Raw genomic sequence first — 72,089 nt, 5'->3', positions numbered from 1 at the left:
CGGCTGGCTATGGATCCTCATTGGGATGGGATTGATGAAGTTCTTGTCAGGATGATGTATCATGGATGACAAGGTGGCCAATGCATTGGCAAACTCGTTCAGAATTCTGGGAACATGCCTAAACTCCATCTTCGTGATCCTCTTTCTCAATTCATGTACATGGTGTAGATATGACAATATCTTGGAATTCTTGGTGTCCCATTCTCCTTGTACCTGGTGCACAAGCAGATCTGAATCACCGATAACCAGCAGTTCCTGAATATTCATGTCGATTGCCATGTTGAGCCCTAGTATGCAGGCTTCATACTCTGCCATGTTGTTGGCACAAGGAAATCTGAGTTTAGTGGATACCGAATAATGTTGACCTATTTTTGATACCCAACTGCTCCAATACCCACTCCTTTGAAGTTCACAGTTGCATCAAAGAACATCCTCCAACCGTTGGAAGCTTCAGTAATGTTTTCTCTTACGAATGATACTTCTTAATCGGGAAAATACATTTTCAGGGGTTCGTAATCTCCTTTCACGGGATTTTCAGCAAGATGATCTGCCTCTGCATGTCCCTTGACTGCTTTCTGAGTCCCATAAACTATGTCGAATTCGCTCAATATGATTTGCCACTTAGCCAGCTTGCCAGTGGGCATGGGTTTCTGTAAGACATATTTCAAGGGATCCATCCTTGATATGAGGTATATTGTGTAGGCGCAGAAGTAAAGCCTCAGCTTCTGAGCTATCCAAGTTAGAGCGCAAGAGGTACATTCCAATAGAGAGTATCGCGCTTCATATGGAGTGAACTTTTTACTCAGGTAATAGATAGCCTGTTCCTTCCTCCCTGTCTCGTCGTACTGCCCCAAAATGCAACCGAAGTCTCCATCTAGAACTGCAAGGTAGAGTAGCAAGGGTCTACCTGGCTCTAGCGGGACCAATACTGGTGGTGTGGACATGTACTCCTTGATTTTGTCGAAAGCTTTCTGACAATCTTCGGTCCAACTTGTTTCGGCATCTTTCCTCGATATCTTGAAGGTGGGTTCACATATAACTGTGGACTGTGCTATGAAGCGACTGATATAGTTGAGACATCCTAGGAAGTTCAACACGCCCTTCTTGCTCCTAGGTGGCAGTAACTCTTGAATAACCTTAACTTTTGACGGGTCCAACTCGATCCCTCAGCGGTGACAATGAATCCCAATAGCTTTCTTGTGGGAACTCTGAATGCACATTTTTCGGGGTTCAGTTTCAAGTTGTACCTCCTTAACCTGTCAAAGAACTTTCTCAAGTCTGCTATGTGATCTACATCCCTCTTGGATTTGATAATGACGTCATCAACATACACCTCAATTTCTTTGTGTATCATATCATGGAATATTGTTGTCATGGCTCAAGTAAATAGCCGCAACATTCTTTAGACCAAATGGCATAATCTTATAGCAGTATACCCCCCATGATGTAATAAAAGTTGTTTTCTCTACGTCTTCTTCATCCATTTAGATCTAGTGATAACCCGAAAAATAATCTACAAAGGATTGGAGCTCATGCTTGGTGTAATTGTCGATTAAGATATGTATATTTGGCAGTGGGAAGTCGTATTTGGGACTTGCTCTGTTTAAGTCTCTATAGTCAACACATACTTTGACTTTCCCATCTTTCTTCGAAACTGACACAATGTTGGCTAACCAGGTTGGGTACTCAACCACCTTGAGGACATTAGCTTTGATCTACTTAGTAACTTTCTTTTTTATTTTCAGGCTCATATCTGGTTTGAACTTTCTGAGTTTCTGCTTCACTGGCGGACACATTGGATTGGTAGGTAATTTATGAGCCACTATAGCTGTGCTTAGACCGGTCGTGTCATCATATGACCATGCAAAGATATCCTTATACTCTTTCAAGAAATGGATGTACTCTTCCTTCTATGTCGGTGATAAGTGAATGCTTATGCGAGTCTCCTTGACGATTTTGTCGTCTCCCAAATTTACTGCTTCGGTTTAGTCCAGGTTGGACTTAGGTTTATTTTCAAAGTTCTCAACCTCTATGACAACTTCCTCATCTATTTCATCCTCTTCTTCTGAGTCACTATCCTTATGTTGCGTTGTCCATTACATGTCACATTCACCGGTTCATCAAGAAAGGTAATAATAATATTGTAGAAATAAAATGTGAAATGTAATAATGAATAATAAATAGCAATGCATTGATTAAATTGGTTATCTATTGCAAATACGGCTCGATGAATCGAGCAATTATTTTGAAACAAAATGCATCTTTAAAATAAAATTATTGAAACATCTGAAATGCCTAGCATGGCTATAGAATTAAATTAGGCTAAATTCGAAGCTACTAAGGGACTCGGTGAGCCGGGGATGGTGTGGCGGTCCAATTCCTGAGAACGACTCCCTTTTCCACAGCCCAGCTAAAGTTTCTTCCTCTGCCGTTCCCTATATTGTATTAGCCTGGTGAAAAGTTTGACCCAGATGTGGCACTGGTTGCTCGAGAGGGTAATAAGATCCATGCCATGGAGGCGACCAATCGTCATACTCTTGCCATGTATACTGGTATCCGAGCCCAAAGTTAGTACCATGACGTTTCAGCTGTATAGGTTTGGTAATGCCCTGGAGATTCTTCCCAAGACCTTTGCCAGGTTCATACCCAGACCATGCTAGTATGCATTCTATTTTGTTACTCCACCATTTGTCTTTCTCAATGACATTGACATGTTCGATGTGGTGATAAGTTTCCCCTGCTAGCCTTTTTCTGTTCCCGATAACCGGGATGGTTTGACTGGTGTAAATGGGGTTACTCCCATCTCCGTTAATAATCATCTCCTGATGGTTCCATTCAAACTTTACGTCCTGATGTAGTGTTGAAGACATAACCCCAGCGGCATGTATCCAAGGTCGACCCAACAGAAGATTATATGTAGCTGATATGTCAAGCACTTGGAATTCAACATCAAACCAAGTTGGCCACATCTGCAGACAAAGATTAATCTCCCTAATCGTGACTCTTTGAGACCCATCAAAGGCTTTCACGTTAATACTTCCTACCAGTATTTCATGGAAAACTTTGCCTAGTCTTTTTCAGAGTATCCAACGAATAAATGTTGAGGCTTGAACCTCAATCAATCAGGAATCTGGCAGTGAATTTGTCTTTAAATTGTACCGTGATATGCAATGCTCAGTTATGATTCAACCCTTCAGGCAGTAATTCATCCTCGTGGAAGGTGATCTTATGACTTTCCAGTACCCGACCTACCATGTTGGCCATTTCTCCGTAGGTGATATTGTTGGGTACGTAAGCTTCATTTAAAACCTTCATCAAAGCATTCTTGCGGACCTCTAAATTTTGCAATAGTGATAGGATGGTTATCTGAACAGGGGTTTTATTCAAATGATCGATGACGGAGTATTCCCTCGCCTGTACTTTCCTCCAAAGATCATCTGGCCCTGTTTCAATGAAAGGTTGCTTGGTAGTGGCCTCCTTACTCGATCCTCCCAAGTGTTCATGTGTATAGACCCTTCCGGTTCTGCTCATTCCTTGTGCAGCATCAGATTCTCCCATCTTTGCCTTTCCCTTTCGCCTAGCCTTGGCAACGTAATCCCAAGGTTTTGCTTTGGAAGGTGTGGTTGATATTGTCATTGTGAAAGGTGTGGCCACTTCTACCTAAAATGGAATAGGTGTGGTTGCAGTTGGAGCTACCTCTACGTTAAATGGAACCGATATGGCTACCTCAATCTCGACTCGCGACTGCATCTATACTACAATAGGGGTAAGTGTGACAGGATGTTTAAAGTCATTGCCCTCTCGAATAAGCCCGATTGACCCCTCAGGATCTCATTCTTCATCCATTTATATAACATATATCCCACCGCCCCTTTGATCTAGGAGTGGATTGTTGTGGATGTTGGGTGTATGACCTTGTTGTCAATCAATGTCTGGAATTTATCTTTCAATATTCGGCACTCGTCAATGGCGTGCCCCTTCATACCGGAATGGTATGCATAGGTTTTGTTTGGGTTGACCTATTGAGATGATTTCTCCACTGCCACAGTAAGAATAGGAGTGACATAACCAGTGGCTTTCAGCCTTTCATACAGCTGGTCGATAGATTCAACAATAGGGGTGTATTATTTGGGTGGTTTGCGATCAATGTTAGGTTGGGGTCTTGGGTAGTTTTGGCGAGTCAGAAGTGACTGAAAATGAGATGGTTGGGAGTTATAGGTGTGATAGGCAGTGGCTGGTTGGGAATATCTGGGAGATGAGGGTTGGTATGTGGGTGGAGGTGTTTGGCATGTGAGTGGAGATTTTGGGCCTTGAGCCACCATTACTGCCCTCATGTCTCTCTTCTTTGATATGCCACATGATTGTAATGCTTTGTTCGTGGCCTGTAATGCCTCGAAATTTGTCACCATTCCGCTTTTGATACCTTCTTCAATCCTTTCTCCGAGTTTAATGATATTGGAGAATTTGTGATTCTCAATGACCATTAACCTTTCATAATTCTGTGGGTCATGTTCCATGACAAAGAACTTGTTCATTTGTTCTTCTTCTAGTGTTGGTCTGTCCTTGGCTGCTTCTAACCTCCACCAGGTAGAAGACTCACGGAAGGTCTTAGTTGGCTTCTTCTTTAAATTATGGATGTAGAAGACATCCGGTGCATTCTCCATGTTGAACCTGAGCAGTCCATAAACTTTGATGTCATACTCACCCGATTGGCCCATTTCTTAGGGTTTTAGATTAAGTACTAGGATAGGGCATCTCCAGTAAAACTTCTCATGAAGAGCTTCATTCAGATCCTTTCATCTTTTTTGACCCCCACGAGCTTGTCACAGTAAGTTCTAAAATGAACCTTGGGATCACCTGTTCTGTCAAACATCTCAAACTTAGGAGGTTTGTAACCCTCGGTAGTTTCAGGTCCGGTTGTATGCATAGATCCTCATAATTCAAACCTTCTATCCTTTTGCCTCCTTCGACACCCTGAACTCGACTTGTCAATTTCTTGAGTTCCTCAGCCATGTTCTTGATGAGAAGGTCCTATTCAGCGGATTCTGGTGTATAGGAGATTGGTTGAATAGAGTAAGGTATGGTTTCCACATATATAGGGTTGTTTTGGTGAGTGCCAGGGATTTGGGTGTAGTGGTGATCGTTGGTTGAGTTTGAGGATCGGGAATGGGTTGTGGTGTGTTCTGAGGAGTGTGATAGGTGGTGACTTGTGGGTACTAGATTGGTTGATGGTGGTGTTGTGGTGGAGTTGGTATCGATAAAGGATTGAGATTTTGAGGCGGAGTTGCATATTGATACGGTGCATGAGGGTTTTGTGGATGCTGGTTTGGTGTATTTTGGTGAGGTTCTGGGTTTTTGGTGTTTTGTTGGTTGATATCGGGGACGTTCAGGGTGAGGGATAGGTTTGCTAAGTTGTGGACCTGCTCAAGTTCTCCCTGTAACTCCAGTATCTTTTGGTCCAACTATAAAACTAAATCATTTGGTCTCGGAGTACTCCGACCGTCTAAAGTTTCTGCATTCTCTGCATTTTCCTTTCAAATACCACTTTAGTCATCCATTTTAGCCTTCCCTCTGCTCTTTGTATTACTTGGAGGAGGAGGAGGTGGACGACCTCTAGATCTGGTGTGATATACTGATGATGCCAGTATGTGCGAACCAACCTTAGGGGATGGGAATAATAAAGAATAAAGAAAAACAAAAGGTAAACAAGTCAGTAAGGGCTCTGAAAAGTTTGCGGTATTTAAACCCATATTGCGGGAATGTAAATTCGCGTCCTAAATTGGGAGCCTCTCTGTGCCCGAGGTGGGCCTAGCGAAAAATATATTTGGAGAAATTCAGTGCCAATAATTGATTCATTTCATTAATGTTAAATATAGACGACCAAAAACGACACTAAATAAGATAATGTTACTAATGACACTTGGCCTTATTACATAAAAAAAGCAAGTAAACCTAATCTACTTGGTCCCAAAAGTATCCTCTCCGAGCTGGATGCTCTTGTCGATCAGTTCCCCCAGCTCGTGTAGGTTCAATAGTAGGAATGCCCTAGCCAAATGTCCTCCTTTGTTTCCCTCAGCGTTCTGGCAATCGGTGACTCTCTTTCTCATTTTCCCCTCCAATTCCATCAAACTGTACTCTAGATATTCCAGCCTTTCGCTGGATTTAACAGCTCTCTCTTTCCACTCATTGATTATTTCTAGGTCGGCTTTATGCTGCTCTATACGCTCAGCTTCAGACTCATGAATTATTTTGCGCAGCTTGTTATACTTCACTTGTGCTTCGGCAACCTCATCTATGATCTTGTTTCCTAGACCAACCCTTGGATCGAATATTCCTGCTGTGTTATCATCCAACCATGAGGATATGTGTGACCCACATGATATCGGTCCTGCTCGATGGTATCCTTTTACACAATAATCTTCAAAGTCCACATATGTTGTGCTTCATTCTTGTATAGGATGGCGTCACCCTAAAAATTAGCTATGAAGTGACTCATTTTAATGACTCGTTGTATGACCTATCTCCTGCTTGCCTATCTAATAACCCTGAGGGCGCATAAGGGTATATGCCCCTTAACCCAATCTACACCAAGTGTAGAACAACCCTGGATTTGATGATGAACTCGTTGGTGGGGAACCTCTCGAACATCCACTGAACCTGGTCCTCAGTTAACTTGTTGAAAAACTCCTTAGGTTGAGCAAACATATCCAGAATATAAGTCATTCTCTTAGGGTGATGGAAAGCTATGTGATCATTCCAAGGCCTTCGTGGAAACTCTTGGCGGTATTGACCCCTTTGGAGATGTTCTAACAACCAAACCTGTAACAGCAAATTCCAACCCGCAAAGAATCTGAACCCCTTCTGACAGCGTTCCAAGGCCCGGTACATATCTGCAATGATCATAGGGACAATGGTATACATTTGCCCCTCGATCCCGTCCATCAAAGTTTTGGCAACCATGGCCAGCCTGGTATGGATTCTATCCCCTTGGATCGGGAACACCAACATGCCCAAGAAACATACAATGAACACGAAGACCCTACAATGAACCCAGCCCAAGGAGGTGATTGAGAACTCATCATCAAAAGTACGGTAAGAGTTATTGTGACCGCATCGTTCATAGAGGAAGTCGAAAGGTATGTAGGAGTTTTCAGACTCTCTAAGTCATCATTTTTCTTCAGCCCCATCATCTTAAGGAATCCTCTAGTGGTGCGATTTTCAGGTGCTAATAAACCAGGGCTATCCCAAGGCAACCCAGCAAATCCCCCCTTTTTCTTCCAAAAGAGGGGTCATTTCTATGTCCCCAGAGCGAAACACAACCCTTTCCTTGTCCCAAAACATGGTGGCAGCCTCGATCAACATTTTGTTTGGCTGAAGATCCAATAGAGAACGCAAATTTTCTAAGACTCGTTTCATATGATTTTGGTCACTTGAGGGAAGGTCCCTCCACCATTCTAGCAAAAGTGAAGGTATGCTACTGACCATGCCGAATCTGGGGACTTCGTACCTCATTTTCTGAAAAGCAAAAGGTGGTTAGGCCATTTCCCCTCCAGGTTCATTTATTTATACAAGAATGATTAGCATATTGGCATTTATTTCTCCAAATTAATGCATACAATCGTGATCGTGTCTGTTGGGATTATGCAAAACCCGATGGACTTTTGGGTTAGGCTTGTCTTAAAAGTTTATTATGTGGATAGCATATTAACCTGGCTAGGTTTGACCATTGTATATGGCAAAATTGGAGGGTCCAATTTTCCGTCGTTGTGATGCCTCGTAAGCACATTTCATAGGTTCGAGACTATGGTTGAGGTCCACCCCCAAACGCTATCGACGCTCGACCTCGGGTAGTGCAGACCAATGGTTATGATGAAAAAGTGGGCAGTTCCCAAGGCGGATAACTAGAACTAACAAATCCTAGCAAGCTAAGTTCATACCCGAATCATGGCATCAACTAGCTGTCCCATCTCCATATCTTTTTAATAAATGTATTTGTGCTATGTTGGGGTTCCCCCTCATATATACAGGGGATCCTTGTCACTTTGTAAACACCTGATGCTCAATACTAAATACACAAGAACATTCTCTCTGCTATCTAACATATTTTTTTGATCTCATTGCTTCCATTTATTACTTACATTCATTGTATTCTATTTATTGTTCTTCATTTAATGCTTATCATTGGCCATAAAGATCTGTCATTAATTTTATTATAACTGTTAGTTGTCCATCGACTACCCTAAATCACTCTAAGCTGGCCATCTGACTTGACCCCGAGGTCTCGAATAAGCAAGCTCGAGGCCCCGATTGACATCCATTTGGTTTGGTTAACATCTTGTTTTTAATCTCTTATCTTGATTTCTAACCTTTTACCTAGCATCCATTGATTATCAACTAGCATACAAATAGATCACGTAATTTTAGAACATCATAGTCAAATTTAATTGTTATTACCATTTTCACGATAAACAGTTTGGAGCCCATCGCGGGGATAAAAATAATAGTGATTATTTTCTTGCCGGTTTAACTACATAACGCAGGTTACCTTTCACACTTTTTCTTGTCCAAGATCTTTGATTTCAGGTCAAGATGCCTAAACCAGTAAATTTACCTGAAAATAACAGCTTCAAAAACTATGGAAAGGGTGGTATGGTTATTTCAGGTATGGGTGTGCCGCCGCAAAACCCTGAGAGTACACCGGAATAGATTCCCAAGGGTATGACCTCATGTGATGCCCAATACGTTAATGATGGTCCTCACATTAACAAGGGAGCACGCCGAAAGATTCAGCGGGAAACTTGGAAAAATCCAACCAGGGCAAAAGGAAAGATTCCTCGACATGTCGTTCAAATGATTATCGGGGGGACCGACATTCCCCAAGGACCCGTGATCAAACGGATAAAAATATCCGCTGCTATAGAAGGACCTATCCGAGATCGCATGACCGAAGACACCCTTGCATTCAGCGAGAAGGATCTCAAGACCTCGAGAGAACCACAAAACGACGCACTGGTAATTTCATTTATTTTAAGTAACATTCGAATTAAACGTGTGCTCTTGGATCCAGACAGCTCGGCCAACATAATCAGGCCGAGAGTAGTAGAAGATCTTGGGTTGCTCGATCAAATCGTACTCGCCTCCCAGGTCATCCACGACTTCAACATGGCCGGAGAAGTAACGAAAGGGGAGATCGCCCTCCCAATTGACATTTTCGGTATAGTTCAAAACACCAAGTTCCATTTCATCGGCGGTGACATGAGGTACAGTGCATTGCTTGGTAGGCTGTGGATACACAACATGAGGGCAGTGCCGTCAACTCTACACCAGATGATGAAGTTTCCAACAAAGGATGGTATAACAACCGTATATGGATAACAACATGCGGCAAAATAAATGTTTGCAGTTTACTAGGAGGCACCGCATCCTATACACACTACCTCGGATGAGTCTGGGAGCGTACAGACCCCCGAGGATGATGAAGAAGATTTCCTCGCTCCTCGAACTTTCATTTCCCCCAAAGAGTCGGACGCAACAAAATCAACAATTGAAGAATTGGAGCAAGATATTTTGATCGAGCATCTCCCAGATCGGAAGGTATACCTGGGAACGAGATTAACCCCCAAACTCAGGAAAAACATCATTCAATTCCTTATTAATAACATCAACTGTTTCGCTTGGTCCCACTTAGATATGATAGGAATCCCGCCGGAAATAACCACCCACCGATTAAGTTTTGACCCCAGGTTTAAATCGGTGAAGCAAAAAAGGAGACCCCTGTCCGAAGTAAAACATGCATTCATTAAGGACGAGGAGTTAAAACATAAAGCTTAATCCCGAGAAATGTGCCTTCGGAGTGGGTTCGGGCAAATTCTTAGGCTTTATGGTGTCGAACAGGGGGATCGAGATCAACCCTGACAAAATCAAGGCCATCGAAGAAATTACGGTGATAAATAATGTAAAGATCGTGCAATGGCTGACAGGGCGGATAGCGGCTTTGGGTAGATTCATATCAAGATCATCAGACAGGAGTCATCATTTCTTTTCTTTGCTCAAAAAGAAAAACAACTTCGAATGGACTCCAAAATGTCAGCACGCCTTAGAAGAATTGAAGAGATATATGACTAGTCCGCCTTTGCTCCACACACCAAAAGAGGATGAGACGCTGTATCTATACCTGGCCGTATCTGAGATAGCGGTAAGTGGTGTGCTAGTTCGAGAAGAGCAAGGTACGCAATTCCCAGTTTTTTATATAAGTCGGACCCTAGGAGATGCCGAAACCAAGTATCCGCACCTAGAAAAATTAGCTCTTGCGTTAATAAGCACATCGCGAAAACTGAAACCATATTTTCAGTGCCACTGTATTTGCGTTTTAACAATGTACCCTCTCCAAAGCATATTTCTAAAGGAAAATGGAGAGAAATATTGCCCGAAGTGCTACGAATAACTCCAAAATTAAGCACAGGGGAAACAACTTTCTCTCTAGTATATGGTGTTGAGGATTTGATACCAGTGGAGGTCGGGGAGCCAAGCGCCAGATTCGGACACACCACTGAGAGCTCGAACAAAGAGGCCATGACTACAACCCTCGAACTATTGGATGAAATGCGAGAAGCCTTGGTGGTCGGAATGGCCTCCCAAAAGCAAAGGATCAAAATGTATTATAACAGGAGAACAAACCTCTAACATCTCAAAGTCTGGGACTTGGTCCTAAGAAAAGTCACCCTCAACACCCGAAACCCTAATGAAGGAAAGCTAGGCCAAAATTGGGAAGGACCGTACCGAGTCCTCGAAGTGATCGGCAATGGGTCCTACAAGCTCGGTACCTTGAAAGGCGAACAACTTCCAAGAAATTGGAACATATCAATGCTGAAACGATACTACTACTAAGGTGTCCGATGGAAGATTCTAAAACATCCTCGAGCTTGAGGACCTCGGACTCTTAAAAGCATGCGTTGCACTCTTTTCCTTCGACCGGATTTTGTCCCTAGAAGGGTTTTATCGACAAGGTTTTTAACGAGGCATCATCTATCTTCCACCTAAGGAAAACTTAACAAGTATTCAAGGCTTCTTTTGCAGTCAACCTCGAATACTAGAGGGCATCCCCTCGAAAGCTCACCTCCTTAGAGAATAATGTACCGAGCCAAATGGTCGAACAAACCGTGTCTGTATAAGAATAACCGAGTCCTTAACAACGAAAATATGTATACTTGCACCAAGTAATCAAAGAATACTTCCCAAAAGCATTTTGTGTTACAAGGAAGCTCGATATGTTTTTGCATAAAATGGCCCCAGAGCCAAAAAATGTCCCGAATACTCCGGGACTAGAGCTAACATCTCAAAACAATACGACCCCCAGATCGGAGCTTCAAACTTGTAAGACCTCAATGAGGCAACAACAAGATCACAAAACGGCTCCAGAGCCAAAAATGTCCCGAACACTCGGGGACTAGCGTCGAAAACTCAAGGCCACATGACCTCTGGGTCGGAACCTCCAAAATTGTAAGCCCTCAATGAGGCAATACCAAGTTTACAAGTAATGGCTCCCAAGCCGAGAAATCCTCGATGACTCAGGGACTACCGTCAATCGCCATCTCCATCGACTTATCAAAGCCTGAGGCCATAAGACCATATGCGGGCAGCCTCGGTCTCGTAAGACCTATATAAGGCAGCAACAATATCTGTAAAACCTCAAGCAACGCATGAACCACACTTGTACCAAGTGAGCAACAACAATATCTGTAAGACCTCAAGCAAGGCATGAACCACATTTGCACCAAGTGAGCAACAACAATATCTGTAAGACCTGAAGCAAGGCATGAAGCATACTTGTACCAAGTAAACAAAACTGTAAGACCTCAAAGGCTTATAAAATTTGTAAGACCTTACTAATGGCATAATCACGATCTCAAATTTAAGGCTATATATTGAACTTATAAGACCCCTAAAAAGGCATACCCCCAATATAAACGCTGAAACTACTTCATTAGGGACTGACAGGCTCCGGCCAAACACAAATGACTACGGTCACAAGGCTGTACCAGCCAAACTAACGTGACTAGGGGACGCCCGACCTTCGGTATAAAATCACAGGCCTTCAATTATTTCGAATATACTTCAAAAAGAACCGGTTAAACAAGCTACCCTCGACATAGGCAAAAAAGCTTCGACTATGTCAGCTCCTAAATACAGGCTTCGAGATACTCAGCCACCGAGCCAAACCTCTTGAGGTGCTCGATCATCGCCATATAACAACTCACAATCGAGGTTTCTATCGAACCGTCGAAGAGTCTGGCAAATACAATTTCAAAAAGTCCATAACTTGGAAAAAATAAAGCCTATAAGAGTGTCACACCCCAAGCCCAGGGGCTAGACCGACACCTAGTGCCTAATCTATCCTTGCGTACCACTTGCGACTAAGAGACTCTGAACATATAATGTCATACTTTGGTTGTGGGCCACATTACAAGATAATGTACAATACAAGATATAAAACTAAATGGAGACTAACACTGAATAATGTCAACATAAATCTGGGGCGGCAAGGTCGTCATAATTACTACAACTGACAAGCCAACAAAATATTCGTACAGGGCCTACAAGCCCAACATACTACACTAAGTGACAGGATATATCTACAAGCTTCTACTGATAGATGTACTGTGATCGAAACAGGGCCCCGACCTACCCATAACCTATCTACATATATACACAAGATATACACCATACTGCTGAACCCGATAACTCCGAAATAAGGGGAGCTTACCGATAAAGATGAACTCAGGCAACACCTACTGAGGAGGTCTACTTGTCTATCTGTCTAAACCTGCACGTATGAAATGCAGGGCCCCCAGAAAGGGACGTCAGTATGAAATAATGTACCGAGTATGTTGGGTAATTTACTGAAGCTGAAACTGAACTGATAATATAATAACTGAAAGCAACTAGGGATCAAACATAATCTAAAGAGATTCTCATCAGTTGATACTGACTCATGACTCAACTCTCTCAATATAGTGATTAAAATAGTTATCCGTCCCTATTAGGCTCGGTATACATATATATATCTGCTCTATCATAGTAGGCTCGCTCATAAGCGCTCGACCATACTAGGCTATATAGCTCGACCAATTGGGCTTGCTCATAGGCCCTCGGCCACAACAGGCTCGGTATATAACTTACCATCTGATCAGAGGTTGCCCAATAGGGGCCTGCCCATCGATTATAGCTCGATGGTAATGAAAATACTGTATATATAAATTCTATGCTCTCTGGACTGGAATAAGAAAATACTTAATTGAATGAAGTCCCGGTAAGGAGAATATTGTAACTTACAAAACTAGAAAAATATACACAACTTGCGAGGCTAGCATAATATATGTAATTCCGGGATATGAATTTTTCTTATGCCTCGTTGTCAAACTTGTGTAATTACGATGTCATGCTAAAATGAAGGAAAAACTTAGCCTTAACATACCTGGTCCCAAAATTATTTAAACGAACCTGCTTTTGCGGAATATGGATGAAATTCACACTTGGACAAACTTGAAATTTCGGATGAATTAATCTGCTTTTAACGTTTTTTTGAATGAAATGTTTCTAAGGATTGAATTTGAACAATATGTTCCTATTCTCTCACGTTTGTTGGTTAATGTTAGAATTTCAAATGTTTGTTCTCTTATTCTTGGTTCAAGACAGAATGTAAGAATGGTTCTTGATCTTGAAATTAAGTGTTTATCACTCTTAATTGATAATGCTCACAAAAGGTGTAGCTAAGACTTTGTAATTTGGACTTTTGACACATGTGAAGGTGAATTAATGAGCCACCTTAAATAGGGGGGGTGGGGGGCTGCCATGTTCTCTTAGGGGTGAATTGTTAATTTTTATCCACTTATTAGTTAACCGGGTAATGTTTCGTTACCCAGTAATTAATCTATTACCCACATAATTTAAAAATTACCACTTATTACTTAAAATTCTATTATTTTCAAAATACTTCATTTATATTTTATATATTATGCTACCGTGGTCAGTTGGTACCTTGCATGGTACTAGTTTATAATTATCGGGTATTATCGCTCGACCCGCATTTTATTCCAAATTGTCCATTTTCAACGAAACTCGTTTTCTTTAATCCATGTACCCTTTTATCCTTCATAATACTTATTCATCGCTTGTTATAAATAGCATAAGTATGTTAACGTCAAGATGATCTCATCCCCGTGTCTATGTCGGTTAACTGAAAATGAAATTATAATGTACGAAAATGCGAGATGTAACATCCTTCCCCCCTTAGAAACAATTGTACTCGAATGTTCAACTCCCCGTGATCTATATAACTTTGGCAAGGTCGCCTCTGTAACAACAACACCACCAACTCTCCCGTAGAAGCTCAATAATCCAATGACACACAGAACCATAATTAAGAATAACGACAATGGCCTCTCATGACCAACGACAATAACCAACACAAGAATTTATACATGTATTTTATGATTATGATGTCTCAGTTGAACCCCTCTCTGGAGGAGGGAATAGGTAGGGATATCTAGACTTCATGTTTTCCTTGGTCTCCCAAGTCATTTCTTCCACATTGTTGTTCCTCCAGAGTACTTTCATGGGGGCTACCTCCTTATTCTGTAGCTTGCGGATTTGTCGGTATAGGATGGCAATCGGAACTTCCTCATATGATAAGTTCTCTGTAATCTGCACATCATCCGTGGGCACTACTCGGGTAGGATTGACAATGCACTTCCGTAACATAGATACATGAAAAACTGGATGGACAGACTCCAATTCCAAGGGCAATTCTAAATCGTAAGCTACTTGGCCCACTCTCCGAATGATCCTATAAGGCCCAATATACCGTGGGCTAAACTTACCTTTCTTGCCAAATCTCATTGCACCTTTCATAGGTGACACCCTTTAAGAATACCCAGTCATTAACCCCGAACTCTAAATCTCGTCGCCACACATTAGAATATGACTTTTGTCGACTCTGAGCTGTCAACTGTCGCTCCCAAATAAGCTTTACTTTTTCTATGGCCTGCTGAACCAGGTCTGGCCCATATAACCCAGATTCTCCAACATTGAACCATCCTATGGGAGATCTGCACCTGCGCCCATACAAAGCCTCATACGGAGCCATCTGGATACTGGAGTAGTAACTGTTATTATATGAAAACTCGATAAGACATAGATGTTCATCCCAACTTCCCTTAAAATCCAGCACACATGCTCGCAACATATCCTCGAGCATTTGAATCATGCGCTCAGCTTGTCCATCCGTTTGTGAATGAAAAACTGTGCTGAGATTCACTTGAGTTCCTAGACCTTTCTGAAACAACCTCCAAAAATGTGCTGTAAACTGGGCCCCACTGCCAGATATAATAGATATTGGCACTCTGTAGAGTCGCACTATTTCTTTAATATATAACTTTGCATAATCTTCTACTATATAAGTAGATTTGACCGGTAGGAAATAAGCTGATTTCGTGAGCCTATCGACTATCACCCATATGGAATTGAACTTACGTTGAGAACGAGGTAAACCCATGATAAAGTCCATGTTTATCGCCTCCCATTTCCATGTCAGGATCTCTATAGTCTGCATTAGCCCTCCGAACTTCTGGTGCTCTATCTTCACCTGCTGGCAACTAGGGCACTGAGCGACATACTCAACAATGTTATTATTCATATCGTTCCACCAATACACCTCCTTAATGTCATGATACATCTTTGTCGACCTAGGGTGAATGGAATACCATGAATAATGTGTCTCTGACATAATCCTATCTCATGGCCCTGATACATCTAGAACACACAAATGACCCCTGTATTTGAGAACCCCATCTCCTTTGAGATCTAACATTGGTTTCTTCAGTTGTGGCACCCGCTCTCTCAACTCGACTAAATTTGGATCCCCGTACTGCCTCTCCTTTACTTCAGCTATAAGAGATGATTTGGCAGTATTTTGGAGTACAACTCCTCCATCCGCATAGTCTACTAATCGAACCCCCAAATAAGCCAATTGATGAATCTCTTTGGTTAATTATCTTTTTTTGGCCTCTACATGTGCTAAACTGCCCATAGATCGGCGACTTAAGGCATCTGCTACGACATTAGATTTCCCTGGATGGTAAAAAATGTTAACATCGTAATCTTTCAATAACTCAAGCCATTGCCTCTGTCGCAAATTCAACTCTATTTGCTTGAAGATATATTGCAGGCTTTTATGATCTGTGAACACATCAACATAAACAACATATAAATAATGCCGCCATATCTTAAGTGCATGGACAACCGTAACTAACTCGAGGTCATGGGTCGGATAATTCTGTTCATGCTTCCTTAACTGCCTTGAAACATATGCAATTACTTTCCCATGTTTCATCAGGACACATTCTAACCCGACACTTGAGGCATCACAATACATGGCATAACCATCTAGACCTTCTGGAAGTGCTAGAACTAGCACTGAGGTCAACCTTTTCTTAAGCTCTTGGAAACTCTACTCACAGGCCTGGATCCACTGAAACTTAGTCGCTTTCTATGTCAGTTTTGTTAATGGTGCTGAAAGAGAAGAAAAACCCTCTACAAACCTCCGGTAATATACTGCTAAGCCTAGAAAGATACGAATCTATGTCGGAGTGGTAGGTCTAGTCCAGAATTTCACAGCCTCAATCTTCTGAGTGTCTACCTTTATACCTTCGTCGGATACAATATTCCCCAAGAATGCTACAGGCTTTAACCAGAACTCACACTTAGAAAACTTAGCATACAATTTATTATCGCGGAGGGTTTTGAATATTGCTCGCAGGTGATCCACATGCTCATCCTCTGAACGTGAATAAACCAGAATATTATCAATAAAGACTATCACGAACAGATCCAAATATTGCCGGAACAGACTATTCATCAAGTCCATAAATATGGCAGGTGCATTTGTCAACCCGAAGGACATAACAAGGAATTCAAAGTGGCCATATCGGGTCCTAAAGGCTGTTTTGCGAATATATTTCTCCCAAACTCTGACCTGGTGGTACCCCGACCTCAAATATATCTTTGAAAAGTATCTAGCTCCCTGCAACTGATCAAACAAGTCGTCTATCCTTGGAAGGGGATACTTATTCTTAATAGTTACCTTGTTCAGTTGCATATAATCGATACACATCCTTAGCGAGCCATCTTTCTTCCGCACAAATAGTACCAGTGCACCCCAAAGTGAAGTACTAGGCCTGATGAAACCTTTCTCCAACAAATCTTTTAACTGCTCCTTCAACTCCTTCAATTCGGCAGGTGCTATTCTATACGGAGGGATGGATATTGGTTGTGTTCCTAGAAGCAAATCGATGCAAAAAATGAATCTCTCGCTCGGGAGGAATACCTGGAAGTTCATCTGGAAATACATCCATGTACTCTTTTACTACTAGAAAAGACTGAAGTGTAGGTATCTCAACATCTGCATCTTTAACTCACACAATATGATAAATGCACCCTTTTGCGATCATTTTCCTTGCCTTCAAATAGGAAATAAACCTGCCTCTGGGTGTCACTGTATTACCTACCCATTCAAGGATTGGCTCACTCGGAAAATGAAATCTAGTTGTCTTTGCTCGACAATCAACTATGGCATAACAAGTTGCCAACCAGTCCATGCCCATGATAGCATCGAAACCCAACATCAAAAACTGATACCGTACAACCTCGATAAATGCATCTAGCAATAATCGATTCTCCGACCGGTGTAGATACCGCAAAAGGATCACTTAGTATTTCAGGCACTATATCAAATTTCTGCGCGACAAATGGGGTAATACATGATAAAGTAGATCCTGGGTCTATCAAGGCATAAACATCGTGAGAACAAATGGTCAACATACTTGTCACAACGTCTGGTGAGGACTCTTGGTCCTGTTAACTTGCTAGCGCATAGATACGATTTTGGTTACCACCTAAATAGGACCCTCTACCTCTGCCTCGACCTCTACCAGCTGAAGACTGAGACTTGTGCCATGAAGAATGCACGAACATAGCTGATCCTTTTGTTGAATTCGCTGGTTGCGTCATGCCCCCAGAATCTCTATTTGGGCAATTTTGCATCATATGCCCTGTACATCCACATGTATAACAATCATCGGAACTAGCTCGACATTGGCCCAAGTGTCCTCGACTGCAGATGGCACACCGCGGTGGAAACAGCCCTGTCTATCTCGAAACTCGTTGTCACTGCAAACTTGATTCCTGGGAGCTTTTACTTAGTCCTGACTGAGTAGAGCAGTCATACCTGTAATCCTATAGCTGAGGTGGCGGAGGTTTAGGTGACCATTCAAAGTACTGGGGACTGTAACTACCTTGAGACTGCTCCTGAGACCTGGCAAATCTCATCCTCTTACGCTACCCTGATTGAGTCCTCTCCATACTCTATTACCGATGCCTACCCCTCTCTATATTCTGGAGAAATGCCTGAATCTGCAAGATATCCATACTATCCTGTAATGCAGTGGTAGCACACGCCTCAATCAACTATGGGGCCAATCCTGCTATAAACCTGTGGATTCTATCCCGCATAGTAGCAACTATGGATTGTGCATATCTGGCCAATGAGTCAAAACAGAGACTACATTCTCGAACACTTATATTGCCCTGCTTGAGGGCTAGAAACTAATCGAGTCGGGCCTATCGGATCTCTCGTGGTAAGTACTGGTCAAGGAAGGAATCTGTAAAATTCCCTCCAAATAGCAGGAGGTGCATCACGTGCCCTAGACCTTTCCCATCCCACATACCAAAGGATGGCTATATCTCGGAGTCGAAAAGCTGCTAACTCAACTGCCTCTTTCTCCATGGCATGCATAACCCAAAAGATCCTATGAAGCTGATATATGAAATCCTGTGGGACCTCCCTCTGATCTGTCCCCGCGAACTCTAGGGGATTCAAAGAAATAAACTCTCGGACGCTTGAACTCCCAGATCCCTCAGAAGGTCCTGCACTAGCAGATGCCCTAGCATGTTGCTGGGTAGCTACCAACTGTGCCAACAAATGTACCGCACTCCTCAAGTCCTAATATGATGGAAGCGGAAGGGGAACTGGATGTGCGGTCTCCCTAGGAATCTCCTCACATGGAGGAGGAGCCGATAATCGCTGGGTAGGGGTCTCTCCCTGCGACTCCGATCGGGCCCCATCTGTTGGGGGTACCCTACTAGTCCCCTCATCTACTGCTGTTTCTCTCCTATGGCTAGGCGTAGTCTTCACATTTACCGTCATATGTGCATGCAAATGTCAACACGTAAGTTTCACTCAAATTTCCTATAACTCAGTGGTACAACACGACTTAGATTTGAACGAGGGGTAACCAACTCCTAAATGCCTTATAGTCCCCTACTTATATAATATGGTGCACCACACATCTATAAACAAGACCCTACTAGACACGGCTTGTAGACTCCATAGGACAGAACTGCTCTGATACCACTTTTGTCATGCCCCGAGCCTGGGGGCGAGACCGGCACCCAGTGCCTCATTTATCCTTGCGTATCACTTGCGACTAAGAGACACTGAACATATAATATCATACTTTGACTATTGCCCACATTACAATATAATGTGCAATACAAGATACAAAACTAAATGGAGACTAACACTGACTAATGTCAACATAAAGCTGGGACGGCAAGGCCGTCATAATTACTACAACTGACAAGCCAACAAAATATTTATACAGGGCCTACAAGCCCAACATACTGCACTAACCGATAGGATATGTCTACAAGCCTCTACTAATAGATGTACTATGATCGGAATAGGTCCCCGACCTACCCATAACCTATCTACATATATACACAAGATATACACCACACCGCTGGACCCGACAACTCCGAAAGAAAGGGAGATTTCCGATAAAGCAGAACTCGAGCAACACCTACTGAGGAGGTCTACTCGTCTGTCTGTCTAAACCTACACGCATGAAATGCAGCGTCCCCAGAAAGGGACGTCAATACAAAATAATGTACCGAGTATGTATGACAATATACTGAAGCTGAACTGAACTGATAATATAATAACTAAAAGCAACTGGGTATCAATGATAATCTGAAGAGATGCTCATCAGCTGATACTGACTCATGACTCAACTCTCTCAATATAGTGAGTAAAATAGTTATCTGGCCCTATAAGGATCGGTATACATATATATATGCCCTACCGTAGTAGGATCGCTTATAAGCGCTCGACCATACTAGGCTCTGTATCTCGACCAACTGGGCTCGCTCATAGGCACTCAGCCACAGCAGGCTCGGTATATAACATACCATCTGATCAGAGGTTTTCGGACGAATTAATCTACTTTTAACATTTTTTTGAATGAAATGTTGCTAAGGATTGAATTTGAATAATATGTTCCTACTCTCTCTCATTTGTTGGTTAAAGTTAGAATGCCAAATGTTTGTTCTCTTGTTCTTGGTTCAAGAAAGAATGGTTCTTGATCTTGAAATGAAGTGTTCATCACTCTTAATTGATAAGGCTCATAAAAAGTCTTGATAAGACTTTGTAATTTGGACTTTTGACACATGTGAAGGTGAATTAATGAGTCACCTTAAACTGGGGGGGGGGGGCTGCCACGTTCTCTTAGGGGTGATTTGTTAATTTTTATCCATTTATTAGTTAACCGGGTAATATTTCGTTATCCGATAATTAATCTATTACCCGCATAATTTAAAAATTACCACAAATTACTTAAAATTTTATTTATTTTCAAAATACTTCATATATACTTTATATATTATACTACCGTGGTCATATGGTACCTTGCATGGTACTAATTTATAATTATCGGGTATTATCGCTAGACCCATATTTTATTCCAAATTGTCCATTTTCAACGACTCGTTTTTTTAATCCGTCTACCCCTTTATCCTTCATAATACTTATTTATCGCTTGTTATAAATAGCGTATGTATGTTAACGTCAAGATGATCTCATCCCCACGTCTATATCAGTTAACTAAAAACGAAATTATAACGTACAAAAATGCGAGATGTAACAAAGAGATCGTACCGACCCAATGCGTAAGAGCCATTGTCGCCAGCCCACACAGGAGTCGTACCGACACCACGCGTAAGAGCCTAAGGGCCAGCCTTAAAATTCGAAAACTTGTGGGTCAAATGAGCTCGAGTCGAAACCCGATTCGGAGACTGAACCCAAAACAGTTAACTAAATATGCGTAAGAGCAAAAACATAAGAGCCATTGTCGCCAACATTAAAATCGAAGGTCACACCGACCAAACGCAAAGAGCCACTGTTGCCAGCGCTAAAACCAAAGGTCGTACCGACCTAACGCGTAAGAGCCACTGTCGCTAGTGCTAAAATCGAAGGTCACAGTGACCCAACGTATAAAAGCCAGGTCTAACCTGAGAACACTCGGGGACTGACTTTCGACCCTTACGAGTTGCTCAGCAATAGCAAAAACCTAAGGGTCTAACCCAAGGTCTAAGATCTTGGATCGATTATCAAAAACATCATACATTATTCCCAAAAGGCAAAGGAGAAAAGAAGTTATAAAAAACAAAAAGCCTTTTATACATATTGCTCACGGAGGTATGTTTACAAGGCTTTTGGAAAAAAACCCTTACAAGGAAGGATCCAAACAGAACCCTAATCTATCATTGAGCCTACATCTTTGAAGGCTGCACCAGAGGTTGTGCCCCAATGGTTCCGGCTATAGTCCCGGGACCTTCAATGACCTCTTCCCCTCTGGTGATTCCACCTTCATTCTCATCATCTTCTAAGCCACTACTCGGCATACCTCCAGAAGTAAACATGGCAGCAGTTTTCTTCTCTAAGGTCTTCACCCTCTCAATCTCGGCAGACAAATTGATACCCCCCGCATGTATATCCTCAAGAGTCTACCTTCGAGATTCTAACCGAGCATTCTCCACAGCTCGAGTTAATTTCAGTTCGGCCTCCTCAGGAACTCTCCCGGTTTGAGCCTTTATTACAATGGCATACTCTTTGTGCAAATATATAAGCGCCCTAGCTTTGGTTTTGATCCTGGATAGTGCAACAACTAACTCAGAATGGAGGCACCTATATTTATCACTATCTGCCCTCGCATCATGAAGTTGATGCCCGACTAAGGCCATCTTTTCTTGGAGGGTATCCCTCTTAGAGGTTATCTCTCTCACGTGTCGTTTGAGTGTGAGGACTTCGGAGTCCCTAGCTTGTAGCTCCTCCATCAGCAGGGCACCTTCCTCCTCAAACTGCATGAATCAGATCCAAGATGTTAAAACGCTGGGACCGGGCAAATATTCAGACAATAGCAAACAGAAACTAGGTAACCTGTTCAACAAGATGAGACTTCTCACACTCATGACGGGCTACCTCAGCCTTAAACCGGTCAAAAGTCTGATTATAAAGCGCCCTAGCCTAAAGCCATGAAAAAGACAAGTTAGAAAGACAAAGATCAGGACGACGGGCAGGATTTACAAAAACTACCTACTCACAAAGCTTGCTCATCTTCCCAAAGAAGAGTGAAGCATTGAGCTCAGGAATTCCCTCGGGAGCGGCTAAAGGCCTTTCAAACGCATCTCTGTCCCCAACAGGCACCCCCACAGCGGAAGGTTCTTCATTCAGGGCATCTTGCATTCCCTTAGGAGGTAAAGTCATTCCCTAAGGGGAATCACGCACGACAACAACACCATCAGGGTCAATCAGGGCCACCTCTTGTCCCTACAGGGCTCCAAAACTAGGTTCCTCCAAACCTCCTATCGAATGTGTCCCAGCTCGAGGGATATTTTGTCCATCGGCCAGCTCGGGGACATCACCCGATACTCCCTCAGTGGCCTCCCCAGCCCGAATTTGGACTGCGACAACATCAAGATCCAGATTGAGAGCCACCATCTCTACAGCATGAGGGTCGATCAGTTTTTTCCCTCCCTCGAACGCTATCAAGAACTTATTTTCCCCCTCGCCTTCAACTTGGGGACTTCCCGCTGCTTCTGAAGTTAGGGCTTTCGAGTCAGCCTTAGTGGATTCCGAAGGTTTATTCGACGGTTCCCTTTGTCTTTTCTTCCCTTCTAGGGTCCCGAGTTACCCTCTTCACCAAACGATGTTCCCTTCATCAAGGGGACCTCCCCCAGACCAACACGAATGCAATAGGTAAGTAGGGAGAGTAAGGACGCTATCAGTAGCAATTCAGATTAATAGGTACGACTCCAATAGGAGTAAAGGCTCACCATAGTCCTTGGCTTACCTTCGAGCTTGGGACAGATCACGCCACATTTGCTCAGCGTATGGGCAAATCGAGTCCAACCGGCTGACCCAACCCGAGAGGTCCGTGACCGCGCCAGGATAAATTGCCACGGCTACATTAGCAGAAGAAATTAAGCGCATGGAAAGATGTACTTATAAAGAAGCAAAGAAATGCTAGATAACGTGTCTACTTACGCTCCATGTTCCACCTTTCGAGGAACGGCATCCTTTCCACCAGGATCAGGTCCGAAGTCTTAACTCGGACAATGCGGCTCATCCACCCTCCATTACCAACTTCTTCAATGCAAGAAAAAAGGACCCTCACAGCTCGGCAGTGGAGCTTAATCAAACCCCCACGGAAGAGGTGGGGGCTGTACATCCTAATCAGGTGATCGAGGGTGAAGGTCATCTCCCCAATCATGTTCACATAGTACCTGATCATGTAGACAATGTGCCAGAACAAAGGGTGAATTTGGTCGAGGGTCACTTGATACCGTTGGAAAAAGTCGAGAATTACGGGGTTTGTCGGAGGCAAGGATGGCCCCACCGGCCCAAGGGTAAATGGGTAAGTATACACACTGAGAAAGTCGGCTTTATATGTCATTATATCCTCCTCCCGAGAAGGGATCTCCACAAGCACCACATCCCTCCAGCGGCAATTAGTCCTCACCCTTTCGATGTCTGTTATTGAGCTAATATACTAAGACACAAGCTCACGACATCCCGGCTTCAAAGAAGATTTCTCGACCTTGAATTGGAAGCCGTTGCAAAAGATCCTGGAACACATTCCTCAATACGAGGAGGCACTACCGCTTTGCCTTTAGATGGAAGCGAAGATGAGGAGGTCACGTTCTCCTAAGAAGTAGAGGGAAAAGTTTTCGCCATTCCTAAAAGATTTCAGAGGAGAAAGGGAAATTGTGTTTCGAAGAAAGAACAAAAGTGAAGGTAGAAGGAACCTTTTTGGGGCCTGGTGATGCAGTAATTTTTAAAGAACGAGAGAATATGTATTTATAGAGGCCCCATACGCGCGTTGAAGGAGGCCAAGGGACAACCAATGTTGTAATCAATACGAAGGATTTTAAGGGCTGTGTGCACGCGATCTTTTGGCATCTTATGACTTCCATCGTTACGGAGTACCAGAGGGACAAGAATTCAAGGTCATTTCTCATCACTTTTACTCTAAGAATCGCGGGGACTATCTGTATACAGCAAAATCGAAGTGTCCAATTTTTCGTTGTTGCGATGCCTCGTAAGCACATTTCACATGTTCGAGACTATGGTCGAGGTTCACCCCTGAGGTCTATCGACGCTCGCCCTCGGGGCTTTGCAGGACAACGATTATGATGAAAAAGTGGGGAGTTCCCAAGGCGCATAACTAGAATTGACAAAGCCTAGCAAGCTAAGTGCAGACCTGAATCATGGCATCAACTAGTTGTCCCATCTCCATATCTTTGTAATAAATGTATTTGTACTATGTTAAGGTTCCCCTCATATAGAAAGGGGATCCTTGTCACTTTGTAAACATCTGATGCTTAATACTAAATACACAAGAACATTCTCTCTACTCTCTAACATATTCTCTTGATCTCGTTGCTTCCATTTATTACTTACATTCATTGTGTTCTATTTACTGTTCTTCATTTATTGCTTATAATTGGCCATAAAGAGCTGTCATTGATTTTATTATAACTATTAGTCATCCATCGACTACCCTCAATCACTCTAAGCTGACCATCTGACTCAACCCCGAGGTCCCGAATAAGCAAGCTCGAGGCTCCGATTGACATCCATTCGATTTGGTTAACATCTTATTTTTAATGTCTTATCTTGATTTCTAATCTTTTACCAAGCATCCATTGCTTATCAACTAGCATAAAAATAGATCACATATTTTTAGAACCTCATAATCAAATTTAATTGTTATTACCATTTTCACTGTAAACAACCATGATTCATGTACAATTAATCAGAGTAAAGTTGTTATAGTGGTCTAGACTGGGACCCTCAAGCAGATAACTTGAGGGGGAAAGGCACGGAACTATTGAACGCACTACTAATCGATTAGTTTTACAGTAAATACACCTTTTCGAATTTAAAAGGTGATATATAGGAAAAGCACAAACGCTCATCAAGCGTTGCTATAGGATTGATTAAGCATGAGTGGAATATGATGTTGAGCATGATTTATGCAACAATAAATAGCATGTTGTCAAGTATTTCACATTAAAAACGATAAATGCGGTATTTAAATAATTGAAAGACAGTTACAAAAAAGAAAACAAAGAGACAAGTCAGTTTCAGGAAATAAAGGAACTCAAAAATACTTGAAAATAAGTAGTTAAATCCAAATAAGGGGGAGGGTGCACAGGATAAAGCATGCTTAAGACTAATTTACAAAACAAGTTCGTTATGATAAGAGCCTAAGATATCCCCAGCAGAGTCGGCATGTTGTCGCGCCCCCTTTTTCCTCGCGGAGTTCGCGTTTCGACATTCATGGGGAAACAACTAATTTCCTTTTAGGAATTGGGTATTTGAATTTGAAGAGTCGCCACATAGTGGATTTAAGGTGTGTTAGGGCACCTATATCAGATAACTCATGAAACTGGTTTGCATTACCAGAGACTTGGGTAAGGGCTCGAAATAACCTTTAGGGGAAGGTGTTAGGCAACCCTCATGGTCCACAACGGTGGGTCCCGGCCAAACTCAATTATGTGAATTAGTCATTTAACAAATAGGCAGTCTAAGCACACATTTAAGATCAAGTAAACTTGATAGATAAGCAGTCTAAGCACACATATGCAAATAAGATAAGGGAAGTCCTAGGTTTGTTAGCCTATAGGATCACATCTATACAATACCCGGTAAGCCTTCCTCAAATAGAGGGGTTACACGTGGCACTAGCGTACAGGTCATCATATCCTTTACTACCCATTTACACTCCCCTTAGTCATAGCCTAAAGCGTTCTAGCAACCTTGCAATGTATCCTATGCGTGCTTACCCATCCTTTCCTTGTGGCCCTGGAGGAATTTAAGACCTCTAATTTAGGCAGTTCTAGACTGTCCTAAGGTACTTAAAGGAGAAAATTTTATGAAACAACCAAAACAATTAGGACTGGACCAAAGACGAAGCAATTAAATGGCTCACATTTTTACCTCCACAAATAAGGCAAGCAAGTGCACATCTCAGATAACAGTGTTTTAGACATTTGAAAAGAGTCCTAATGACAGGATATCTTGGAGAACACAAATCAGAACATATGCAAAGCTTTATTAAAGTGGGAACCAATACCTAATCAGTTTGCCTATTGATTTTAGAGGGGTTGAATCTGGACAGTTAACAAAAGCACAATTTTTGCAATTTACAGGATTGTTAATTGCCCTACAAGCTTGCCTAGGGGTGCATCAATGACATCCTACGATATAATGAAACAGTAAACAATTTCAGGCAATTTAAGTCTAATAAGCATGTTGTCTAGGTGCAATGACTGATTTTAAACAATGGAAACTAAATGCAGCAATTTTAAAGCCGGATTGGCATACAGAGACTGATTTTAAAATCATAAACGTTGTGTCCAGAATGTACAATTAATTTTACCCAATAGGCATGGTTTCTAAATATTGAACATGCTGAACCTATTTATCATGACTCCTAAGTGCAGAAATTGATTTAAGATCCTATAGGCATGATATCTAGAATGCATGCAAACAATCAAATAGCACGATGATTTCTAATTGCATAAGTTTAGTTTGAACCCTATAGACATGATTTCTATAATGCACACAAGTGATGAATTGCAATGTCCTATAGGCATGGTTTCTAGGAATGTAAACATTGTTTTTAAATCCTATAGGCAAGATATCTACCCATTCCCCAACAAAATGTATATAATAATCCCTCCCAATTTACTAATTACCCCAATATCTGTTTACAAAGTGAATAATATTACAAACCAAGTGTGAATAAATTACAAGAATAATAATAGTATACAATAGGGAGCCCGGATAGGCCCAAAGCAAAACCTGGGGAACCAGGCCTTCAAACAGTCTCAATTGCCACATCTCATAATGCTAGGGAGGGTATCTTAGTGTGTCAAAGTTCCCAAGGGCCTTCAGGACCCAAGGTAATGCTCACACCAAGGCCTCCTTTAAATATCAATAACTTGTGCAGTGTGGAATAGCCAGCCCTAGGGTGTAAAAGTTCAGAGAAGTCTCATGGACTCCAAAGCAATGCTCACACTGGAGGGGCCAGACCCTAGATGTTCTAAGAGTTGAAGTGATAGCGATTTGCAAGAATAGTTTTGAGAAAAACAGTTTCAGACTTTCGGGAAAACCAGAAGTAAACAGAATCATTCAGTTCCTGGAACCTAGGCAAAGGTTCCAGCCAAACAATGAGCATTCAGAAATAGTATTACTTAAGCTTATTAGTTGTTACTAAGTGACCAAACACAGAAGCAAGGCATGCTGAAGATCAAAAACCCCATGTAAAGGGTAATAGGGTTTGGGGAGCAAGGTATTCAGATAGGAGATCATGCTAGTAGGAAAGTAGACAAGACATAGATCTAATTTCAGACATAAGTAAACATGCAAACTTGTTGAAAGCAGAACACCTAGTTCTAATTAAAAACAAAAGTCAACATGATATTGTAGTAAACACATGTATTAGACAGGAGTATACATAAACACATAGATTGAATATTAATAGACATGCTAGGAAACACATAGTTAGACATGCTATTGACTAAATAGTTTTGAGCAGAAGTAGCCACATAGATTGGACAGAAGTAGTCATGCTAACAAACACATAGATTGGACAGAAGTAGTCATACTAACAAACACATGGATTGAACAGAAGTAAGTATGTTGGTAAACACATAAATTTAAATAGAAGTAGAAGGTTGATAAACACACATTTCAATTGAATGACAATGGTAGAGGCATACTAGTTAAGGGAGCAAAAACAGAAGGTAAAGTAAGCAGGATTCAACAGCCTAGCCTTGGCTTTCAGCCAGCTAGTCCAGCAGTGATCACAAATAGCAGAGAGATGAGAGGAAAGTTTTGTGTGTGTGTGAACTATTATTCGTGTCTAAGGTAGAATAAGGTTGCATATATATATATATATATATATATATATATATATATATATATATATATATATATATATATGTATGTATGTATATGAGTCGAATAGTGTAGGTAAATAAGTCAAGGCAAATTGACATTGCAAAAATAACGTAAGGAAGTAATCAAATAATCAATCAAAATTGATTGGAACAGGAAATTAGGGAATTACACCATAAATAAATCTAATTGAATTTCAAATAAGGAAAGAAGTAGGCTCATCAGTCTATTAGCATTAGAACCCTTAAATCAAGTAATCAATTTCACAAATAAGGTAACACGGGTAATCAGAGACATATCAAAGGGTCAATCAACCTATAGATAGACAAGAGATGTCAATTAAGAATCTCAGGATTAAGGAAGACAATTAGAAATCAGTAAATTAGTTTAGTAAACAAATGAAACCCTATATAATTAGGCTAATCATTCAATTATTCAAACAATAACGGACAAGCGGTTGAAATCAAACACTGAATAGTGAAATAATTTGACCAAAAGCATAACCATGCGAGAAAGATCAAGCGAAACATAAAACTTCAGAAAATCTTTTGCAAAAAATGGAAGTGCAAATCCTAGATAATTAGAAAGATACATAGGGTTGATTAGTAGCAGGAAGATTAGGAGAACTTTAAAGAAATAGCCATGGAAATAGAAGGCACTTCAAACATATAGAGATTCGAACAAGAGAAATAAAAAACCTAAAGTAGCGTAGTGCTAAAAATCGATTAACAGTAGAAAAGTAAAAGAGCCATAAAGAACAACCATGGGAAATTGAAAACACTTCAAATATGCAGAGGATCGAACAACAGATAATAAAGAAATCAAACCTAAGATAACATGGTGCCAGAATTCGACTAATAGTAAAGAAACAAGAAACTCTTTAAAGAAAAATTGATGACGAACTCAGAAACCTTCCAAATCTACAAAGATCTGGATGGATTCATGTTTGAAATGAGGGTTTTGAATAAAGAATGAAAGGGTAAAGAGAATCGAGTCTCAAACAAGAGATTTGAACCGCAAAAGCATCAAAATAGTAACACTCACAACCATAGATGGACTCCCAGAGAGTCTTGAACTAGATCTGGTTAGATCTCTTCAAGATCTTTCCAGGAAATCATAAGAATGAGTAACCAGGAGACATAGAAGATCAGTAGGAGCCTCAAACGATCATGGAAATCCATGGGTCGAGTGAGAATCGGAGGGAGAAGGATTAGGTTTGGGTGGCGGAGGCTAGGGTTAGGTTTAGGTCCTAGAGAGACGGAAAGGATTAGGTATTGTAGGGTGGCCATTTGTGAATAATGGCTAGGGTTTAGGGGGCCGTTTGGTTAAAAATGGTAAGAAGTGATGATGGTCGTTGATGGATTTAGAGGGTTTGGGGCCGAGTAGGATTTAATTGGGCTAGGGGTAGTTGGTTTGGGCCTGGTCTTAATGGGTTAGGTATTTGGACTATTTAATTTAGGCTAAGTCCGAAAATAAAAGGGTCATTTGTTAAATACCCATTTAATTACTAAAATAATTTTTAAAAAATAGTTAATAAATTATAAAAAATGACTTTCATGCCTAGAAATGTTTTAAAATAATTACTTAATATTTTAAAAATATAAAAGACTAATTTCTGATAAAATAATGTAATAATGCATGCATGAGCTATAATTGAAAAGTAATTGCAGTTATAACCCCAAAAAAATACAAATGTGGCTATTTCTGAAATAATTAAAACTTAGTACAAATGCAAATGATACAATTAAGTGACAAAATTATTATAAAACTATTTTTGATGCAATTAGTGATTGTTTATATAAATAAAAATGCTAGAATAAATTAATTAAAATCTTTAAAAAATGCAAAAATTATGAAAAAATATCAGTTGATGCTAATGCATAGTTTTGAAGGCATACAGGTATTAGAAAAATATTATAGAAAAAAATTGGGTATCAACATATAGGATATTGGTTGAGTGGAGTGAGGTAAGGTTTCTACGTATATGTGGTTGTTTTTGTGGGTGCCAGGGATTTGGGTGTAGTGGTGGTCATTGGTTGAGTTTTAAGGATCGAGAATGGGTTGTGGTGTATTCTGAGAAGTGTGATAGGTAGTGGTTTGTGGGTAGTGGGTAGGAAGATGTTGGTGCTGAGGAGGAGTGGGTACTGGTGGAGGATTGGGATTTTGGGGAGGAGTTGCATATTGATGGGGTGTTGGAGGATTTGTAGACGTTGGTTTGGAGTATTTTGAGGAGGTGCTGTGTTTTGATCATTTTGTTGGTTAACGTCTGGGACGTTTAGGGTGAGGGAGAGGTTTGCCAAGTTGCGGACCTGCTCAAGTTCCCCTTGTAACTCTAGTATTTTCTGCTCCAATCATAGGACCAAATCATTCTGGGTTAGAGTACTCCGACCGTCTGAAGTTTCGATATTCAAAGCATTTTCTTTCTGGATGCCACTCAAGTTATCCATCTTAGATTTTCCTCAGCTTTTCGGATTACTCGGAGGAGGAGGAGGTGGAGGGCCTATAGATCTGGTATAATATGCTGATGATGTCAGTATGTGCGAACAAACATTAGGGGATGAGAATAAAAATAAAGAAAAACAAAAGGTAAAAATGTTAGTAAGGATTCTGAAAGTGTTTGTAGTGTTTAAACACATATTGCGGGAATGTAAATTTGCGTCCTAATTTGGGAGCCTCGTTGTGCCCGAGGTAGGCCCATCGACAAATAGATTTGGAGAATTTCAGTGCTAATAATTGCCTCATTTCATTAATGTTAAAATAGATGAATCTAAAATGACACTAAATAAGATAAGTCACTAATGGCACTTGGCCTTATTACATTTGAAAAAGCAAATAAACTTAATCTACTTGGTCCTAGAAGGACCTTCTCCAGGCTGGATGTTTTTGGCTTCGTTGATCAAATTCCCGAGTTCGTGCAGGTTCAGCAGTAGGTATGCCCTTGCTAAATGTCCTCCTTCATTTCCTTCGGCGTTCTGGCAATCAGTGACTCTCTTCCTCATTTTGCCCTCCAATTCCATCAGACTGTACTCCAGATATTCCAACCTTTCGCTTGATTTAAGCGCCATCTCCCTCCATTCATTAATTAGCTCCATATCGGTCTTGTGTCGCTCCATGTGCTCGGCCTCGAACTCATGAACTCTTTTGCACAGTTTGTTGTACTTCACTTGTGCCTCGAAAACTTCATCTATGACTCTATTTCCTGGACCAACCCTTGGTTCGAATATTCCTGTTATGTTATCCTCTAACCATGATGGGTAAAAGTACATATTACCAGCATGATATCGATCTGGCTCGATGGTATCCTTTTCCACGATAACTTTCAAATGCCACATGTGCTGAGCTTCGCATTTGTATGGGATGTTGTCATCCTAAAAATTCGCCCTATAGTGATTCATTTTAGCAACTCGCGGTATGACCTGCTTCCTGCCTGCCTGTCTCATAACTCTGATGGGAGCATAAGGGTATATTCCCCTCAACCCGATCAATACCAAGTGTGGAACATCCCTAGATCTGATGATGAACTCGTCGGTAGGGAACCATTCGAACATCCATTGAACATGATCCTCGGTCAAATTGCTAAAACAACTATGCCCACCCTATAGCATTTTCGGGTTGAGAAAACCTGTCTGGGATATAAGTCATTCTCTTAGGATGATGGAAATCTATGTGGTCATTCCACGACTTTCGCAGAAGCTCTTAACGGTATTGACCTTTTTGGATATGCTCTAACAACCAAACTTGTAATAGTAGATTATAACCTTCGAAGTATTTGTACCCATTTTGACAGCACTCCAAGGCCTGGTTTATGTCTGCTATGATCATAGGGGCAATGGTATATGTTTGCCCCTCGATACCATCCATCAAGGTTTTGGCTACCATGGCCAGTCTAGTGTGGATTCTGTCCCTTTGGATCGGGAACACTAACATACCCAAGAAACAGACGATGAACACAAAAACCCTACGGTGAATCCAACCCAAGGAAGTTATGGAGAATTCATCATCAAAAATATGATAAGATCTGCTCTGACCATATCATTCATAGAGGAAATCGAAGGGTATGTAGGAAGTTTTCAGGCAGTCCAAGTCATCGTTCTTCTTTAATCCCATCATCTTCAGAAACCCCCTAGTAGAGCTATTTTCTGTCACCAATAAACCAGGACTATCCCAAGGCATCCCAGCGAATCCCCCTATTTCTTCTAAGAGATGGGTCATTTCTATGTTTCCAAAGCAAAACACGGCTCTTTCTATGTCCAGAACATTGTGGCAGCTTCGATTAACTTGTTGTTCGGTTGGAGGTTCAATAAAGAAGGCAAATTTCCCAAGACCTTTTTCACATGATTCTTATCACTTGATGGAAGATCCTCCCATAAGTCTAGAAATAATGGTGGTATATTACGGACCATGCCGAACCTTGGGACTTCGTGCCTTATTTTCTGCAAAACAAATACGGTTAGGCCCTTTCCCCTTCTAGATCCGACTATTTATACAACAATGACTAGCATATTGGCAATTATTTCTTCAAAATTAATGCACACAATCGTGGTTGCGTCTGTTGGAATTATGGAAAAGCCGATAGACTTTTGGACGAGGCTTCTCTTAAAGGGTTATTATATAGACAACATATTAACCCGACTAGGTTTGACCATGATACATGTATAATTAATTAATTATACAACTTGAGAGGGAAAGGCACAAAATCGTTGACTGCACCGCTAACCGACTAGTTTTACCGCAAATATGCCTTTTCGGATTTAAAGGATGATATATAGGAATGGCGCAAACACTCATCAAGCGTTGCTATCGGATTGATACGCACGAGTGGAATATGATGTTGAGCATGATTTATGCAACAATAAATAGCATGTTTTCACGTATTTGCATGTTTAAAATGATAAATGCGGTATTTAATAATTGAAAGACGTTTAAGAAAGAAAACAAGGATACAAGTCATCTTTTGCAATGAAGAAAATCACAAATGCTTGAAAAATAGGCAATTAAATACAAATAAGGGGGGAAAGGGAAAGGGAAAGGGTGCACATGTATTAACAGAATAAAGCATGCTTAAGACTAATTCGCAAAAAAATAAGTTTGTTATGGTAAGAGCTTAAGAATATCCCCAACAGAGTCGCCATGCTGTCACGCCCCCTTTTTCCTTGCGAAGTCCAGGTTTTGACATTTTGGGACAACTCCTTTCCTTTCGGAATTGGGTATGAGATTTGAAGATTCGCCACCTAATGGATTAAGGTGAATTAGGGCACCTAAAGCAAATAGCTCATGAACTAGTTTATATTACTAGAGATTGGGTAAGGGCTAGAAATTACCTGTAGGGGAAAGTGTTAGGCACCCCTTGAGGTCCACAATGGTGGGTCCCGGCCAAACTCAATTTAAGGGAATTAGTCTTATAAGCAGATAAACAAACAGATATTACTAACGAGGAGTAACAAGGGGTCCTGGGTTTTTTAGCCTATAGGATCACTTCTATGCAATACTTGGTAATCGTCCCCAAGATGGGGTGCTACATATAGCATTAGCACACAGGTCATCATTTCCTTTAAATACCCAATTATCCTCCCCTTTTTGATTATTACCTAAGCATTCTAATAATATCCAGTACGTACCCTATGCGTGCACTACCCATCCTTTACCTCTGGCCCTGGAGGTGTTTAGGACATCTATTTAAGGCGGCTCTAGACTCACATATGTTGTTTAAAAGGAGAAAACTAAGCAATAGACAAAAGTCAAATAGGACTATCACATAAGGAAGCAACTAAGTGGGCTCATGTTAACCTCCACAAATAGACAAACAAATGCATGCTATTCAAACAAATATTCTAGGATCCTATAGGCAGGATATCTAGTGAGCATGAACAGAATATACAGCAGTTTTATTGAATTGGGCAGATGAGTACCTATCAGTTTGCCTACTGATTTTGTTAACACTCTAAATTCGGGCATATTTCAAACACACAATCACGGTTTTAGACCCAGAATTTTAGTTAACCTACAGGTTTGCCTAAGTGATAGTAGGGCAGAACCCTAAAGATATGACATCTCAGTTGTAAATCAACTACTAATTTTTAACCGGTAGATTTTATCTTTAAATCCTATAGGCATGCTTTCTAAGTGCTGAAATGGATTTTGAAACCTTATATTCATGATATCGAAATGTAGAAACTGATTTTTGAAATCTTATAGGCATGATATCTAAATGCAGAAACTAATTTTGAAAAACTATAAGCATGGTTTCTGAATACAGAAACTGATTTTTTTAGACCTTATAGACATGATTTCTATTAATACCATGTGGATAGAATTCTTAAGCACATAGCCAGGAAAATTGGTTAATCAAACAGACAAAACCCTATGGATATGGTCACTAGTGCATGCTGAGTTGAAAATACATGTAGATCCTACAAGCAGGATTTCTAAGATGCAAAGTATGAAAATTTAGCATAATGAGATAAACCTTATAACATGGTTTCTAATGCATATAAATATAATCACAATAACCTATGGGCATGGTTTCTACCCGAACCTCAATAAAGATATAAAAATCCCTTCCCAATTTTTTACTAAGTACCCCCATATCTGTTTTACAAAGATTATTATTACAGGCTAATACAAATGAATTACGCAATGAACATTACTATACTATAGGAAGCCTTGGCAGGCCCAAAATCAACCTGGAAGCCAGGCCTTCAATTAGATCTGGAGTGCACCAATAGTCCATATTACCAAATGGGCTTCTGGTGTGTCAAAGTTCCCAAGGGACTCAAGGACCACGGGCATGCTCATACCAGAACTTTTTCAAAGAAATAGTTTTTGTAAACAAATTTGGAAAAGCCAGCCCAGTGTGTCAGAGTTCGGAGGAGTCTCATGTACTCCTAGGCAGTGCTCACACTGGAGGGGTAGGACCCTAGATTTCTAATAGGAGGAGTTTAAAATCGTATATAAAAGAAGGAGGTAGTTTTAGGGAAAAAAAAGTTTGGATTTTTAGAAGTGAATAGAATTAGGTCACAAGATCAAAAACTACAAACAGAACCACATTTAGCAGATTGAGTCCAGACATGAATTCTAGTAGTTAGAATCACCAGGAACACTTGAATCATAGACAAAACAGAGTCACAATGAAGTCAAACAAGGTTTCACATGATTGGAATTGACTTAGTCCATTAACTATTTCTAGGTGAGCATATAGACATGTATTTGTAGCGACCCGACTGGTTGTTTTAAGCAATTGTGCTCGGTTCGGCAGTTTGAGGTCAAGAGCAGCTTCACATTATGTATATCGATTTGTGTGCATGGTTGGATTCAGTTTTCGGATGAATCGGAGTCGAATTTGAAAGAAAGAATATAGTTCTGGAAGCTTAAGCGGACAAAATTTGACCGAAATTTGACTTTTGAGTAAACGGCTCTGGAATGAGTTTTGGATGATGTCACTAGCTTTGTATGGTGATTTTGGACTTGGGCGTGTCTTCAAATTTGGGTTTGGAGGCCCGTAGGATAATTTGTGGCATCTTGGTGAAAGTTGGAAAAGTTGAAGTTTGAAAAATGGAGAGGTTTGACCCATAGTTGACTTTTACGTTATCGAGGTCGGAATGCGATTCCGAAAGTTGGAACAACTCTGTTATGACTTTTGGTACTTGCTTGCAAAATTTGGTGTCCTATGGGGTTGATTTGATATGGTTCGGACGCTGGTCGCAATTCTAGAGGGAAGTTCATAGTGATTTTCATGCGTTTGGGCATCTAATTCGTGGTCTTAGTGATATTTGAAGTGATTTGAGAGTGGGGCTAAGTTCGTATGATGTTATGGGATGTGTTGTTACATTTATTTGAGGTTTCGGGGGCCTCAGATGAGTTTCGGGGTGAGTTTTGAGCGAGTTCGGACATTTGGGCACTCGAAAGTTGTTACGGATCGTGGGGGGGCCACGGATAGTGGTAAATCATCACCCCAGCAGAAAAAAGGACCGCTGTCAGTGGTGATATTTCACTACAGCAGTGGAATTGTTGCGGTAGCGAAAAATGGTCTGCGGTCCGCGGTGAGGAAGAATCTGCAAGTTCAGTGGTCTGACTTCAAAATCATATATCTTTTAATCTACAAGGAATTTTGAGATGATTCAAAAACAAAAGTTGTATCCCTTCGTGTCTAGTTTCCAGAAAGGTAAGGAAATCACAATTTGAACATTTGTAGTGAAGGTTATGACCAAAATAATAAAGCATGTCACTGGAGTCAACATTTTCCGCTGTAGCAGTGGATTTACCGCGGTCAGTAGTGGTTTTTCCGCAGTCAGTAGTGATAGAAATCTAGGAGGTGCACTATAAATACTAGATTTAGGGTTTTATTTCATATTTTGACCTAGGAAGCTCGGATCATGGCGATATTTCGAAGGTTTTTCAAGAAATTTATCGGGGTAAGTGAGTCTAACTCGGATTTGGCTAAAATACATGAATCTATCATTGAATTCATCATTTGATTCGTGATTTGGGATGGAATTTGGGGAAAATTTGTAAAGTTCTTCCAAAATGTAAAATGATGATTTGAAGTACCAAATGGTATCGGAATTGGATAATTTTTGTATTGGTGAACTCGTATCGAAATATGTATTTAATTTTTGTAAATTTTGTCTGGTTCCGAGGTGCGGGCCCGGTGAGTTGACTTTTGTTGACTTTTTGCAAATTGTATAAGAATCATAGTTTTGTTAATTGGAATTATTTTGTCTTGCATTGTTAGATGTATTCAAGTTATTTTTGGCTAGATTGAGCCGAACATTGATGAATTGGAAAAGGAAAAGCTAAATTGAGTATTGAATTGGACGGATTGAGGTAAGTATCTTGCCTAACATTGTGTGGGGGACTTCCCCTTAGGAATTGAGTCTTCTATGCTAATTGTATTCCATGCATGCGAGGTGACAAGTGTGTGCTCGGACTTATTTGTGGGAAATTTACCTTTAGGGTTATTAGGTCCTTATGTGGAAAGTATCCCGTTATGATTGAGTTTTCTAATTGCTTAAATTGCCTCTATATGCTCCATATGACGTTTCTAGATTTCCTGTAATTCTTACTTGTTACCTTAACCCTTAATTGCCTTAATTGAAGTGATTACCTTCCTTATTGTTTTGATACTTCTTTATTGTGAGTTCCTCTATGACTTCGTGCAAATATGTTATATGTCCAATTATTGTGGTTACCGGTGTAGTTATCACGTGCTTATTATGTCATGTTGTTTTGTTGAGGTTATCGTGCTTCTTGGTTTCTCTGTGACCCTTATTATGTACTTGTTGATTCCCTTGCTGGGATGTTATTGCTTATGATATTGTTTCCATTGCCGGGATATTTTTGTTATACTATTGTTCCTTTGACAGGATATTATTGCTTATGATATTATTTTCCTTGCCAGGGTATTGTTGTTATACTATTTTTCCCTTGCCGGGATTCTTTATGATTAATGTTGATTTGTAAATGGGATCGGGTGGCACGCTGCCATGGTGATATTTGAAATGGGAGCGGGTTACACGCCTGCAACAAGATATATGAAATGGGAGCAGGTTGCACACGTGCAACAAGATATATGAAATGGGAGCGGGTTGCATGCCTACAACAAGATATATGAAATGGGAGCAAGTTTCACGCCTGCAACAAGATATATGAAATGGGATTGGGTTGCACGCCTGCAACAAGATATATGAAAGGGGATCGGGTGGCACCCTGCCGCAGTGATATATGATATGGGATCGGGTAGCATGCCGCCATGATAATATTTGAAATGGGATCGGGTTGCACGCCTGAAACAAGAAAGAATAAAAGTGAATATTGATTCTTATGGTGAGGACGAGAGTAAAAGCACGAAGGGTAATGCCGTGCACTTTTTGTTTGCTATGCTTATTTGTTGTTACCAATTCAAGTGTTTTAATTGTTCAGATTTCTTTACCGCTATGATCCTTTGTGAAGGAAACCCATCGTGTTTTCAATACTTCGTCGTATTTATATACATATTTTTCAATACTTTAAAATTTCAATAATTGTTTCATCTTCATTTCATTTAGTTACTCAATTAAATTTCCTTAAACCTTCTAAGGTTGTATTTTACTTAAAAATGGAATTTCTACTAAGTTAATTTATTAAACTCCTTGTTAAAGGTAATAATTCATTTGATGTTGTACTCTAATTGAAAATGGTACTTTCTTTATTCAAATGATTTCTAAAAATAACTTCATCTTTTCTTGTTGAGTTCTTAATTGGTTTAGAAGCTATACTCTTCTTTATGTTATGTAAATCAGGCTCCTTGAACATATTAATTGCATTAGTTATGGACCCTATGAATTGAGTAACATGAGAAAATTGTTGTGCAAAGTGAGATAGAAATATGTGGGCACAAGGTGCCAGGTTGTGCTAAAATTTTGGTAATTGAGGTTATGATATGAGACATCGAGTTTGAGATGGCTGGAAATTGTGCATCAGAAACGATATGATTTATTGAACTGACATCGCCTTCCTTGTTTGATTTCATTTTTACTTGTTTGTGTCCAACTATGTTGGTGTTAATTTATTTGGTTATCTTTTGTTTCCACCCGTGTTTCTCTTTATTGTTTCCACTGATTGTAGTTTCTTCTTTCCCTGATGTTGATATTACAATGTCATTTCTAGGTTGATAGTTTATTATCAAATCCTGTTCAATTTATTTGATCAGTAGGTGTCTGGACTGTTCCTCGTCACTACCCCATCAAGGTTAGTCTTGATACTTACTGGGCACCATCGTGGTGTGCTCATACTACACTTTTGTACATTTTTGTGTACAGACCCAGGTATTTGATCGGTAGTAGTTGTGTGGGTCGTTGCGGTGGAGACTCAAGGTAAATATGCTACAGCGTTCGCAGGCCTCAGAGTCACCTTTATTTGTACTTATTTCCATTTCTTCCTTTTGTTTTGGAGCAGTGATGTATTTATTTTGTATAACTACTCTTAGAAAGGATTGTGACTTGTACCACCAGTCTTGGAAACTGTAAATTGTTAAGAGTTATTTAAATTAAAGTTAGCAAATATAAATATTATCTCAGTTAATGTTAGGCTTACCTAGTTTAGAGACTAGGTGCCATCACGACTCCTTTAGAGGGATTTTTGGGTCGTGACAAGTTGGTATCAGAGATCTAGGTTCATAGGTGCTACGAGTCACAAGCAGATTTAGTAGAGTCTTGAGGATTGGTACGGAGACGTCTGTACTTATCTTCGAGAGGCTACAGAACTGTTAGGAAATTCCCCTTCTTTTATTCCTTATTGTGCTATATTTTGATTCATCTAGATGTATATGACTTATGTTCCTCTGCATCCACTCGTGTATGCTATTACGCTCTTAGTGTCCGCTATGCGCCAGTGGTTCGTGATGCTACAAACGGGCTACGAAGGAGTTAGGGATGCTCAGGCATTGTCTCAACGTGTCGCCCAGACTGAAGATACTGAGGCATTGAGGGATTATTCAATTTTTCATATGGAGGTGCTACAGTTTCCGACATCTGGTTGATAAGTGCGAGCTTGTGAAAGTTTAATTGGTTGACTAGTCGTCGCAATTGTGGCAAGGTTGCGAGGTGGATGTTGATTGAGGATGGTTGGTGGTATTGGGGTAACTTGTGATTGGTGTTATGCGAGCTGCGAAAGTTAGTTTTACGGATCATCAAATGTAGTTTTCTATGGCTTCGCGCTAAGTGGAGGAGTCCACTAGCGGCGTCCAGATTGTAGAGTCAGATTTACATCAGTTTTGACCTGAGGTATGTATATAAGTGGTATTGGAAGGTTTCTGAAATGTTTATATAACAAAATATTGAGATCTTGCAAGGGATGATATTGGGGCTTTGATGGGGGATATTGCTTATCGACTATCCAAAGAAATGGTTCAGTTTGTTAGTGATGGGGCCAGCATGGCAATGGAAGTAATTGGTCCTTTTGAATGGGAATTATCTACTGGAATTTATGGCGCACTCTTGGATTGGACGGTCTGTGTGACTCAGTTGAGTTGGGGAGGTGCAGTCTTGATGGATTAGTTGCGTACGAGTGGACCTCAGAGGGTTCTCGGTGGTTTGGCAACGGCTTGATTTGACTGTCTACTATAGGCATAAGGAATATGTGGTACATTGTGGCTTTCTCCTGAATAGGAATCAGAAATTAATAGAGAGTTGACCTTGTTGGCTATCATATGTGAAGAATGTGCATTTTTGAAAAAGACCTTGAGTTTTGGTTTGCGGGTGCGTGGCCAGTAGCATGGTGATTACTGGGTTTTGAGGCTTTTGAGGTTCATGTGCTGTTATGCGGCCAGAAATCCTATATGGGTGCTTCAGCAGAATGATAGGATGTGAGTGAGACATCAATCATTTGATTAGCATAGTTGAGTCGGGTATGGAAATTTTGTATTCCTAATGTTTGGGGCTAGATGCCCTTATATATGGACTATTTCCTGTTTGCGGATTTTGAAGAAATGTTGAGAATGGGATGATTAATAGCATGTATTATCGACGGGTTGTTGTGGATATTTTTGAAGTATATTTATCCAATTGGGAAGGATCAAGATTTGGTTGAGACAATGTGAAAGCTCAGTGAAAATATGTATCTTTTATCAGGTTAAGTTTGTGTGCTCCTGTGAGATTATCATTTTGGTTATGTTATCAGGCAGAATGTATATTATTGGAGCATCTAGCCTATGTTATGTACTTCTCTCTTATGTTGTGATGAGTTGTGAGGTTGTATGACTATTCTCCATGCATGTTGTGATTCTGTTCGGGCCTTATGGCGATGCGGGCGAGATAGCCCTCGTGATGTTAATTTGCTCATTGCACCTCAGCTGTACTTGTTTATTTTATGTCATATTACTTCTATTCACTTTTTCCCATAGTTTTATTTATGCACTCTACTGTACTTGATATCAGTATTCTTATGATTAGTGAGCCCGAGCATTTTGGCTCGATGAGTATTTGGGAGCGGGATGCACGCCACAGTGGATGTTATGTGGGATACACTTTCCTTGTGTTTATCTGGTGTCGTGTTTTCCCTCTGTGGGATGAAATGATAAATTTATTTGTTGTTACACATGTTGTACTTGTTAGTTAATTCTTATACGTTGCTTTCCTTTATTTGTGTTGCATAATTGAGTCATTGTTGGGTTGGTGTACAAACTGTGTAGTTTGAGAATCCATGTGGTTCTGTGATGAGCAGTTAGTTGGATTGCTTGTATTGGCTGAGATGAGTTTTGTTTTGATATGAGGTTTGTACCATGGAATTGGGGATGAGGAGTGTGTGGAAGTATGTGGTTTTTTCTGCTAAGAGTTGGTTAATGGCCATTGGCGGGCAAGATAGTTTCTTGACTTGTTGACTTCACGGGCAGCTATGAGTTTCCGCATGTTTCTGTCACGACCCCTGTTTTCCCTCTGTGAACCATTATGACGGCACCTAGTCCCTACAACTAGGTAAGCCTAAGTTGCGAAAAAATAAACCAATTTGCGGAAGTAAAACAATTTAAAACAGAATTAGAGTAATAAGACAGTGTTTAAAAGTGCCGCTCGGCATACACAATATTTAACTCTTAGAAACCAATACATATCTCCAAGACCCGGAAACCCATGAATCACAAGCTAAGGATCACTACATAGTGCTCTAACTCTAGAATAGTCTAAAACAAAATAAATACAGAAGAGCGGTAACTATAAGATAGAGTGGAAAGAGACTCCTCGGTCTGCGGACACGGCAGATATACCTCGAAGTCTCCGAACGGTTGCCTCGTTTCAAGGATGGTAAGTTTGAGTCAAGGTACCTGGATCTGCACATGAAAAACATGCGCAAAAAGGGTATGAGTACACCATATCAGTACTCAATAAGTGTCAAGCCTAACCTCGGTCGGGTAGTGACGAGGAAGGTCAGGGCCCTACTAAGGTTAAATAAAATACAATTATAACAGTGTAAACAAGACAGTATAATTAAGTGCAACAGTAAGAAATAACATAGAATAGAAAGAGAAACAATAACTAGAACAGAGGCAAAATGATCACAAGGGAACACAACTCAACATAGAGATAGCAACCAGGGATCTTCCAGGATACCGTCCTATACCCCCCAAATGTAAATATCCAGTGGATCTCCCGGGTGTCGTCCCGTAGTCCAACTCATAATGCGCCGGGGATCTACCAGAATCCCGTTCCATAGTCCCCAAATGTAAATACCCAGTACTGAGGGAATCTACCGGGTGTAGTCCCGTAGTTCCATATAACTGTGCCGGGGGATCTACCGGAATCCTACATCCGTAGTCCTAAACAAACAAACAAGGGGATCTACTGGAATCCCACATCCGTAGTCCCAAATAAAACAAACAAGGGGGAGCTACCAGAATCCCACATCGATAGTCCCAACTTAAATACACAGCAGCAACAGAAAAATATTCAGAAATGGCAAATTTCATATTAAGGCAACAAGTAATTTTAGCCTAGCATGCTGCACAGAATTCAGGTTAGGCAGTTTGAGCGAATAAAGCAATTAAATCACTTAGACATGCTTTCCTAAGCTAACAACGGGCTTAATAGTGCAAGTAAAAAATAGGAAAGGAAACATACTAGTAATTATTTAATGAAAACCAGATTTCCAACAATTAGCACAGGTACACACTCGTCACTTCACGTACAAGGCATTTCAATTACCAAATATACCAAATCCTAAGGGGAAAGGTCCCCCACACAAGGTTAGGCAAGACACTTACCTCGAACCGCCTCAAAATCAACCCGAAACCACGCTCTTGCCACGAGTACTCGACTCCAAATGGCCCAAATCTATTCAATTCAATTTCATAATGTAAATAACACTTCAAGTAACTGACTCTACAAAGAAATTCTAAGCTAATACGCGAAATTAGGTAAAATGACCAAAATGCCCCTCGGGCTCACGTCTCGAATCGGGTAAAATTTGTATTTTAAGAATCCTCACGCCCTCACGAGTTCATGCATACCAAAATTATCCAAATCCAAGGTAAAATTCCCAATCAAAAGTCTAAGAACTTTCTTCCAACTTTTCTCCAATTTTCATCTCCAATCCGAAATTAAATGATGAATTCATGTTTAGATTAATGGGTTACAAGTAAAAAAGAGTTGAGAATCATTACCCAATCGATATCTCTGAAAATCCCTCAAAACCTCGTTCAAATCCGAGTTCCCAAGCTTTAGTTTTCACAAAAATGGCTAAACCCTCGACTTTGAAATTTTATATTCTGCCCAGACGCGTTCTTCTTCGCTAACGCGAGACTACTATCGCGAATGCGATGCACAAAAATCCTACTGGCCAATTTCCTCTTTCTCGAACGCGGGGTCCATCCGCGAATGCATAGCTTACACGGGAAGACCCTACGCGAACGCGAAGACCAACGGATCCATACCTTCGCGAACACGGGCCCAGAAGTTCTATGCGAACACAAGACCCTCTCGCGAACGCGACAAATGTTTTCACTACAGTACAATAGCAGAAAATCTCTAATCTTTCCCAAGTCCAAAAATGGTTCGTTGAGCATCTGAAACACACTCGAGGCCCCTGAGACCTCAACCAAACCTACCAACATATCCCATAACTTCATTCAAACTTGCTCCAACCTTCAAAATGCTCAAAACAACACAAAATACCTATTTTTCATCGGATTTAAGCCTAAGAACTCCAAAAACTCTAAAGACACGCTTTCAATCAAAAAGTCTATCCAACCTCGTCTGAATAACCTGAAATTTTGCACACACGTCACATTCAACACTACAGAGCTACTCCAACTTCCAGAATTCCATTTCGACCCTCGGATCAAAATCTCACTATTGAACCGGAAACTTCAAAAATTCAACTTTCGGCATTTCAAGTCTAAATTAGCTACGAACCTCCAAAACACAATCTGAACACGCCCCTAAGGCCAAAATAACCCAACGGAGCTAACGGAACCATTGGATTTCCATTCTGAGGCCGTTTTCACACTATTCCGACTACAATCAACTTTTCAACACTTAAGCTCTCATTTAGGGACTAAGTGTCCCAAAACTCTCTGAAACCCAAAACCGAACATCCCGACAAATCAAAATAGCAGAAATAAACTCGTGGAAAGCAGTTAATAGGGGATCAGGGCATAAATTCTTAAAATGACTGGCCGGGTCGTCACATCCCCCTACACTTAAACATTCGTTCGTCCTCGAACGAGCATAGAGATATACCTGAAGTAGAGAAAAGATGAGGGTAACGGCTGCGCATATCCTACTCGGTCTCCCAGGTCACCTCCTCGACCGGCTGGCCCCGCCACTGAACCTTTACCGAAGCAATGTTCTTTGACCTCAACTTTCTAACCTGCCTGTCCAATATTGTCACTAGTTACTCAACAGAAGATAGATCCTTATCCAACTAAACTGAACTGAAATCCAACACGTGCGACGGATCACCGTGATACCTCCGGAGCATCGAAACATAAAATACCGGATGAACTCCTGCCAAACTGGAAGGTAATGCAAGCTCATAAGCAACCTCCCCAACACGCCTCAATATTTTAAAAGGGCCAATAAACCTTGGACTCAACTTTCCCTTTTTCCCAAATCTCATAACTCCCTTCATAGGCGAAACCCGAAGCAGAACCCGCTCTCCAACCATATAGGAAACATCACGAACCTTCCGGTCCCTGTAACTCTTCTGTCTGGACTAGGCTGTGCAGAGTCTATCCTGAATCACCTTAACCTTCTCCAAAGCATTCTGAACTAAGTCTATGCCCAATAATCTGGCCTCACCCGGCTCAAACCAACCCACCGGGGATCTACACCATCTACCATATAAAGCCTCATATGGTGCTATCTGAATGCTGGACTGATAGTTATTGTTGTAAGCAAACTCCGCCAATGGAAAGAACTGATCCCAAGACCCTCCAAACTCAATCACACATACACGGAGCATATTCTCAAGAATCTGAGTAGTGCAGTCGGATTGTCCGTCCATCTGCGGGTGAAATGTTGTACTCAACTCCACCCGAGTACCCACCTCATGCTGAATGACTCTCCAGAACCGTGATGTGAACTGAGTATCTCTATCTGAAATGATGGAAACCGGAATACCATGTAGACAAACAATCTCCCAGATATAGATCTCCGCCAACCGCTCTGAGAAATAAGTAGTACATACAGGAATAAAGTGAGCGGACTTGGTCAGTCGATCCACAATCACCCAAATAGCATCAAACTTTCTCAAAGTTCGTGGGAGTCCAACTACAAAGTCCATGGTGATCCGTTCCCACTTCCACTCCAGAATCTCTATCTGCTGAAGTAACCCACCCGGTCTCTGGTGCTCATACGTCACCTGCTGACAGTTAAGGGACTGAGCTACAAATCCAACTATATCTTTCTTCATCCACCTCCACCAGTAGTGCTGCCTCAAATCCTGATACATCTTCGAGGCACCCGGATGAATGGAATACCGCGAGCTATGGGCCTCCTCCAGAATCAACTCTCGAAGCCCATCAACATTGGGTACACAAATCCAACCCTGCATCCTCAATACCCCATCATCACCAATAGTCATATCTCTGGCATCACCGTACTGAACCTTTTCCTTGAGGACAAGCAAATGAGGGTCATCATACTGTCACTCCCTTATACGATCAAATTAGGAAGACCGAGAAACCACGCAAGGTAGAACCTAACTAGGCTCCGAAAGATCCAATCTCACAAACTGGCTGGCTAGGGCCTGAACATCCATCGTCATAGGTCCCTCCGATGCTGGTAAATAAGCGAAACTCCCCAAACTCTCTGCCTGGCGACTCGAGGCATCGGCTACCACATTGGCCTTGCCCAAGTGATATAAAATAGTGATATCATAATCCTTCAGCAACTCTAACCATCTCCTCTGGCGCAAATATAGATCCTTTTGCTTGAACAGGTGCTGCAAGCTCCGATGGTTAGTATAAATCTCATAGGGAACCCCGTATGAATAATGGTGTCAGTTCTTCAGGGCGTGAACAATGTCAACTAATTCAAGTTCATGGATAGGGTAATTCTTCTCATGTATGTTCAACTGTCTGGATGCGTAGGCAATCATCCTACCGTCCTGCATCAACACCGCTCTGAGGCCAATCCTCGAGGCATCATAATATACCGTATAAGACCCCGAACCTATAGGCAATATCAGAATTGGGGATGTGGTCAAAGCTGTCTTGAGCTTCTGAAAGCTCGCCTCACACTCCTCCGTCCACTGGAATGGAGCACCCTTCTGGGTCAACCTGGTCATGGGGGCTGCAATTGATGAAAACCCCTCCACAAAACGACGGTAGTAACCCACCAAGCCAAGGAAACTACGGATCTCCGTAGCCGAGGATGGTCTGGGCCAACTCTGTACGGCCTCTATTTTCTTCGGATCCACCTGAATGCCCTCAGTCGATACAACATGGCCTAGGAATGCCAATGAATCCAACCAAAACTCACATTTCGAGAACTTAGCATATAATTTCTTCTCTATCAGATTCTGAAGCACGATCCTCAAGTGTTGCTCATAATCTTCTCGACTCCGGGAATACACCAGAATATCATCAATAAATACAATGACAAATGAGTCAAGATACGGCCGGAACACACTGTGCATCAAATGCATAAAGGTTGTTGGGGCATTGGTCAGCCTAAATGACATAACAAGGGACTCGTAATGACCATACTGAGTTCTGAAAGTAGTTTTCGAGATATCTGGCTCCCGAATCTTCAACTGATGGTAACCTGAGCGCAAGTCAATCTTAGAAAATGCCCATACGCCATGAAGCTGGTCAAACAGATCATCAATACGAGGCAAAGGATAATGTTTCTTCACTGTAACCTTGTTCAACTGGCGATAATCAATACACATACGCATAGAACCATCCTTTTTATTCACAAACAAGACAGGAGCACCCCAAGGTGATACACTGAGCCGAATAAAACCCTTACTAAGCAATTCCTGTAACTGATCCTTCAACTCCTTCAACTCAGGAGGAGCCATGCGATACGGAGGAATAGAAATGGGCTGAGTGCCCGGTAACAGATCAATGACAATATCAATATCTCTATGAGGCGTCATGCTCGGAAGATCAGTAGGAAACACATCGAGAAAATCCCGTACTACTAGAACTGAATCAACTGAAGGGGTGTCAATACTGACATCTCTCACATAAGCTAAATACGCGTCACACCCCTTCTCAACCATAAGCTGAGCTTTAAGAAAAGAGATAACTCTACTAGGAGTGTGATCTAAAGTACCCCTCCACTCAATACGCGGCACACCTGGCATAGCCAGCATCACCGTTTTGGCATGACAATCAAGAATAGCATAATGGGGCGTCAACCAGTCCACGCGTAAGATAGTGTCAAAATCTACCATACTGAGCAATAATAAATCAGCTCTGGTCTCAAAACCACTAAGAGCAACCAAACACGACCGATAAACGCGGTCCACAATAAGATAATCTTCTACAAGAGTAGAAACATAAACAGGGGAACTCAAAGAATCCCTAGATACACCCAAATGTGGAGCAAAATAAGAAGACACATAAGAATAAGTGGAGCCTGGATCGAATAGAACCGATGCATCTCTATGACAAACTAGTATAATACCTGTGATAATAGAATTGGAGGCAATAGCCTCGGTACGGGCAGGAAGGGCATAGTATCTGGCCTGGCCTCCCCCTCTAGGGCGACCTATACCAGCCCAACCTCCACCTCTAGCTGGCTGAGTAGGTGAGGTAGCAACTGGAGCTGTAACCATAGCCTGAGAACTCTGCGGGGCACGATGTGGCTGAGAAGTCTGTGGAGGTGCACCCCTCCCAAGTCTGGGGCAATCCCTCACCATATGACGTTTGTTACTACACTTAAAACAAGCTCTAGGAGGACGTGGTGGTTGTGACTAGCTCGGGCCAGGTCTGTTGGGCTGACCTCTAAAAGCACCCCGCGCAGGAGGCGCGCTATATACCAGTGGTGCAAAATAAGGCTCCTGAGGCCTAGGAGGAGCTGGAATACCACTGGCTGTTGGAAGAGCTGAATGAACATGGGCGACTCATATAATCCATACCATGACGACCTGCTGCTGGTGCACGGGCACTAGAGAAATGGCCCGACTCTCGAGACCTCTTGGCCTCCCTCTCCTCTCTTTCCCTAGCATGTATACCCTCAATCCTCCTAGCAATTCTTACCACCTGTTAATAAGAAATATCCATCTCCAACTCACACGCCATGCTAGACCTGATGTTTGGAATAAGGCCCTCAATGAACCGGTGAACCCTCTCGCTAACAATAGAAACCAAGGCTGGTGCATGCCTAGCTAAACTGGTGTAACAGACAGCATACTTAGAGACAGGCATAGTACCCTGGCGCAAATGCTCAAACTCTGCGCGCCATGTGTCCCTGAGGCTCTGAGGAACATACACTCAGAAAAAATCTAAAAACTGAGTCCAAGTCAGTGAAGCAGCCTCATCCGGACTGTCTAACTCATAGGTGCGCCACCACTCACAGGCGGCTCCTCGAAGCTGGAAAGTAGTGAAGGAAATCCCGCTCGATCTTTATATACCCATGGTACGGAGAATGCGGTAACTCTCATCTTGGAATTCTAGAGCATCATCCGATGCTAGACCACTGAATACAGGAGGCCTGTACCTCTTGAACCTCTCAAGCCTCAGCTGCTCCTCCTCGAAAGCCGCTGCCCTGCCTTCGGGCTGAACTGGCACTGCAGGTGGTACAAGAATAAGCTTAGGGACCTGCTCAGGAATGCGGGAGACAGGAGTCTGTGCTCCTCCCCCGGCCTGAGATGTAGTTGCAGCAAGGGGAAGCAACCCTGCTTGAGCTAGAGTGGTGTACATGCTCATGAACTGTGCCAGAGTCTCCTGAAGAGCTGGAGTAGTAGTAGCAGTAGGCATGTTTGATGCATGGACTCTATTTGGAACTGCTGGTGGTACCTCAGCGGTAGCTCGTGCATGTGCTCTATATGTACCACGTGCGCGTCCTCGGCCTCTACCCCAGCCCCGGCTTCTGACGGCTGCAGTAGGGGGCGCAGGTGCCTGATCATTTCAGGCAGTATGTGTCCTCATCTGTGAGAGAATAGAAGATAGAAGTTTAGAATTGTGATGTCCAAAATATCGCACGACAAGGAAATCAAATGAAGTTGAAATTTTCCTAACAGTTACATAGCCTCTCGTAGATAAGTATAGACGTCTCCATACCGTTTAGCGAGACTCTAATAAATCGGCTTGTGCTCCATGACAATTATGAACCTAGAGCTCTAATACCAACTTGTCACGACCTCGGTTCTCCATCCATGAACCATCGTGACAGCACCTAGTCCGTACGACTAGGTAAGCATAAATTGTGGAAAAATAAACCAATTTGCAGAAGTAAAACAATTTAAAACAGAATTAGAGTAATAAGACAATGTTTAAAAGTGCCGCTCGGCATACATAATATTTAACTCTCACAAACCAATACATATCTCCAAGACCCGAAGACCCATGAATCACAAGCTAAGGATCACTACATAGTGCTCTAACTCCAGAATAGTCTAAAATAAAATAAATACAAAAGAGCGGTAACTATAAGAGAGAGTGGAGAGAGACTCCTCGATCTGCGGATGCGGCAGATATACCTCGAAGTTTCCGAATGGTCGCCTTGCCTCAAGGATGGTAAGTCTGAGTCAATGTACCTGGATTTGCATATGAAAAACATGTGCAGAAAGGGCATGAGTACACCACAGTGGTACTCAGTAAGTGCCAAGCCTAACCTCGGTCGGGTAGTGACGAGGAAGGTCAGGGCCCTACTGAGGTTAAATAAAATACAAGTATAACAGTGTAGAACAAGACAGTATAATTAAGTGCAACAGTAAGAAATAACATAGAATAGAAAGAGCAATAACAACTAGAACAAAGGCAAAATAATCACCGAGGGAACACAGCTCAATACAGAGATAGCAACCGAGGATCTACCAGGATACCGTCCTGTAGCCCCCAAATGTAAATGTCCAGTGGGTCTCCCGGGTGTCGTCCCGTAGTCCAACTCATAATGTGCTGGGGATCTACCGGAATCCCATTCCGTAGTCCCCAAATGTAAATACCCAATACTGGGGGTATCTACCGGGTGCAGTCCCATAGTTCCATATAACTATGCAGGGGGATCTACCAGAATCCCACATCCGTAATCCCAAATAAATCGACAAGGGGGATCTACCAGAATCCCACATCCGTAGTCCTAAATAAAACAAACAAGGGGGAGCTACTGGAATCCCACATCCGTAGTCCCAATGTAAATACACAGCAGCAATAGGAAAATATTTAGAAATGGCAAATTTCATACTAAGACAACAAGTAATTTTAGCCTAGCATGCTGCACAGAATTCAGGTAAGGCAGTTTGAGCAAATAAAACAATTAAATTACTTAGAGATGCTGTCCTAAGCTAACAACAGGCTTAATAGTACGAGTAATAAAAACATGAAAGGAAACATACTAGTAATTACTTAATGAAAACTGGATTTCCAACAATTAGCACAGATACGCACTCTTCACCTCACATACAACGCATTTTAATTACCAAATATACCAAATCCAAAGGTGAAAGGTCCCCCCACAAGGTTAGACAAGCCATTTACGTCGAACCGACTCAAAATCAACCCGAAACTACACTCTTGCCACGAGTACTCGACTCCAAATGGACCAAATCTATTCAATTCAATTTCATAATGTAAATATCACTTCAAGTAACTGATTCTATAAAGAATACTAAGTTAATATGCGAAATTAGATAAAATGACCAAAATGCCCCTCGGGCTCATATCTTGGAATTGGGTAAAATTTATATTTTCAGAATCCTCACGCTCTCACGAGTTCATGCATACCAAAATTATCCATATCCAAGGTAAAATTCTCAATCAAAAGTCGAATTCTAGGTCTACGAACTTTCTTCCAACTTTTCCCCAATTTTCATCTTCAATCCAAAATAAAATGATGAATTCATGTTTAGATTAATGGGTTACAAGAAAAAATGAGTTAAGAATCATTACCCAATTGATATCTCTAAAAATCCCTCAAAACCTCGCTCAAATCCGAGCTCCCAAGCTTTAATTTTCAAAAAATGGCTAAACCCTCGACTTTGAAATTTTATATTCTGCCCATACGCATTCTTCTTCGCGAACAAGAGACTACTATCACGAACGCGATGCAAAACAATCCTACTGGCCAACTTCTTCTTTCGCGAACGCGCAGCTTACACTGGTAGATCCTACGCAAACACGAGGACCATGTCGCGAACGCGAAGACCAATGGGTCTATACCTTCGCGAACGCGAAGCACGATTCAGCTGCTTTACCCAGATGTTCTACGCGAACGCGAGACCCTCTCGCAAACGCGATGAATGTTTTCTATGCAACACAACAGCATAAAATCAGCAATCTTTCCCAAGTCCAAAGATGGTCCGTTGAGCATCCGAAACACACCTGAGGCCCCCGGGACCTCAACCAAACCTACCAACATATCCCATAACTTCATTCAAACTTGATCCAACCTTTGGAATGCTCAAAACAACACAAAACACCTATTTTTTATCGGATTCAAGCCTATGAACTTCAAAAACTCTAAAAACACGCTTTCGATCAAAAAGTCTATCAAACCTTGTCCGAATGACCTAAACTTTTGCACACACATCACATTCAACAATACGGAGCTACTCCAACTTCCTGAATTCCATTCCGACCCTTGGATCAAATTCTCACTATTGAACCGGAAACTTTAAAAATTCAACTTTCGGCATTTCAAGCCTAAATTAGCTACGGACCTCCAAAACACAATCTGAACACGCCTCTAAGCCCAAAATCACCCAACGGAGCTAACAAAACCATCGGATTTCTATTCTAAGGCTATCTTCACACTGTTCTGACTACAGTCAACATTCCAACACTTAGTCAAAATAGAACATCCCAAAACTCCCGGATACCAAAACTGAACATCCCAGCAAATCAAAATAGAAGAAATAAACTCAGGGAAAGCAGTTAATAGGGATCAGGGCGTCAATTATTAAAATGACCAGCTGGGTCATCAAAGTTTCTTTATCATGGGCAGTGTTGTGGAAGTCCAGAACAAGGTTATATTCAATGTGAAGTGTATTTCCAGCATCCAGAGTGTTATTTAGGAAGCTATGGTGGTCAGAGGTTATTGCTTCGGGTATTTGAGCTGCTTGGATCAGCATGTGATTGTATTCTACGTTGTAATTTTTGGCTCGATTCAGCTTGTTCGAGTGTATTCAGTGTGATGATGTGGAATGCGGGTCCTATGATGAATTTCAGATGTAGAGGTTTCGGTCCTGTTCTAAGGTTATGGACTAAGGATGAGATAAGATCCTCAGTTAAGTGGCATTGTCAGTTCTGCATGGTTTGGGTGATGGGGAATCACCTCCGATTGTATGCATGAGGAGTTCATGCAGTGGTTCGATGGCTGTGGAATGACTCCTGGAACGTTTGAGGATGAACGTATGTTTAAGTGGAGGAGAATGTAACGATCCGACTGGTCGTTTTGAGAAACTGCGCCTGGTTTGGTAGTTTGAGGTCAAAAGAAGCTTCACATTATGTATATCAACTTATGTGCATGGTTGGATTCAGTTTTCGAATGAATCGGAGTCGAATTGGAAAGAAGGAATATAGTTCTGGATGCTTAAGCGGAGAGAATTTGATCGGAATTTGACTTTTGAGTAAACGACTTCGAAATGAGTTTTGGATGATGTCACAAGCTTCGTATGGTGATTTTGTACTTGGGCATGTGTTCGGATTTGGTTTTTGAGGCCCATAGGGTAATTTGTGGCATCTTGGTGAAGGTTGGAAAAGTTGAAGTTTGAAAAATGGAGAGGTTTGACCCATAGTTGACTTTTATGTTATCGAGGTTAGAATGTGATTCCAAAAGTTGTAACAGCTCTGTTATGTCATTTGGGACTTGCCTGCAAAATTTGGTGTCATTTGGGGTTGATTTGATATGGTTCGGACGCTGGTTGCAATTCTAGAGGTTCTTGAAGTTCATAGTGATTTTCATGCGTTTGGGCATCTGATTCGTGGTCTTAGGGATGTTTGAAGTAATTTGAGAGTGGGGCTAAGTTTGTAGGATGTTATGGGATGTGTTGGTACATTTGGTTGAGGTTCCGGGGGCCTCGGATGACTTTCGGGGTAAGTTTTGAGCGAGTTCGAACATTTCGGCACTCGGAAGTTGTTATGGATTGTGGGAGGGCCGCGGACAGCGGTAAATCATCACCCCATAAGCCAAAAGGAATGTTGTCATCGGTGATATTTTGCTGCAGCAGTGGAATTTTTGCGGTAGCGGAAAATGGTCCGCGGTCTGCGGTGAGGAAGAATCTGCAGGTTCAGTGGTCTGACTTTGGAAGCCTATATCTTTTCATCTACAAGGAATTTTGAGATGATTCAAAAACGAAATTGTAGCAATTTGTGTCTAGTTTCCAGAAAGTTAAAGAAATCACAATTTATACATCTGTAGAGAAAGGTATGGCCAAAATACTAAAGCATGTCACTGCAGTCAATATTTTTCGCTGTAGCGGTGGATTTTCCGCGGTCAGCGGTGATAGAAATCTGGGAGGTGCAATATAAATACGAGATTTAGGGTCTTATTTCATATTTTGACCTAGGGAGCTTAGATCTTGGCGATTTTATGAATGTTTTTCAAGAAAATTCAACAGGGTAAGTGATTCTAACTCGGATTTGGCTAAAATACATGAATCTATCATTGAATTCATCATTTGATACGTGATTTGGGATGGAATTTGGGGAAAAATTTGTAAAGTTCTTCCAAAATATAAAATGATGATTTGAAGGACCGAATGGTATCAGAATTGGATAATTTTTGTATGGGTGAACTCGTATCGGAATGGGTATTCGATTTTTGTAAATTTTGTCGGGTTTCGAGGTGCGGGCCTAGGGAGTTGACTTTTGTTGACTTTTTCAAATTGCTTATGATATTGTTTCCCTTGCCGGGATATTATTGTTATACTATTGTTCCCTTGCCGGGATGTTGTGGCTTACGATCTTGTCTCCCTTGTCGGGATGTTGTTGTTATACTCTTGTTCCCTTGCCGGGATTCTTTTATGATTGATGTTGATTTGTAAATGGGATCGGGTGGCACGCCGCCACGGTGATATTTGAACTGGGAGCGGGTTGCATGCCTGCAACAAGATATATGAATTGAGAGCGGGTTGCACGCCTGCAACAAGATATATGAAATGGGAGCAGGTTGCACGCCTGCAACAAGATATATGAAATGGGATCGGGTGGCACGCCGCCACGGTGATATATGAAATGGGATCGGTTGGCACGCTGCCACGGTAATATTTGAAATGGGATCGGGTTGCACGCCTGCAACAAGATATATGAAATGGGATCGGGTGGCACGCCGCCACGGTGATATATGAAATAGGATCGGTTGGCACGCTGCCACGGTAATATTTGAAATGGGATCGGGTTGCACGCCTGCAACAAGAAAGAATAAAAGTGAATATTGATTCTTATGGTGAGAACGAGAGTAAAATAATGAAGGGTGATGTCGTGCACTTTCTGTTTGCTATGCTTATTTGTTGTTACCAATTCAAGTGTTTTAACTTTTCAGATTTCTGTACCATTGTGATCCTTTATGAAGGAACCCCATTGTGTTTATTTATATACATATTTTTCAATACTTTAAAATTTCAGTAATTGTTTCATCTTCAATTCATTTAGTTACTCAATTAAATTTCCTTAAACCGTCTGAGGTTGTATTTTACTTAAAATGGAATTTCTACTAAGTTAATTTATTAAATTCCTTGTTAAAGATAATAATTCATTCGATGGTGTCCTTTAATTGACAATGGTACTTTCTTTATTCAAATGATTTCTAAAAATAACTTCATTTTTTCTTGCTGAGTTCCTAATTGGTTTAGAAGCTATACTCTACTTTATGTTATGTAAATCAAACTCCTTGAATATCATAATTGCATTAGTTATGGACCCTATGAATTGAGTAACATGAGAATGTTGTTGTGTAAAGTGAGATAGAAATATGTAGGCACAAGGTGCCGGTTTGTGCTAAAAGTGTGGTAATTGATGTTATGATATGAGACATCGAGTTCGAGATGGCTAGAAATTGTGCATCACAAACAATATGATTTATTGAGCCGACATCACTTCCTTATTTGAGTACATTTTTACTTGTTTGTGTCTAGCTATGTTGGTGTTAATTTATTTGGTTATCTTTTTCGACCTGTGTTTCTGTTTATTATTTCTGCTGATTGTAGTTTGTTCTTTCCCTGTTGTTGATATTACTATGTCATTTCAAGGTTGATAGTTTATTATCAAATCCAGTTCAATTTATTTGACTAGTAGGTGTCTCGACTATTCCTCATCACTACCCCACCAAGGTTAGTCTTGATACTTACTGGGCACCACCGTGTTGTGCTCATACTACACTTCTGTACATTTTTGTGTACAGATTCAGGTATTTAATCGGTAGTAGGTGTGCGGGTCGTTGCGGTGGAGACTCAAGGTAAACCTGCTACAATGTTCGTATGCCTCAGAGTCACCTTCATTTGTACTTATTTCCATTTGTTCCTTTTGTTTTGGAGCAGTGATGTATTTATTTTGTATAACTACTCTTGGAAAGGCTTGTGGCTTGTACCACCAGTTTTTGAAATTGTTAAAAGTTATTTAAATTAAAGTTAGCAAATATAAATGTTATCTCAATTAATGTTAGGCTTACCTAGTTTAGAGACTAGGTGCCATTACGACTCCTTCGGAGGGATTTTTGGGTCGTGAATTAAATAGAGAAACATGTTGAAATCAAAATGACTAATTAAACTACCATACAGAACAGGGTGGGGCAATGAGAATTATACATGCTAGTTTCCGAATGAGTAAACCAGTATCATGGGAAAAACAGGGACACGCTATCATATATGTGACGACTCGGCTGGTCGTCTTAGGAATTAATGCCCCCATCCCCTATTAACTACTTTCCTCAAGTCTATTTCTGCTATTTTGATTTGCCGGGATGTTCGGTTTTAAGTTTCGGAGAGTTTTGGGACACTTAGTCCCTAAATAAGAGCTTAAGTGTTGGAAAGTTGATCGTAGTCGGAACAGTGTGAAGACGGTCTCAGAATGGAAATCCAATGGTTCTGTTAGCTCTGTTGGGTGATTTCGGGGTTAGGAGCATGTTCGGATTGTGTTTTGGAGGTCCGTAGCTAATTTAGGCTTGAAATGCCGAAAGTTGAATTTTGGAAGTTTTCGGTTCGATAGTGAGAATTTGATTCAAGGGTCGGAATGAAATTCCGAGAGTTGCAGTACTTCTGTTATATCATTTGGGATGTGGGTGCAAAATTTCAGATCATTCGGACGAGGTTTGGTAAACTTTTTGATCGAAAGTGTAATTTTAGAGTTTTTGGAATTTTAAGCTTGAATCCGATGAAAAATAGGCGTTTTGATGTTGTTTTGAGCGTTTCGAAGGTTGGAACAAGTTTGAATGATGTCTTAGGATTGGTTGGCAGGTTTGGTTGAGGTCCTGAGGGCCTCAGGTGTGTTTCGGATGCTCAACGGGTCATTTTTTGGAACTTGGGAAATTGAAGAAAATGTTGCTGCAGTTAGTTCCGGTTTCCTTCATTGCGTTCGCGAGTGGGTTCTCGCGTTCGCGAAGAGGAACTGGTACTGGAGGGGGGGAGTTTGGCCATCACATTCACAAGAGGGCCTACATGTTCACTAAGAGGCTGGATGGTTGTGTTATGTGTTCGCGTTCGCGGAAGAGGAATTGGCCCAGTGGAGTTTTATGCATCGCATTCATGTGGTGCCCATCGCATTCGTGATGGTCGTCTGTGAAAAGAATCACATTCGCGGAGTAGGGGACGCGTTCGCGAAGAAGGAAAAATTGTCAAAGTTATTTTGTGTTTCGCGAACGCGAGGCTTTGACCGCGTTCGCGAAGTAGGAATTTTCTGGGCAGTTATAAGATTTCAAAATCGAGGGTTTAGCCATTTTTATCAAAACTTAAGCTTGGGAGCTCGGATTTGAGCGAGATTTTGAGGGATTTTTAGAGGTATCGATTGGGTAACGATTCTTAACTCATTTTTGCTTGTAACCCATTAATCTAAACATAAATTCATCCTTTAATTTTAGAATTTGTATGAAAATTGGGGAAACGTTCTTAGGCCAAGAAATTGAGTTTTGATTGGGGATTTGACATCGGATTTGGATAATTTTGGTGTGGTTAGACTCATGAGAGTGTGAGGATTCTGAATCTATAAATTTCACCTGATTCCAAGACGTGGGCTCGAGGGGCATTTTGGTCATTTTACATAATTTTACGTATTAGCTCTGACTTTAATTGTAGAATCAGTTACTGGAAGTGTTATTTACATTATGCAATCGAATTGAATAGATTTGGGCCATTTGGAGTCGAGTACGCGTGGCAAAAGTGTGGTTTCGGGTTGACTTTGAGCCGGTTCGAGGTAAGTGACTTGTCTAACCTTGTGCGGGGGACCTTCCCATTAGGATATGATATATTTGATAATTGAAATGCCTTGTACGTGAGGTGACGAGCGCGTACTTGAGCTAATTGTTGAAAATTCAATTTTCCTTAAGTATTTCAATTGAGTTCTTTTTTCCTCTTTTATTCTACTTGTAAATTTAGCATGTTGCTAGTTTATAAAAGCATGTTTAGTTGACTTAATTGTCTTTTTGCTTAAACTGCCTTAATTGCATTACATGAAGCATGTTAGGCTAGAATTAACTGTTTACTTGGTACGAAATTTAGCTTAATCGCGTATTCTTGTGTTGCTGTTGTGTGTTTTTACTTTGGGACTACGAGATGACATCCCGGGATATCCCCTATATGTATTTATGATCTGAACTGAAGTCCGGGATACCAAGATATCCCTGGAATGTATATTGAGGATACCAAGAGATCCTTGGGATACCAAGAGATTCCTAGCATATATTGAGGATACCAAGAGATCCTCGGGATACCAAGAGATCCCTAGCATATATTGAGGATACCAAGAGATCCTCGGGATACCAAGAGATCCCTAGCATATATTGAGGATACCAAGAGATCCTCGAGATACCAAGAGATCCCTAGCATATATTGAGGATACCAAGAGATACTCGGGATACCAACCCCGATTATCATCCTTGTTATGAACGATGATATCCTTGTGGTTTGCCTTCATCTCTGTTTCCATTATTGTACTCTTATTATCCTATGTAGATTCTTACTGTAGATTCTCAATTGTACTGCTTATCTTATCCTGTCATCTTTCTATTTATTTAATCTCAGTAGGGCCCTGACCTTCCTCGTCACTACCCAACCGAGGTTAGGCTTGGCACTTACTAGTACCGTTGTGGTGTACTCATGCCCTTTCTGCGTATGTTTTTCATGTGTAGATCCAGGTACCGCTACTCACGCCTACCATCCTTGAGGGAGGCGACAGTTCTAGAGATTTCGAGGTACATCTGCCGTGTCCGCAGACCGAGAAGTCCCTTTCTATTCCTGCTTTTTAGTGTTTAGCCCTTCTGTACCTCTGTTTTTATTAGACAAAATTCCGGAGTTAGAGCTATGTAGTATTTCTTTTTCTTAGCTTGTGATTCGTGGGTTTCTGGGTCTTGGATTTAGATATTGGTTTTGAGATCTATATAAATATGGTGTATGCCGAGCGGCACATTTAACACTGTTATTGCCTTACTTCTATTTTTAGATTGTTTTACTTCTGCAAGTTTTGGTTATCTTCTGCAAGTTTAGGCTTACCTAGTCGTAAAGACTAGGTGCCATCACGATGGTTCACGGAGGCCGAACCGGGGTCGTGACAAGTTGGTATCACAGCTCAAGGTTCATAGGAGTCATGGATCACAAGCTGGTTTATTAGAGTCTCGTTAATAGGTATGGAGACGTCTGTACTTATCTACGAGAGGCTATGTAACTATTAGGAAAATTTCCACTTCATTTTATTTCCCTGTCGTGCGATATTTTGACATCACAATTCTAAACTTCTGTCTTCTATTCTCTCATAGATGGTGAGGACATGTGCTACTCGAGATGATCAGGCACCCGCACTCCCTACTACAGCCATCAAAGGCCGGGGCCGGGGTAGAGGCCAAGGGCGTGCACGTGGTGCAGCTAGAGCACCTGTGCGAGCTGCCGTCGAGGTACCACCAGAAGTTCTAGCCGGAGTCCAGGCACCTGACACGCCTACTGCTATTACTCCAGCCCTTCAAGAAGCTTTGGCGCAGTTCATGAGCATATATACCACTTTGGCTCAGGCAGGGTTGCTTCCCCTTGCTGCAGCCACATCCCAGGCCGGGGAAGGAGCACAAACTCCCACCACCCGCACTCTTGAGTAGCGAGTGCATGTTAATCAGGTCCTAGAGATTATTCCTGTATTGCATGTAGTGCCAATTCAGCCCGAGGATAGGGCAGCTGCTTTCGAAGATGAGCAGGTGAGGCTTGAGAGGTTCAAGAAGTATAAGCCTCCTGTATTTAGTGGTCTAGCATCGGATGATGCTCTGGGATTTCAAGATGAGTGTTACCGCATTCTCCGTACCATAGGTATATTAGGATCGAGCGGGGTTTCCTTCACTACTTTCCTGCTTTGAGGGGCCGCCTATGAGTGGTGGCACACCTATGAGTTAGACCGTCCAGATGAGGCTGCTTCACTGACTTGGACTCAGTTTTCAGATCTGTTCCTGGGGGAGTATGTTCCTCAGAGCCTCAGGGACGCGTGGCATGCAGAGTTTGAGCATTTGCCCTAGGGTGCTATGACTGTCTCATAGTATGCAATCCATTACATCAACTTGGCCAGACATGCCCCAGCCTTGGTTTCTACTGTCCGCGAGAGGGTTCGCCGGTTTATTGAGGGGCTTATTCCCAGCATCAGATCCAGCATGGCTTGTGAGTTAGAGATGGATATTTCTTATTAACAGGTAGTGAGCATTGCTAGGAGGATTGAGGTTATGCATGCTAGGGAAAAAGAGGAGAGAGAAGCCAAGAGGTCTCGAGAGTCGGGCCATTTCTCTGGTGCTCGTGCCCCAGTTGCAGGTCGTCATGGTAGGGGTTATATGACTCGCCCTGTTCATTCAGCTCTTCCAGTAGCTAGTGGTATTCCAACTCCTCCTAGACCTCAGGGGCCTTATTATGCACCTCCAGCGTGGGGTGCTTTTAGAGGTTAGTCCAACAGACCTGGCCCTAGCCAGTCACAGCCACCACATCCTCCCAGAGCTTGTTTTGAATGTTGTGACACACGACACGTGGTGAGAGATTGCCCTAGACTTGGGAGGAGTGCACCTCTATAGACTTCTCAACCACAGCGTGCCCCGCAGAGGTCTCAAGCTATGATTGCAGCTCCAGTTGCTACCCCACCTACTCAGCCAGCTAGAGGTGGATGTCGGGGAGGTAGAGGTTGCCCTCGAGGGGGAGGCCAAGCTAGATACTATGCCCTTCCTGCTCGTACCGAGGTTGTTGCCTCCGATTCTGTAATCACAGGTATTGTCATGGTTTGTCATAGAGATGCATCGGTTCTATTCGATCCAGGCTCTACTTACTCTTATGTGTCATCTTATTTTGCTCCGCATTTGGGTGTACCTTGGGATTCTTTGAGTTCCCTTATTTATGTTTCTACTTCTGTTGGAGATTCACTTGTTGTGGACCGTGTTTATCGGTCGTGTTTGGTTACTCTTCGTGGTTTTGAGACCAGAGCTGATTTATTCTTACTCAGCATGGTTGATTTTGATATTATCTTGGGCATGGACTGGTTGTCGCCCCATTATGCTATTCTTGATTGTCACGCCAAAACCGTGACGCTGGCTATGCTAGGTGTACCGCGTGTTGAGTGGAGGGGTACTTTAGATCACACTCCCAGTAGAGTTATTTCTTTCCTTAAGGCTCAGCGCATGGTTGAGAAGGGGTGTGACGCGTATTTAGCTTATGTGAGAGATGCCAGCATTGATACCCCTTCAGTTGATTCAGTCCTAGTAGTACGGGAGTTTCCCGATGTGTTTCCAGCTTACCTTCCAGGCATGCCGCCTGATTAAGATATTGATTTTTGCATTGATCTGTTATCGAGCACTCAACCCATTTCTATCCCTCTGTATCGTATGGCTCCTCCTGAGTTGAAGGAGTTGAAAGATCAGTTAGAGGAATTGCTTGATAAGGGTTTTACTCGACCCAGTGTTTCACCTTGGGGTGCTCCTGTCTTGTTTGTGAAGAAAAAAGATGGTTTTATGCGTATGTGTATTGATTATCGTTAGTTGAACAAGGTTACAATGAAGAATTGTTATCCTCTGCCTCGTATTGATGATCTGTTTGACTAGCTTCAGGGCGCACAAGTGTTTTCTATGAATGATTTTTGCTCAAGTTACCATCAGTTGCAGATTCGGGAGCTAAATATCCCAAAGACTGCTTTTTGTACTCGGCATGGTCATTACGAGTTCCTTGTCATGTCATTTGGGCTGACCAATGCCCCAACAGCCTTTATGCATTTGATGCACAGTGTGTTCCGACCGTATCTTGACTCGTTCATCATTGTCTTTATTGATGATATTCTGATGTATTCCCGGAGTCGGGAAGATCATGAGATCACATGAGGAAAGTTCTTCAGACTTTGAGAGAGAAGAAGTTATATGCTAAGTTCTCAAAATGTGAGTTTTGGTTAGATTCAGTGGCATTCCTAGGCTACGTGGTATCGAGTGAGGGTATTCAGGTGGATCGAAGAAGATAGAGGTCGTGCAGAGTTGGCCCAGACCATCCTCAGCTATAGAGATCCGTAGTTTCCTTGGTTTGGCGGGCTACTACTGTCGTTTTGTGGAGGGGTTTTCATCGATTGCAGCCCCTATGATCAGGTTGACCCAGAAGGGTGCTCCATTTCAGTGGACGGAGGAGTGTGAGGCGGGCTTCCAAAAAATCAAGACAGCTTTGACCACAGTCCCAGTTTTGATATTGCCTATAGGTTCGGGGTCGTATACGGTCGATTGTGATGCCTCGAGGGTTGGCCTCGGAGTGGTTTGATGTAGGACGGTAGGGTGATTTCCTATGCGTCCAGACAGTTGAAGATTCATGAGAAGAACTACCTTGTTCACAACCTTGAGTTAGCTTCCATTGTTCACGCCCTGAAGATTTGGCGCCATTATTTATACGGGGTTCCCTGTGATATTTATACTGACCATCGGAGCTTGCAACACTTGTTCAAGCAAAAGGATCTAAATTTGCGCTAGAGGAGGTGGTTAGAGTTGCTAAAGGATTATGACATCACTATTTTGTATCACCCGGGAAAGGCCAATGTAGTGGCTCATGCCTTGAGTCACCGGGCAGAGAGTTTAGGGAGTTTGGCTTATTTACCAGCATCAGAGAGGCATATGGCGATAGATGTTCAGGCCTTAGCCAGCTAGTGTGTGAGATTGGATCTTTCGGAGCCTAGTCGGGTTCTAGCTTGTGTGGTTTCTCAGTCTTCCTTATTTGATCATATCAGGGAGCATCAGTATGATGACCCTCATTTGCTTGTCATCAAGGACAAGGTTCAGCACGGTGATTCCATAGATGTGACTATTGGTGATGATGGGGTATTGAGGATGCAGGGTTGGATTTGTGTACCCAATGTTGATGGGATTCGAGAGTTGATTCTGGAGGAGGCCCATAGCTCGCGGTATTCCATCCATTCGGGTGCCGCGAAGATGTATCGGGATTTGAGGCAGCACTATTGGTGGAGGCGAATGAAGAAAGATATAGTCGGATTCGTAGCTCGGTGTCTTAACTGTCGGTAGGTGAAGTATGAGCACCAGAGACGAGCGGGTTGCTTCAGCAGATAGAGATCCCGGAGTGGAAGTGGGAGTGGATCACCATGGAATTTATAGTTGGGCTCCTATGGACTTTGAGAAAGTTTGATGCTATTTGGGTGATTGTGGATCGGCTGACTAAGTCCGCTTATTTTATTCCTATGTGTACTACTTATTCTTCAGAGCGGTTGGCGGAGATTTATATCCGGTAGATTGTTCGTCTGCATGGTATTCCAGTGTCCATCATCTCAGATAGGGGTGCTCAGTTTACATCACGGTTCTGGAGGGCCGTCTAGCATGAGTTGGGTACTCGGGTGGAGTTGAGTATAGCATTTCACCCTCAGAAAGATGGACAGTCCGAGCACACTATTCAGATTCTTGAGGATATGCTTTGTGTGTGTGTGATTGAGTTTGGAGGGTCTTGGGATCAGTTCTTGCCATTGGCGGAGTTTGCTTACAATAATAGCTATCAGTCCAGCATTCAGATAGCACCGTATGAGGCTTTATATGGGAGACAGTGTAGATCCCTGGTGGGTTGGTTTGAGCCGGATGAGGCTAGACTATTGGGCACAGACTTAGTTCAAGATGCTTTGGAGAAGATTAAGGTGATTCAGGATAGACTCCATACAGCCCAGTCCAGACAGAAGAGTTACACGGACCGGAAGGTTTGTGATGTTTCCTATATAGTTGGAGAGCGGGTTCTGCTTCATGTTTCCCCTATGAAAGGCGTTATGAGATTTGGGAAGAAAGGGAAGTTGAGTCTGAGGTTTATTGGCCCTTTTGAGATATTGAGACGTGTTTGGGAGGTTACTTATGAACTTGCCTTACCACCTATCTTGGCAGGAGTTCACTCGGTATTTCATGTTTCGATGCTCCGAAGGTATCACGGTGATTCGTCGCACGTGTTGGATTTCAGTTCAGTCTAGTTAGACAAAGATCTATCCTATGTTGAGGAGCCAGTGGCAATATTGGACAGGCAGGTCAGAAAGCTGAGGTAAAAGTATATTGCATCAGTGAAGGTTCAATGGCGGGGTCAGCCGGTCGAAAAGGCGACCTAGGAGACCGAGCAGGATATGCGCAACTGTTACCCTCATCTTTTCACTACTTCAGGTATGTCTTTATGCTCATTCGAGGACGAACGATTGTTTAAGTGTAGGAGGATATGATGACCCAGCCGGTCGTCTTAAGAATTAATGCCTCGATCCCCTATTAACTGCTTTCCCCTAGTCTATTTCTTCCATTTTGATTTGCCAGGATGTTCGTTTTTAAGTTTCGGAGAGTTTTAGGACACTTAGTCCCTAAATGAGAGCTTAAATGTTGGAAAAACTAACTGTAGTCAAAACAGTGTGGAGACGGCCTCGGAATGGAAATCTGATGGTTCCGTTGGCTCCGTTGGGTGATTTCGAGGTTAGGAGCATATTCGGATTGTGTTTTGGAGGTCCATATCTAATTTAGGCTTGAAATGTCGAAAGTTGAATTTTGGAAGTTTTCGGTTAGATAGTGAGATTCTGATCCTAGGGTTGGGATGGAATTCCGAGAGTTGCAGTAGTTCCATTATGTCATTTGGGATGTGGGTGCAAAATTTTAGGTCATTCGGACGAGGTTTGGTAGACTTTTTGATCAAAAGTGTGTTTTTAGAGTTTTTGGAATTTTTAAGCTTGAATCCGATGAAAAATAGGCGTTTTGATGTTGTTTTGAGCGTTTTGAAGGTTGGAACAAGTTTGAATGATGTTTTAGGATTGGTTGGCAGGCTTGGTTGAGGTCCCGGGGCCTCGTCTTGTTTTGGATGCTCAATGGGTCATTTTTTGGAACTTAGGAAATTGCAGAAAATGTTGCAACAGTCAGTTCTGGTTTCCTTCATTGCGTTCGCGAGTGGGTTCTCGCGTTTGCAAAGAGGAGCTGGGACTGGGGGGATTTTGGCCTTCGTGTTCGCAAGAGGGCCTACGCGTTCGCGAAGAGGCTGGATGGTTGTGTTATGCGTTCGCGATTGGGCTTCGCGTTCGCGGAAGAGGAATTGGCCCAGTGGAGTTTTGTGCATCGCGTTCACGTGGTGCCCGTCGTGGTCGTGATGGTTTGTCTGTGCAAAGCATCGCGTTCACGGAGTAGGGGACGCATTTGCGAAGAAGGAAAAATGGTCAAAGTTATTTTGTGCTTCGTGAACGCGAGGCTTTGACCGCGTTCGCAAAGAAGGAATTTTCTGGGCAGATATAAGATTTCAAAATCGAGGGTTTAGCTATTTTTATCAAAAGTTAAGCTTGGGAGCTTGGATTTGAGCGAGATTTTGAAGGATTTTCAGAGGTATTGATTGGGTAATGATTCTTAACTCATTTCTTCTTGTAACTCATTAATCTAAACATGAATTCATCCTTTAATTTCGGAATTTGTATGAAAATTGGGGAAAAGTTCTTAGGCAAAGAAATTGAGTATTGATTGGGGATTTGACATCGGATTTGGATAATTTTGGTATGGTTAGACTCGTGAGAGTGTGAGCATTCTTAAACTATAAATTTCACCCGATTCCGAGATGTGGACCCGAGGGGCGTTTTGCTCATTTTACATAATTTCGCATATTGTCTTAGACTTTAATTGTAGAATCAGTTACTTGAAGTGTTATTTACATTATGCAATTGAATTGAATAGATTTGGGCCATTTGGAATCGAGTACTCGTGGCAAAAGCGTGGTTTCGGGTTGACTTTGATCCGGTTCGAGATAAGTGGCTTGTCTAAACTTGTGTGGGGGACCTTCCCTATTAGGATATGATATATTTGATAATTGAAATTCCTTGTACGTGAGGTGACGAGTGCGTACTTGAGCTAATTGTTGAAAATCCGGTTTTTCCTTAAGTGTTTCAATTAAGTTCTTTTTTCATGTTTTATTCTACTTGTGAATTTAGCATGTTGCTAGTTTAGAAAATCATGTTTAGTTGATTTAATTGCCTTTTTGCTTAAACTGCCTTAATTGCATTATGTGAAGCATGTTAGGCTAGAATTAACTCTTTACTTGGTACGAAATTTAGCTTAATCGGGTATTCTTGTGTTGCTGCTGTGTGTTTTTACTTTGGGACTACGGGACGGCATCCCGGGAGATCCCCTGTATGTATTTATGATTTGAACTGAGGTACGTGATACCAAGAGCTCCCTGACACGTATATTGAGGATATCAAGAGATCCTCGGGATACCGATAGATCCCTAGCATATATTGAGGATTCCAAGAGATCCTCGAGATACCGAGAGATCCCTAGCATATATTGAGGATACCAAGAGATCATCGGGATACCAAGAGATCCTCGGGATGCCAAGAGATCCCTAACATATTTGAGAATACAAAGAGATCCTCGGGATACCAAGAGATCCCTAGCATATATTGACGATACCAAGAGATTCTCGAGATACCAAGAGATCCATAGCATATATTGAGGATACCAAGAGATCCTCGAGATACCAAGAGATCCCTGGCACGTATATTGAGGATACCAAGAGATCCCTAGTATATATTGAGGATACCAAGAGATCCTCGGGATACCAACCCCGGTTATCATCCTTGTTATGAACGGCTATATCCTTGTGGTTTGCCTTCATCTCTGTTTCCATTATTGTACTCTTATTATCCTATGTAGATTCTTACTGTAGATTCTCAATTGTACTGCTTATCTTATCCTGTCATCTTTATATTTATTTAATCTCAGTAGGGCCCTGACCTTCCTCGTCACTACCCAACCGAGGTTAGGCTTGGCACTTACTAGTACCGTTGTGGTGTACTCATGCCCTTTCTGCGTATGTTTTTCATATGCAGATCCAGGTACCGCTACTCAGGCCTACCATCCTTGAGGGAGGCGGCAGTTCTAGAGATTTCGAGGTACATCTGCCGTGTCCGCAGACCGAGAAGTCCCTTTCTATTCCTGCTTTTTAGTGTTTAGCCCTTCTGTACCTCTGTTTTTATTAGACAAAATTCTGGAGTTAGAGCTATGTAGTATTTCTTTTTCTTAGCTTGTGATTCGTGGGTTTCTGGGTCTTGGATTTAGATATTGGTTTTGAGATCTATATAAATATGGTGTATGCCGAGCGGCACATTTAACACTGTTATTGCCTTATTTCTATTTTTAGATTGTTTTACTTCTGCAAGTTTTGGTTATTTTCTGCAAGTTTAGGCTTACCTAGTCGTAAAGACTAAGTGCCATCACGATGGTTCAAGGAGGGCGAACTGGGGTCGTGACAATATAGAACAGTACATGACTTAAGTCATGCTGGTTAAGAGAAACATAGGGCAGAACAGAAGCATATTGTCACACTAACCACACAGCCACATGGGATAAAGAGGTAACAAGACTAAAGCATACTGGTTAAAATAAATAAGAAGCATATAATAAACATGCATATGTTGAGGTTCAGAGTGAACTAATCATATAAGTCATAGAGAATATGAACTGAAGCATAGTAGTTGAGAATGAGATGGCTAGGAGACAAGTATCAAAGCAGAAGTATACTGAGACACATAGCACATAGAAGAGATTATGATAACAGAAATAAGGGCATACCAGTTAAGAGATAGCAAACAAGAAGGTGAAGGCAATGAATCCATTAGTCTAGCCTTGTCTTTCAGCCGGCTAGATAGTGCAACAAACGCAAGTAACAGAAAGAATTACAATGGAGAGTGTGTGTGAACAAGAGTTTGTGTGTGTGTTTCTGTATCTTTCTGAGTGTATTCGCGTGTTTGGAAGAAATCATAATAGGGTTTATATAGCACTTAGCAGAGTAAAACAAATAAGGCAAATAATAATAGAGTTCACAAATAAGGTATACAAATAAAATTAGCCAGTTGATTGGGGTTGCTAAACTCAATCAATTAACAGAGAAGAATCGGGGAAAGATCCCATAAAATAGGGAGAAACGGGGAAAGATCCCATAAAATTGGGAGAATCAATTAACAGCCCAGATTGGGGTTTAAATAAGGGAAGAAATAAGTCATAGGCTATTTATAAGTCGGTTTGAATAACTCAAAACCTAGAAACTAGGCTAGTAAACTAATTAAGGCAAGTAGTACTAATTACGAGTCACAAATAAGGAAAATACGTAAAATCACATAAAGTAACAATCTCAGTAGAATAATGTAATTTTGAACCCTAAATAGTTAAACAACATCAATTAATCTCTGCTAATTGACAAACAAGGAATAACAGGCAAATACCAGAACAATTAATAAAGTAGTCAGAAATCCTAAGGTTTAGTCATAGACAGTCAAGCAAACAAATAGTAACGGAATCAAACACTCAAACTTCTTTAGAAAAGTTTTGCAAAAATGCAAAGAAGTGAAACCCTAGTTTTAGAGAAATATTAAAATCGATTAGTAATAAGGAAAACATGAGGTTTTTTTTAAAGAAAATACCAGATAAACTTAAAATCATTTCAGATCTACAAGGATCTGAACAGACTCAAGTAGAAAGAGATGAGGGTTTTGAGGAATGGAAGGAGGTGAGAAAAATCCAGTTAAGAACTGGAGTTTCAAGCCATAAACATAAAGATAACAATACTCACAAACATAGCAATGAACACGAGGAAAGTTCATCGAAAAAAATGAAGAGTCTAGGTCGACTCTGAGTTGAATCTCTTTGAGATTCCTTCAAACCACGAAGAAATCAAACAACCAGTGAATGTAAGAGGCCGACTGGGGCCTAAAATCAAAGGGAAACCCCATGGAACAGAGGGTTTTCCAGTGACGGCGGCTAGAGTTAGGGGAGTGTCTGAGAGAGAAGAGAGAAGGGAAGGGATTTGGGGGCGGTGGAATTAGAGAAGTGACTAGGGTTAGGGGGTAGTTGGTATTAATTAAAAAAGAAAATGATCTTGGACCGTTGATCTTTTGAGATCAATGACCAGGATTTGATCTGAGGGGGTTAGACGGGTTAGGAATTGGGTCAGGGTATTTGGGCTAGGCCCGAAATTAAACAAAATTAAAAAGGCTATCTGTTAAATACCTAATTAATTGATAAAATAATTTGTAAAAATAGTTAATTAAATGATAAAAATAATTTGTGTGCATGAAATGATTTAAACTAATTACTTAATATTATAAAAATGCAAAAGGTTATGTTCTTGTGAAATAAGGTAATTATGCACACATGGGCCATTATTGCAAGGTTATTGGAAGTGTAACCCTAACATGTGAATGTGGCTCTTTATGAAATAATTAAAGCTTAGTATAAATGTAAAAATAATAAAATTATGCAATAAAATTATCATAAAATAATTTGTGATGCAATTAGTAATTATTTGGTAATAAAATGCAAGAATAAATTAATTAAAATCCTTTTAAAATTATAGAAAAATTATGTAAAAATACTGGTTTATGCCCATGCACTATTTTGAAAGTATATATGCATTTTAAAATATATGAGGGAAAAATTGAATATCAACACCATCACGACCGGGGTGTTTGGGGTCGTGACATCTTCTTTGCTAGTTCAATTCAATTTTAACCAAAAATTTAAAAATCTAATCTAAAATCACCACCAGATTGTCTCAGAATATAACCACATCCTCCAATTAATATTTAGAAAATACTTGGTCATAATCGGATCAAAATAACCACAAACTGAACAAACCCAATTTATGAGTTGCAAGCTTTAAGATCCTCCAATGGCAGATTAATTTTTCTCATAATTAAATCTCCAAAAATCATCATTAACACCACAATATACATCATAAAATAATACCCACTAAAACCAAATTATGTGCTCAGATAATTCAAATACTAAATAAATTAGTAGCTAATTCAATACTGAATTCAAAACTAAAACCGAAAGAAAGAGGGAGAGAAAAAAGATTTTTTTTAGCTATTTCCAGAACCAACAATCTTGCAAAAAAAATTAAAATTTAAAGAAAGTTACTTTAGTTTTGGTTTATTAACCAAAGAATAACTAGGAAAGTTTGTCAATTTGGCTTTAGGAGTCTTTTGTGACTGAAGGACTAGAGTTATGGTGAATGACGGGGTAATAAGTTTGAGTGGAGTGTGTATATTTTGTAATTATTATAAAAATGAATAAAGAATGGTAATAAATTTAGGTTTCATGGTATTTAGCGTAGATTGCTCTTTTGTTTACCTTCCCGAATATGACTTTTTAATTTATTATCAATCTCTTGCTTTTCGCATCTCAAAGATTTCGGTAAGCTTTGGTATTTTCAGTCTCTTTACTCCTTTGTTAGTCTATTGCTTTCTCTTATAATTAGTTTTCAATTGAATACTTGAAAACTTTTTTTAAATTGTAGTCCAAATATTTTTCTCATCTCCCTTCATCTTCAGTGCTTAATCAAATGAAATGGTAGGACTAGAACAGAATCTGAAACTAGATATGGATGCTAAAGTTAGCATCAACTGTTGAGATCAAAAATATTAAGGCGTCATGCGAAAACTAAAAAAGTAAATTTTGGTGGACGATAAATCAGACAAGAAAAAAATATACTAAAGCATACAATATTAATATGATTTAGTCAAGTAACCTACATAAATTAAAAGAGAGAAAAAACTTATTGATCCTCCCCTAAACAAGACTCTTTTAATGATTATATTATGCATGTTGTTATTGTATTTGTAGGAAGAGATGATCTTTAATTTATAGAAGTGCAAAAATCCTCCTCTAAGAAAAGGATTAGTCAAATATGGAAGAGACATTTTCCACCAAGAAGTCTTTTCCGCCAACAAAATATTTTTCTTTTTCACCAAGAAAAATAATTTTAATTATTGTATAATTCAAGGCAAACCCTAATAATTCTCCCTTTGGCCTTAATTTCTTGACAAAACTTTATCCTTTTTCTTTACTTAATCTTCATCAATGTTGCTTGGTATGGTTGAAACTATGTATGGGTTAAATTGAGGGCTCTTGCCTCTATACCCGATTTTGGGGTCACAATTGAACCTATAGCCATTTTGCAAAAAATTTTGCAAGCCTACCCTCTTTATTATCAACTTCAGACTTATTGGGTCTGAAGTCTAAAAAATTTAGTCTGAAGTAAAAAAATTGCACTTCAGATGGACTTAAGGTCAAATAGGTCTGAAGTGCAACCAATGGTGTCACGACCTAAAATTCACTAGTCGTGATGGCACCTAACCTAACCCACTTGGTAAGCCAACTAATAACTTTCCAATTTCAATAATATTAATAAGAAAACTAAACAAAGAAATTATCTGTATCTTATACATTTTCCAAGGACTAGTAGTACAAATCATGAGTTTCTAAGAATAGAGTTTACAAAGCTGATATGAAGTAAATACATCTTCTGTTTGAAAAGTACATAAATAGAGTTTTATAATCTAAGGATACCATGAATAAGAGGCAGCTAGAACAGGGACGCAGGTACACCTTTGAATCCAGCTCCCGCAACGCACATCAACATCGGCATCCGAAATCTGCACGCAATGTGCAGGAAGTATAATATAAGTACAACCGACCCCATGTACTCAATAAGTAACAAACCTAACCTTAGGTTGAAAGCAGTGACGAGATAGGACATAGGTCGGGTCCAACACAATTAACCAATAGCAGTTCATAATAGTGTAAAGCAAGTAAATAAAGAAGTATCTCAAATGTAAAATGCTCAGCCTTTTTATAGTTTTCCAAAATAGTTCCGTTTTTCAAGTATATCAGTGAAAATCCAAATCCTTTACCAAAATCGCCAAAAATATGAGTAAGTTTAAAAACCATAACTTTTTTCCCAAAAAAATTTCATCAGGTAAATGTTTCATTTTCAGATAGCGTGAGGAAAGTACATCTCTATGTCTACATGTCAAGATATAGGTAAAAATCATGAATGTCACCAAAATCGGGCAGCAAAAAAGAAATGCGTCTCTATGCATGTATATCAAGTATGCATGTCAAATGCAATGCCTCTCAGTGATGAACTCATGTATTCACACTCTCAGAGTACTCAACCTCACTATTTCGCA

At 41.1% G+C, this 72,089-nt stretch overlaps 1 protein-coding gene across 1 annotated transcript in view; it reads right to left on the bottom strand.

Annotated features, from left to right (window-relative positions):
- Window positions 1-315, bottom strand: part of LOC138881209 (uncharacterized) — a 378-nt gene extending 63 nt beyond the window's left edge. The window contains exon 1 of the mRNA XM_070161418.1: window positions 1-315. This exon is cut by the window's left edge and continues 63 nt beyond it. Coding sequence (XP_070017519.1) covers window positions 1-315 — 315 coding nt within the window.
- Window positions 316-72,089: the final 71,774 nt, after the last annotated feature.

Source organism: Nicotiana sylvestris, chromosome 11 (assembly GCF_000393655.2).
Source record: "Nicotiana sylvestris chromosome 11, ASM39365v2, whole genome shotgun sequence".
Taxonomy (NCBI): Eukaryota; Viridiplantae; Streptophyta; class Magnoliopsida; order Solanales; family Solanaceae; genus Nicotiana; species Nicotiana sylvestris.
The sequence above is the reverse complement of the archived record's forward strand: the minus strand, read 5'-3'. Positions and strand labels throughout refer to the sequence as shown.